The 71,642-nt window shown below is 44.4% G+C and overlaps 1 protein-coding gene and 3 long non-coding RNA genes across 6 annotated transcripts; 2 read left to right on the top strand and 2 right to left on the bottom strand.

The window, feature by feature from the left end:
* The first annotated feature begins 1,285 nt into the window (after positions 1-1,285).
* LOC310842693 lies at positions 1,286-5,553 on the top strand. Its single transcript, XR_014563304.1, has 2 exons — positions 1,286-1,555; positions 5,362-5,553. It is a non-coding gene; the product is annotated as an uncharacterized lncRNA (long non-coding RNA).
* A 5,531-nt stretch (positions 5,554-11,084) lies between these two features.
* Positions 11,085-26,444, bottom strand: SIK1 (salt inducible kinase 1). 2 transcript variants are annotated; one of them, XM_083734693.1, is made up of 14 exons: positions 25,780-26,444; positions 24,813-25,043; positions 23,815-23,931; positions 21,563-21,626; positions 20,977-21,138; positions 20,476-20,600; positions 20,227-20,350; positions 19,352-19,575; positions 18,654-18,803; positions 17,978-18,100; positions 17,396-17,618; positions 15,639-15,914; positions 14,986-15,235; positions 11,085-14,054 (listed from the first exon to the last, which is right to left on the bottom strand). In XM_083734693.1, exons 2-14 carry the CDS (start codon positions 24,963-24,965, stop codon positions 13,649-13,651), a joined length of 2,397 nt encoding a protein of 798 aa, XP_083590819.1. In that variant the 5' UTR covers positions 24,966-25,043; positions 25,780-26,444; the 3' UTR covers positions 11,085-13,648. The 2 variants fall into 2 exon arrangements, with proteins under 2 accessions (XP_083590819.1, XP_083590820.1); XM_083734694.1 differs by having other exon boundaries at positions 25,555-25,965.
* A 7,726-nt stretch (positions 26,445-34,170) lies between these two features.
* LOC310842637 lies at positions 34,171-37,473 on the bottom strand. The gene is made up of 2 exons (XR_014563281.1): positions 37,193-37,473; positions 34,171-34,671 (listed from the first exon to the last, which is right to left on the bottom strand). It is a non-coding gene; the product is annotated as an uncharacterized lncRNA (long non-coding RNA).
* Positions 37,474-53,947: 16,474 nt separating this feature from the next.
* On the top strand, positions 53,948-69,743 carry LOC310842636. Of its 2 annotated transcripts, none has more exons than XR_014563279.1 (3): positions 53,948-54,592; positions 68,008-68,601; positions 69,606-69,743. It is a non-coding gene; the product is annotated as an uncharacterized lncRNA (long non-coding RNA). The 2 variants fall into 2 exon arrangements; XR_014563280.1 differs by lacking the exon at positions 53,948-54,592 and adding an exon at positions 62,580-63,291.
* Positions 69,744-71,642: the final 1,899 nt, after the last annotated feature.

Here is a 71,642-nt window from a genome sequence, read left to right as displayed (position 1 = left end):
AATGAATTAAGTACTTAACCCGAGGTACCACTGTATACATGTCTGTGCACAATGCTAAGCTGAAGAACTGTATTGCAAAATTTGAAGAAGAATGAATTTCAAAGTATGGTTGTGTTTCAGTTAGCATATTGTTTTGGAAAATGCAGACTATGCAAATTTCCCTTTAGATGTGAACTGAATCAAAGTTCTTCATCGTCTTGGCTCTCTACACTCATTAAACATCCCTGGATTTCTGCTTCTTTCATTGTTTTAAGCAGATTCTAAAGGAGGTAGAATTTCTGCAGACTGCTAGAAATCCACTGGCTTAGAGCAGAAGTGAAGGAAACTGGAAGGACTGCTACACCAGGTCCTAGGTCAGTGTTTTGACTCTATGGTAAACTAGCAATGAGTCAACAGCACAACCAAAGCTAAAGAAACGAGGGGTATATCTTCACCAATGAACACTGAGCTTAAAAGAGGGCTTAGAAGAAAAATTTCTCCAAAGCATATGCTTTTTACACCTATTCAATGGTGTTCATAAACCATATCAAGCTACTATTACAACACTACTTTTTTTTTAAGTTTAAGATTATTGATATTCTTAGCACCCACTCAATGCTCATACATTCCTCAAAGGAGCACCTACATGGGAGGAGGCTGGTTGCAGACAGTCGCCTCATGCAATTGGGAGTCTCAAGCGCTACTGCCTTATTCACTCAACTATCAAATCGTAATAGCCAAAGCTGCCAGGTACTACTACTGTGCTGTGGTTTCCACAAATAAACCACATGGGTGGATGTTTCTTGTTAATGCCCCACCCCACCCCACTTAGGATCTACAGGAAAATCTCAGCACTAGGGTTGAACGGAAAATAAATGGATAAGCACGTTTGAAGCAGCTCAGCAAATTCCATCTGCCAGGCACAAAGGTGGAAAAATGTAGCAATTCTATGAAAAGCTGCACAAAGCTTCTTAGATATGCACATTTAATTAAGATGTAATGAAAGGCTGTTAATTAAGTGGCCAAGATGAATTATAAAACTTCACTTGGGATTATGTGATACCTACAAAGTAAAAAATTCTTGTTCTGTTTATACATGTGTATTTTTCTTCAGAGGATTTAAAAAAGAAACACACGCTTGTATTTACTTAACTGGGTATACTGGTAGCTATAGAGATATGAAGCTATCATCTGATCCAGTGTGTTTCTGATACCATCAGTGTTTCCTTATTACTTTTCTGTTCCCATAGCCTCATTATAAGGCACGCCCTAAACAAATCTGCTGTCACTTCTTGTTGCTATGCGAGACTTCTCATTATTTTATTTTGAATCATGCTGTGAGTCTCATGTCGTGAAAAGCCAAGGGAAAGCACCCTGGTAGATCTATTTCATTTCCATAAGATGGTAGCAAGAGTGCTGAAAGTACGTTACTTTGTTTGGACAAATGTTACCTCAGTGATTCACCATCGCTGAATAGCAACGCTACTTGGAAAACTTAAAAAACACTGAACCTGTTTCTGGGGTTGCCAATTTCAAACAGCTGAGTCTTTCAACAGTGACTTGAACAAGGCAGAAGGTAGTAACTGGTAAATGTTTAGCTCCCCCTGTTCAAAGCTTCATTCTCTGAATTTTGTGATAATAACTCTCCAATCAAACAAAATTTTCAAAAATGTATATATTGGGTGGAGATGTTAGAAAAATGCTACATTTGTCAAAATAACATGCCAAAATATTAGGGTAAGCTCATTGCAGAATGTATATATTGGTCAAAACTGCATGCAGAAAGTGACATATTAGAAGAAATGTACAGTGGTGCCCCGCAAGACGAATGCCTCGCTAAACGAAAAACCCGCAAGACGAAAGGGTTTTCCGATTTTTTAGCGGCTTCGCAAGACGAATTTCCCTATGGGCTTGCTTCGCAAGACGAAAGCCCATAGGGAAATCTCCGGAGACAGCGGGGAAGCGCAGCGCGCCTTCTCCTCTGTTCCCGGACCTGTCCTAAGGCTTGCGGTGGGAGGTCCGGGAACAGAGGACAAGGCGCGAAGGGCTTCTCCTCTGTTCCCGGGGCTTGCGGTGGGAGGAGGGTTTTTCCTCCCCACCGCCAACATTCAGAACAGCATTCTGAATGTTGGCGGTGGGGAGGAAAGCCCTCCTCCCACCGCAAGCCTTCAGGACAGGTCCGGGAACAGAGGGGAAGGTGCGCAGCGCTTCTCCTCTGTTCCCGGGGCTTGTGGTGGGAGGAGGGTTTTTCCTCCCCACCGCCAACATTCAGAACAGCATTCTGAATGTTGGCGGTGGGGAGGAAAGCCCTCCTCCCACCGCAAGCCTTCAGGACAGGTCCGGGAACAGAGGGGAAGGTGCGCAGCGCTTCTACTCTGTTCCCGGACCTGTCTTGAAGACTTGCGGTGGGAGGAAGGTTTTCCTCCCCACCGCCAACATTCAGAAGGCTGTTCTGAAGACTGGCGGTGGGAAGAAAAGCCCTTCTCCCCCGCCAGCCTTCAGAAGAGTTCCCGCCTAGGCTGCGGATAGCAGCCTGCTGCCCCGCGCGAGGGGTGCTCTTAAGCAGAGCGCCCCTCGCGCGGGGCAGACATTCGCCGCTTGGGGAGCCCTCTGGACCTCTTCTGAAGGCGGGCAGGGGGCAAAAGTCTTTGTCCCCCCTGCCTGCCTTCCCGGGGGCTTTTAAATCGCCCTGGGACAGCGGAGAATTCATCCGCTGTCCCGGGGCGATTTTAAAATGCTGGCGTGCGGCAGCGAAGGCTTCGCTGCCGCCCGCCAGCATTTTAAAATCGCCCCGGGACAGCGGAGAAGTCTCCGCTGTCCCGGGAAGGCAGGCAGGGGGAAGCAAAGACTTCCCCCCCCCGCCGGCCTTCAGAAGAGGTTGGGGGACAGACTGTCCCCAGACCTGGTCTGAAGGCGGTTTCCATAGGAACACATTGATTGATTTTCAATGCATTCCTATGGGAAACCGTGCTTCGCAAGACGAAAAACTCGCAAGACGAAAAGACTTGCGGAACGAATTAATTTCGTCTTGCGAGGCACCACTGTACACTAAAATGCTGACAAATTTCCATGAGACTAAACATATATAGACACACACAATTTGCTCACAGAATTGAGAAGAACTAAATTTTGCAAAACAAACAAACAAATGGAGAGAAACAAAAAACCAGGGGCAGACTTTGTTATCTTTCATAACATGGAGCCCTGTGCGAGCCCAAAATTTGGCACCCCAAAATGGATCTTCTCAATTATGGGTCTTCTCAGTTTTGCACCCCTACGGCTCGGTACTTTGTACAGTGGAACCACCCGAACCACCCTAAATCTAGTGCTGCCAAAATTGACAAATGTATCCATCTGTAAACTGGCTCAAGATCACTTATGACTGGAGCACCCTATGAACTGGGGACTTTCCGGACCACACTCTTAGCCACTGCATGAGTGTGGTCTGGAAAGTGGCAGCCTTATTTTAACAACTAAAGAAATGTTCGGCACAGAGGGAAACTCTGCTGGCTGTTCTGATTCTTCCCCCTTTTATTTAATTCGTTATTTAGTTGTTGCCTGTTGGAACATTTCAAATGCCACTCGCTGGGGCTTAGAAGTTTTAGCCTCATTAACAGGTAGGGAGCAAGTCTGACTTTTCTAGATCATGAAACAGTACAAGTGTCAGAATGATTCATGTAGCAGACATGCAGGAAAATTCAACCGCACAAAGCAAGCTGGCTTGCTGCGCGTCATTTCTTCTACCACAGAGGGTTTCCCTGCATGGCTGAATACTTTCTCAACAATCATAAAGTCCTACTTCTAAAATCAGACGAGAATAGCAAGAGTTGGAAAACATGTACATATGCACAAATACACAAATACACACAATGTTATGTGCAGCAATTTTTCAAACAAACAATGAAATTATGAATGCAGACACTGAATGCTTATGAACTGGTTAATGGATGTTCCGGGGGACGAGGCAGGCACAAAAGTAGTACTGAAGGGAAACAATACCCAATATTAGATAGAAATGAATACCTGAAATTAGTGTTTTAGTTGTGAGGAAGATGTAGCCAGAGGGAAGAGAGCTTTGCAGGAGCAAAATCAGGTCTCTTTCAACCAACATCCACCAACCCGCTGCAGGATAAGCAGCCTTCTCAGGTGGGGCTACGAGGACCAGAATAGAGGCACATTCTACATAGGAGAGTGGCACTAAACCACTGAGCCTCTTGGGCTTGCCGATCAGAAGGTCAGTGGTTTGAATCTGTGCAATGGGGTGAGCTCCCATTGCTCTGTCCCAGCTTTTGCCAACCTAGCGGTTTGAAAGCATACCAGTGCAAGTTGATAAATAGGTACCACTGCGGCAGGAAGGTAAATGGCATTTCCGTGCACTCTGGTTTCCGTCACGGTATTCTGTTGCACCAGAAGTGGTTTAGTCATGCTGGCCACATGACCTGGAAAGCTGTCTGTGGACAAATGCCAGCTCCCTCAGCCTGAAAGCAACATGAGGGTCACAACCCCATAGTCGCCTTTAACTGGATTTAACCATCCAGGGGTCCTTTACCTTTTGCATATGAGTAAAGAGTGGAGGGAAATCCTTTGTGGAGGGTAAATAAGAATAAGAATAAGAATAAGAATTTATTATTTATTATTTATACCCCGCCCATCTGGCTGGGCTTCCCCAGCCACTCTGGGCGGCTTCCAAAAAAAATTAAAATACTGTAATACATCAAACATTAAAAGCTTCCCTAAACAGGGCTGCCTTCAGATGTCTTCTAAAACTCTGGTAGTTGTTCTCTTTGATATCTGGTGGGAGGGCATTCCACAGGTTGGGTGCCACCTCTGAGAAGGCCCTCTGCCTGGTTCCCTGTAATTTGGCTTCTCGCAGTGAGGGAACTGCCAGAAGGCCCTCGGTGCTGGACCTCAGTGTCCGGGTAGAACGATGGGGGTGGAGACGCTCCTTCAGATATACTGGACTGAGGCTGTTTGATTATTCATTTTTTTGTAATCTGTGGAAAGGTTAAATTCTAATATAACAGCCCAGCTTTAGAAACCTAGAGATGTGTAAAATAAAATTATTATATTTTAAAGTAAGTAACTATTCCACACTATATCTATTAAAGTCAATGGATAATGCTAGTCAGAGCTAAAACACAAGTGTTTTGACAAGCACCCAGCGCTATTAAGACATGGGGGTTAGAATCATAACAAGAGAACTGCCGAAGAATAAAATACCAGTGGGGTTTTCTACCAAAATTATTTGTGGTTCATAATCACAAAAACATAGTGATAATCACTGAGAATTTAAACTTTGTAAAGTGTATAGATAAAGAAAACCAGAGAACTAATCAAGAAATCAGCAGCGGCAAACAAACTATTGAAAATTGTGTGTTGCAGGTTGTTGGGGAGGTTTGAAGAACAGGAAGGCCAAAGAAGAATTTGACCAAAGTATTCCAATGAGGCAATCTAATCTTGAACAAAGGGAAACGTGATATCTAAAACATTACACAGTTGAAGAGAAAGCTGAAGCAATAAATACAAAGTTGATAGTAGTGAATTATTGAGATAATAAATTGTTGTGCTATGTGGTGTGTGTGTTTTTTCTTTCAGTTAATTAATTCTGGCAAGCGTAGATAACATTTCTTCCTTAAGTGCAAAACAACTTGTGCATGAAAAAACTCCCAAAGTAGAAATCCTTTGGATGCAAGAAACACATACATAGGAAACACAGGAGAAACTTTTGGAAAATTGCATTTAAACAATCTGTATACTAGGCCTCAGCTGGTGCCAAACTAAAATTGGTCATATAACCTCTATCCTAAAGTAACAACAAAAGATCAGGACAGTAGATATATCTTATTAAGAGGTACGATTGAATAGGAAGCACTTTTAAAAACCTAATTGGGAACAGATTTCAGCAAGATATTTAACCCATGTCTACATAGACCAGCAAACACTGGACATGGTAATAATTGAGCAGAGGTTGTCATGTATGATCTAGCTGAGATTCCTGCACTGCAAGGGGTTGGGCTAGATAACCCTCAGGCTACCGTCTATGATTTTAATCACAAGCACATGCATCTCAGACTGGGCCCTACAACATCAGAGGTGCAATCTGCAAGCAGACAAACCCTTTTTGGTTTGGAAATTAAAGTGCATAACGCCAAGTTTCTTGTTTGCTGAACTGAACCATCACAAATAGTGTGAAGCTAAAGATCTAGTTCCATTGCCTGTGTTGAGACACTCACATGAGGGTACTTCAATCTAATTCAGCCAGATAGGATTTGGAAGTGGGGTAAAATAATAAACAACCCATGATCTGGCTAGCAAGCTCATAGAAATGTTGTGCATGGGGCAAGGGTAGAGACTTAGCCAACAAAAATAATTTTGAATTTCTTCATGAGTCAGCAGTGTTAATGTTCTTTGTGCAGGTTGCTGATTCCAAATTAGCTGTTGCTGGAAAACAAGTTCACAGCATTATTACGTCAGTTTGCTCTCCCATGCCAGAGCCTGGCTCATTATAATCTCCTCGCCTCTCTCAGCCAAATCATCTGAAGTCTTTGCGCGCATACACACACACACACACACACACACACACACACACACACACGAAACAGACAACCTTCTGCATCAGCACTATAATTTAGTAAGTTCTTTCAAAAAGAGAACTGTATCCTTTTCAAAAGAGAAAACCACAAATTAAAAAGGGGACAGAGAAGCTCAGGGAAAGCCAAAAGCAATAAGTATTGTAACCCTCTTGCTCAATGACAGTACCTTCCATGCTCAGTATTTCCTTTATTGGGAAAACTTCCTAGGACATATGGAAAATATTTGTGGAATTTGTATTGTTAAAACAGAAAGGGGTCAAACCATCTCAAGAAGTGTTAAAATTTTGGAAAGTTGGATAATAATGATAAATAAGGGGCTTGGGGTGTTACGTGGGTGGCGCTGTGGGTTAAACCACAGAGCCTAGGACTTGCTGATCAGAAGGTCGGCGGTTCGAATCCCCACGACGGGGTGAGCTCCTGCTGCTCGCTCCCTGCTCCTGCCAACCTAGCAGTTCGAAAGCACGTCAAAGTGCAAGTAGATAAATAAGTACCACTCTGGCGGGAAGGTAAACGGCGTTTCCGTGTGCTGCTCTGGTTCGCCAGAAGCGGCTTAGTCATGCTGGCCACATGACCCAGAAGCTGTACGCTGGCTCCCTTGGCCAATAAAGCAAGATGAGCGCCGCAACCCCAGAGTCAGTCATGACTGGACCTAATGGTCAGGGGTCCCTTTACCTTTACCTTTAAGGGGCTTGGGTGCACATTTTTATTTGTATTATTATTACTTTAAGGGGGTCCTTGTTGGGGCTGTGGTACACTTACACTCTACCCACCTCATTGCTTTGAGATTACCCAGCTTTCCATCATGCATAGATGAGAAGGCTGTGACTCCCAATGCACACCAAGGCTTCTGTCTCACAATTTTGACAGCCCCCCCACCTCCTGCCATTCTTCCCCTGCTTGCTTCATCCCCAAGACCCTGGGCATTTACCTGGCCACCTGTCAATCAACACCCTGAGCCAAACAATCCTTTGTCCATCTTGATCCTTCAACCTGCAAGTGATATACTCCTTTTGAATAAACTGCTGGATTGGATTCCTGGGCTATACAGTGGTACCTCGGGTTACATATGCTTCAGGCTACATACGCTTCAGGTTACAGACTCCGCTAACCCAGAAATAGTGCTTCAGGTTAAGAACTTTGCTTCAGGATGAGAACAGAAATCGTGCTCTGGCAGCGCGGCGGCAGCAGGAGGCCCCATTAGCTAAAGTGGTGCTTCAGGTTAAAAACAGTTTCAGGTTAAGTACAGACCTCTGGAACGAATTAAGTACTTAATCCGAGGTACCACTGTACTGATTTCTAGGCACACTCAAGGGCTGGTTGTCTCCCATGTCGCTTAGACTGTCTGGGCTAGGCTACTCATTGCTCAAGTACCTGGAAGAGCAGGTGGGAATATGGACTGAAATTGCCAAGCCAGTGTTTGGTTTGCTGTTTCTTTAATCCCACAGAGATCACTGTGACGAAGTAGCGGATCCCGTGCCTCTTGCCCAAAGTGACACTAAGTGGGTGGCAGCAGCAGAGAGGACCAGAATGGGGTCATCTTTGCTACTGGGATTCCTTGCAGGATTGGTGCTGCAGTGGGGGATACCCTTCCATTACAGGGGCTGAATATATTCCGACTGGAATAGTACTCCACAGACATGGGAGGGAATACCTAAAAGCAGGCAAAAAGCTGGTATCCACCTTGTTGTTGTTGTTGTTTAGTCGTTTAGTCGTGTCCGACTCTTCATGACCCCATGGACCAGAGCACGCCAGGCACTCCTGTCTTCCACTGCCTCCCGCAGTTTGGTCAAACTCATGCTGGTAGCTTCGAGAACACTGTCCAACCATCTCAAACTCTGTTGTCCCTTTCTCCTTGTGCCCTCCATCTTTCCCAACATCAGGGTCTTTTCTAGCGAGTCTTCTCTTCTCATGAGGTGGCCAAGGGGCTTGAATAACTCAGAGAAGCTATGAGCTATGCCATGCAGGGCCACCCAAGATGGACAGGTCATAGTGGAGAGTTTTGACCAAACGTGATCCACCTGAAGCAGGAACCGGCAAGCCACTCCAGTATCCCTGCCAAGAAAACTACATGGACAAAGACAACAGGTATCCACCTGTCCTTTAATAAATGATGGTGTCTGGGGGTCCACAGTTTGAGGGCAACAGAGAGAGAGAGAGAGAGAGAGAGAGAGAGAGAGAGAGAGAGATGACTTTGGGCTCTCTGTAAGCACCATAGGGTGTTGGGTGCCTCTCTAGAAATCTGACATGACAGCAGTGAACTTGGGCTGTCTGTTGGGGTTTTTACACTGCAGCTCTCCCTGTGCTCAGCCCATTTATTTGTAAGCAAACAGAACCATTAAAAGAGGCCAATAAGCCTCCAGCAACTTCCTTCAGTAAACACTGAACCCATGGGACTTTCCACAACTTGGAGAAGTGGGATGAGCAATGCAGTACTTCCCTACAGAGAGAGATTATCTGTGGAACAGAGCAGTATTCCAGGCTATAGAGGAAGAAGGAAACGCTTCAAGGTCACCAATCAAACAGCATGGGAGAAGGGAGAACACGTCCCACGATCAGGTTCCAACCTCAGAAGCCTTCTGTGCCTCTCAAAGCAAACGTGTGCAAAACCACAACACTCTACTCCCCAGATTTAAAAGCTACATTTGCAGCCATTCATTATGAGCAGGGATACTAAGAGTTAAGTTCACAGTTGGTGTCAGCCCCAGTTCCCTAATGGTATGTAGCCAAAGGAATTATTGAGCCAAAAGTATGCATTCATAGGCAATTTATTTCTGCTTATGCAATGTAAGAGGGATAAGCATGTGGAAAATCTAGATGCTTTGGAAGATCTTGTCCAAATTCATATGCAAAAACAGATGACATGCACAGAGCTTGCCAGCATCTCCTGTTTGACAATTGCTGAAAGTAAAAGACAAGCGCTTTCCCCCCCAGCCAACACCCATCTGCCAAACCATGATTGGTCCCCAATAAGAGACAGAAATCTCTTTCTGAACACACCTCCCCCCCCCCCCCGCCCCAGTGCAGAAAGTGGTGTTTATGCCATGCTGGCACTACAGCCCTGTCTCTAGCAATGCCACACAAAGTAATAATTATAATTATTGCCCAAGTCCTGTACACTGCATTTAGTGGCTGATGGGATGTTAGTGGCAGGCCAAGGAGGAAGCAGAAGCTGCCCTACTTACATCACCCCACAACAAGGGCAACAGTATTCGCTTGGGTAAATCTAGGTTTGCCAACCAGCCATTATTTGACAGGACTTACAAGCAAAACTGCATTCAGGGAAGTAACCAGTATCTGGGATTAAAATGCCAGTAAACTACAGAGACAGCTCAAGAATTTGCGTATACGTGAACAGATATTTTTTTAAGTTCACTGATACTTCCTTCATTTTGCTACCTTAATCCTTAGCTTCAAAGGCCAGCCAAGAGGATGATTTGCAACATTTCCAAAAGATCCCAAGACTTTTGACAATCTTATGATGTTCCATTATTCAGGGCAGGGGAGAACCAGTGAGAAAGGCAGAACTTTAAAACAATTCCTCCTCGACAATATGCTTCTTTCCTGTTTGGTCTGAGTGAAGTTACAATACTTAATTTGTACTTCTACATATATTGGCTGTGGAATTCTTGTGTGTTAACGTGCTACTGATTTAATCACAAGTCATTTGGCATTTATGCGGCCTTCCTATGGAATTTATTAGGTGACAGTTACTGCCCCATTTTTAGAAATCCATACTGAATATAATTTTATGACATTTCTACATCATAATTCCTTTTATTTGGACTTTAATACTAACTATATACAATAGTAGGAGGAAGAGAGAGACTGACTGATTACTATACTTGATCCAGAGCATCACCTGGTGTGTTTTGTTATACTGAGTTTCACACAGGCACAGACTTTATATAATTTTCATCTCGACTCATTATGTTTCTGCAAATTTCTCCCCTAACCTTCTCGGTGTTCTTGGTGAAACTAGCTCCACGTAAGGTCCTAGGAGAGCAGCAGATGAGTATTTTTAATATCAAAAGTTGGCAACCCTATGAAGACCCCCAAAATCCATAAAATGTTAAGCCATAATAAATTTGTTAGTGCCAGATGAATTTTAGTTGCTTGCGCTCAAGAGGATAGAATTGTACACAAAAAGAAAGACCTTGTATACGTTCCAGTGACTGTGTGGAGACTGGGGATAGGGCCAGGGAACATGGTTCGGTTTCCTTTTCCATGTATTCTGTATACCAGCCTTTCCCAACCTAGCGCCTTTCAGATGTTTTGGACTACAACTCCCATCAGCCTCAGCTAGCACAGAGTTTTGGAAGCTGTAATCCAAAACACCAGATCAGAAAACACCGTAATATTTGTGTGGGGGTGGAAAACATCTGAGGACCCCTTCTGTTTTCCATGGAAATAAAAGACTTTAGAAAAAGATCAGCTGTAAGGGAAACCCAAATAGATGTATCTTTTTTTAAAAAAACCCACACTTTTTTTTAAAAAAAAGGATTGCAAGGCAGATTATTTCAACAACTGTTTATTTAAATATTAAATAAAACACAACTAATCATTTTGGTGTACATCTCTTTAACATAAGAAACAAAATGATCTCGTCATGATAAAAAATAAAACTATACATCTTAATTAAACCAATCACATAGTGTATTTAAATAATCTATTGCATTGCAGTCTGCAAAACAGTACTGTCAAGAACACTACAAGGGGGAGAGAAAGGAGACACAAACCCTGAAATGTTGAAAATGACCTTTTTCTACTTCAGAATAGTTTCAAAGCATTTTCTATAGGAATTGGGGGGGGGGGGGGCTCAAGAAGTAAAGTGCTTGTCATTGCTTAGAACAAAAAGTTGTTTTTTGTGGCCTCTTGATCTATGGTAGAAAATAAAGTAAAAAGACAGAAATGGTTGGGGTGGGGAATGCAGTTCATAAAATAACATGTTGCTACCGTTTTACAAAAGTGAAGGCAACGTTGCTGCTTTGTGACGGATCTTGCTCCCACTCCTTGTAGCCACTCCTACAAACCACACACCAAACCGCCTTGCAAGTTAGCATGAGTCTGGTATTTTCTCTGCCAAAAGGCACCAGTCAGAGAGAAGGTTGTACGGAGTTATATCCCTTCACCTTGGTGATTCCAGCACACAAAGCAGCAGCAGCAAACTGAAGACACGTCAATATAGATACTGTACACAGATAAAGAGGTTGAAAAGCCACAGATAGATCTATACAACTTTATCTCCCTCCTCACTACCACCACAGACAGACAGTCTTTGGCTTATTTATTTAAAAAAATAGCTTTTTTTTTCTTTTTCTTTTTTTACATATATAACACTGCAGGTTGCAAAAAGCAGTAGTAGTAACTTGAAGGCACCCCTGTGTTACATTTAGAGATGGGTCCTTAAAAGTGTTAGGCAGAATGAAGCTGTTTTCAGACATTTGAATGGTAATTTTGGCCAAGCTTGCTCAGCTGCTACTGACAATTGATCTCCCACTCTCTTTACCCCGCCAACTATGTATTAGGTCAAAGGAAGACCCGCTGTGGTCTCCCTGCTCCCTGTGACATCCATTGCCAGGCTTCCACTGGTATCAACAAAAGCCATTCTCTGGTCAGAGGAAGCAAATGCCAGGGAACTCCAAAAAGCTTATTTCAAAAGCCAAGTAGTGTATATTGTCTTCTGAGTCCTATATGTGTGCACGCACACACACAGAATATTAAAACCGCAAATAAAAATGCCTAAAATAAAAACAACAACCCTCTCGTCTATTAGTATACAAAACAACAAAACCCAGAAGTTGTGCTGTTCATCTCACTTAAACTAGTTTGTTCAAAAAACGACTGTTTACGAAGAGTATCAAGTTGTGCTATCCTATTTCCTTTTGACTGTCAGTATAATTGTCACAACCTTTTGAATATTGCACGTTTCCCCAACGAGACGGTTCAGTTTGGACCCTGATAACGAAATGCATAAAAATCTTATTAGCAGCGGCATTAATTGTGTGCAGCAGTGAGAGACATCCCATAGGCAACCTCAAAGCATTTATAGTGCTTTTCAAGGGGTGGCAGAGGGAAGAGGGAGGTAAAAGAAGAATTTAAAAAGAAAGCCTTCCCACAAAAGCACCTCTTAGCAATTCTGCTCCCATCACCTCTGCGGTATTCCATGGGCATCTCCTCATTGATGCACAGACATTTTCCTACTGTTGAACCTCACCACCACCGGAAGAGAGAAAGGCAGGAACACAATTTGTAGTCTGGTAACAGAACCGCCAGAGGACAAATTAATTGCTTCTAATGAATACAAACTACCCTTAGCTGCTACAAGTGAGAGACTAAGCAGAAAAGTTCACAGTTTCCTCTTAAGGTATAAACCTTTGAGTAAGGGAGAATATAAAGTAAAGAGAGGTCTTGGTTCCTTTAGCAAGAGTATAAAAACAAATAATGCGTAATAATTTTGTCATTATTCCCCTATCAACGATTAATGTGACACAAAAGCATCTGTGTTTATGTTTGTGGGTGGCGGTTTTTTCTTGCTTGTCATCTTTAAGAAAAGAGGTAATTATCGCCTTCACAAATCCATAAACAAATATTGTGAATAGGGTGGCTCTGGTCCCTTCTTTGAAAAGCCTTCCCCTGCTACACCACAACCATTGACAGCTGTCAAAGTCTTGCATAACAGCAGAGCTGTATTGGCCTGACTTTAATACAGTACCAGAAAAGTGTTCTCCTGTGCCCTCCCCACCCCACCCCCACTTCCCTGTCATTCTTTTCTTCCAAAAACAAAAAAGTTTTTTTTTCTCCTTTCAGTTTCTGGTTACATTTGTTCAGTGCAAGTACAGTTGAAGCCAAAAGACGCAAGTATTGCTTTTTTCTTTAAGTTCTATAAAGTTCGGGGCTTTACTAAGCCAAATGGCCTCTTCACATATTTCAAACAGGTTATTGCTTCTGAGTTTTTACTGTTGCAAAAAAATAATAAAAATCACCCATCTGCAGATTGTAGCGAGAGCAGCACACTCTTCCAAAAGAGAGATGTGTGAATCACGAGAACTGGAGAGCAGGAAGGGGGGAGGGGAATCTTATTTGACTAAGACGAACTTCCCCATCTGGGTGGATGTAAGGTCCTCCATTTCAAAGTCCCCATGCTGCAAAGTAACTGCATCATAGCTCGGAGGTTGCACAGCAAAGCCATTCTGCTGAGAAAACATGGAGGCGATGGGGGAGACATTGCTACTGATGTGCAGGTGGGTGTCTAGGAGGTGAGCAGCTGAAGTTACTGGAGAAACACTGACTCCAAACAGGTGAGGCTGGAGAAACTGGGTGTTGCGGAAGGCAAACTCTAATGAGTTCTCGCTCTGCAGTTCGGACAGGGGGAAGGAACTGGATGCTTTGCTTCCTGTAGTGTCAGGCATGAGGATGGTGTGCGACTGGGACACCTGAGAAGGTTGGTGACAGGCTGGCTGGTGATGTTGTAACTGGAGCATTCTGGATACGAGAAAGAAGAGAGTGGAGAAGTTATCCATTTTTAATATGCTTCCTCGGGGTTGTTCTCACATTACAGCCTCTGTCCCTCACACCTTGGCATTAGAAGCATTTGTCTTTGCAAGTCATGACAGCGGATTTGGTGGGGGGAAAGCATTCTTCTGCATGACTAAGCCATTGGTACAGAGTCTCCCTTGTGGGTTGCAGCCCTACACAGACATTCCATCTCTATGTGTGTGGTGGGAAATGGGGATCTTGCCAGCTTAGCCCATCCCATCCTCCGTGGTGTGCTTGCCTCACCCAAAATGCTGTTTGCAAGTTTAGCTATGTGTGTACAACCCAGCATACACAGATCCTACCCACACCACCCGGAGATCTGAAAATCAAGAGGCACGGTTAGGTGTGGTCTGAGCTTATGTGGATACTAGGCTCTACATAGCCCCTGTACAGAAGAGGATGACCCGGGGTGGGGCTGGTGTGATTTGCATCCCTACCATGCACACAGTTTGGATGTCTGCGCAGGACTCTGTGTGATGCAGAAGCAATGTAAGATGCTAAAAAGTATCCTTCCATTCCTGAAAATACTAAGAATGAATCTTATGACAACAGCTGGAATTCCTCCCACCCCCAATAACAATAATAACAAACCCATTGAAACCAGTGGGCTTCAGTTAGCCCTGGCTAACTGAAGCCCACTGATTTAAATGGGTCAACTCCAAGAATGACTTAGTCAGACGCAACCCATTTATGTTTAAACCTGAGCACCGCATATTGCAAACTGATGCTTTAAGTGGAGCTAGCAATGCTAGCATCAGATCACACATCCTGTCCCAAAAGTGATGTGGAAAATAAGCAGCTCGTCTGTTTTCAATGTGAAGGCAAGGTCGTGATATACTAAGCTACTGTTACAATAGCCAGTGTGCTGCTCTCTCACCTCTGCTGCTGAAGCACCTCTTCAAGGAGGTTCCTGCTCTCTCTGCTGCTTACGGCGCTGCCACCATTTCCCCCGCTGCTGTATACGCAGGCACTCTGCTGAGAATGCTGGAAAGGACTCGTGCCGTTCCGTGCTACCCGAGCAGATGAGGACTGGCACACCTGGCGAGCGAGCCCTTTGATTTTATTCAGTCCCAGAAAACCTTTGGCTCTAGCATTCTTCCGTAGCTGCTGTCTAAATGCCTTCAAGCCTATAAAGCAAAGAAGAAGAAGGAGAGTTATAAATCTACCAGCATGACATGTTGACTTTGTCTTTGGACACACACATTACTTGCATCTACTACAGACCTGCTGCAGCTCATTTACCCACCAATCAGGAACTTCGTACAATAGCCACAGAAGACAAATAGAACCAAATTTTATCTGCCAAGCAGCTCCCCTTTACCCAACTTGCATATCTTATAAACTGCATTGTTGCATTTTCAGGTTATTTCATGGGATGGGCAAATAAAATGTGCAGATGGTCTGTGCTAATCTTATGATGAAAGCAGGAGTCTGGCATATTGATTACAGAACTACAAAAAGCGACTACTTGATGTATCTACTGTGCGTGTTTATGGACTGGTATTGATTACATAGCAAGGAAATAATTACCTTGAGTTAGTGAGGTATCCGATGCCCTCCTTCCTTCCTGGAAGCTGACCGGCAACAGAGAAGCACCACCCAGACAGCCCTGAGCCTGCAATACTGGTGTGTCCGAATGGGAAGTCGGAAACGATGATGTAACTCTGGCTGTCGCTGGGTGACCAAGCATCATCTGATCTTCCAAACAGTTGCTCAAAGCCACAGAGCCCTCATTTGCTGATGAAGTGAGGCAGCTGTCAGAACTGGTTCCTTCCGTAGGGCTTGCGGAAGAGGAAATGACTATACCTACAAAAAGAAGCAGATGGGTTGGAAGAGACTGCCTGCAAAATGGATACAGGAAGTTAAAGAAGAGTGTTGGAAATAAGATTAATCTCCCCACCCAAAGAAAATCTACCATTAACCGAAGCCTCAGACCACAATGCAAACAAGTATAAAACTCACAAGGCTTTGTACGTGGCAGGCGTGCCATCCCAGTTATAGCAGCAATGTAGTCTTGTAGGGTGATTTTATTGCTAAAGCAAGTAATAATACAATAGGAGATCCTTGCTCTATCAAGTGCAGCTGCAATAGTTATCTTGGTTTTAGGGCTTACATGGCCTTTTCCTGGGGACAGGATGAAGGTACGGGAATAGTGTTGACACTATTGTGAGTTTGTGTGGTGTGTGTTTAGTAAAGGTAGCACACAAATCATGACAGGTTCTGTAGCTTACCAGGAGGGAGAAGGATGTGCTGGGGAGGTTAACCCGCCAGTGTGCTTGCACTGCACTGACCTCCCTGCCATCTCTTCCCTCTCCTCCCTGGAAAGCAACATCAACCCACCAGCCAAGAAGCTAGCATAGCTGGCTAGAACTCCGTGTCAGAGGCAAAATATCCTGCTTCCAAAAGCCATGGAATGCAGCGAGAGATGCAAACTGTTCACTAAGCTTCAAAAACACACCCCATAGCCACTGAAGATAGGTACCAAAGAGTGAAAACACACAATTTCCAAAGAAACTAGGGTGGGGAGGGAATGGGAACAGGGAAGAATAAAAAAAGTAAATAAAACAGTTAACAAAAACTATGGTCTGATGTTCAGACTTGCACTTTTAAATTAAATGGTTACATGAAGTGCTCTATTGTTTTGGAGAGCAACAGAGAACGAAGAGAGAGGGAATTAAAAGGTTTTAAGAGGGCATGGCTAGGGAAAGAGCCTGTTTTGCTTGTCTCAAGAAAAATAATAGGAAATGGCTTTATACAGATTCAAGTAGCATTGCCTACAATGACTGGCAGCTGCTCTCCAGGGTTTCAAGCACAAATCTCTCCCAGCTCTACCTGCAGACTTCCAGGATTCAACAACAGCTCTGCTGCTGAGTTATTATATATTCTCAATGGTGCTCATACCACCATCTTCCAACTATGGGAATCCAGCTATGGGGCTCATATTTTGACAAAATGTTGACAAACACCGCAGCTACAATGCTTAAAAAAGGAAATTCTCTCTACAAAGATGATCATGCTTGGGTAAATGCCGTTCAGATTTCCAATAACCATTACATGTTTATTGTGCACTGGAACGAAAAGCCCCATTCTGGAATAGGCCTGTGAGAGTTACTTGGTTGTTTGGCTCCAAAGCCAAATGTTTTAAATAGCCTACTGTGAATAAATGCACTAAACAGAGGCACAAAAAAACTTTGGTGTCTGTCAACATGTTGTTTAAAGCACAAAAAGGAAGCACTCTTCTACCCTCTATGTATATCCTGCGGTCTGCCCTTCTTGCAAACACTTACATGGTGGAGAACACTGATAAAAATGAGTTGTCACTTCAGCCAGCGTGTGCCTTCGGCTTGTGTTGATGGGGAGGCGAATGGGGTTGAAGGCTTTAATTTCCTCCTCCAGCTCTTTGTCTTGCCTGACCTCCTCACTGATGGTGGTTTCCAGGAGGCTGTTTGGAGAGATTGAGCGATTCCGAAAAAGACTGTTGAAGTTCGGGTCCACAGGAAAGAACATAGGCTGAAAGGTCAAAAAATACAGGAAGTGATAGAGTGCCCTTGTTTGGTTCTTCTGCACATTCCTCTCCCCAACGATCCCTTCATTATCATAGCTGCTTGGGTACCCTATGTATTATGCCTCTATGATATCCTTCAAGGGGTTTTTTATTCAGTTTTATGAATTTAACATGGGAGTGCAAAACAAATAAAAAGATGGATGCGGTGGCTATTTAAATGCATCCTAGACCTTTTTGCCCCCAGGTGTCTCTCTCTCTCTCTCTCTCTCTCTCTCTCTCTCTCACACACACACACACACACACACACAGAGGCATGCACACTTCCTTCAATCAAACATGAAGTGAGGACGCTAGCAGCACCAACCTGTAATGGGTTGTTTATGTCACAATCCATTTCTGCCTGCAAGGGCGACTGAATCAGATTCTGGGGCTGCTGGTAGAACAGAGATGATCTCAAGGTCTCGCTGGCAAGGCTGTCCTGAGGCAACTGAAGCCAAAGAAGGATTGAGAGAACAGTCATTACCAACCGCTCTTGTAACTAGAACAAATACATTAAGCTTGAAAGGCTGCACAGGTATGGATCAATATGAAAGAATGAATTAATTTGCTCTTCAATAAATACATATCCATACAGAGTTCCAAGTAATACAGAGGTTAGGACATTGCACAGGATGCAGCTCCCGTCTGCTTAATGCTTCACAGACGGAGATTTCCTGCAGCCTATAGTTTTTACACTTGTATAATTCATTCTACATCCTCCTGAGTGCTTGCAGAATTTTGGTTTTAAACCTGAAGCAAGCCACGTTTCCTGTCAACACTGAGGACGGGTACAAGAGACCTCCTCCCCACCCGCTTCCTATCCCCTGCTGAAAAATGTCCTTTGATCTCAGGCATAAAAAGAAACATGAGGAAAATGCCACTCTTGGTCACACAAAATATAAGCTGCTGCCCCAGAAGCAGAATATGCAGCAGAATATATACTTCTTAAAAGGATAGAGAGGAACTGGTGTGACCTTATGAAGGACAGCGCATCATCTTACCTCAATGTTGCTGAAGTCTGAGCTCCTTGGCCTTTGCTGACGGCTGCTTACTGGGCGATTTGACAACTGATTGCTTCGGTACTCCTTGAGACGCTCCAGGAGAAGGTAATAAATTGCAGCGAAGTGATTGTAGCTGCTGTTTTGTAGAGACTAGAGGAGACAGGAGAGAGAAAGGCAGCTGTTAATAGATTGCTTGGTTCAAAAGGGGAGTGCCACCTCTTCGCTAAAGGTCAGAAGGTCAAGACGTGTTTACTTGGAAGAATGAGCCCCCGAAATCAAGAGGGATTCTACAAAATTATGCATTTAAAATAGAGGGGTTGGGATGTGTGCATTATCAGAAGCAACGCAAGCCCATTCTCAGAAGACAAAAAACCTTGGTCATGTGTGCTTCCAAGTTACGTCTCGTATGTCCCATATTTCCCTCTTATCAGCCAGGTATGTCTGCAGCCTAATAATTCAGTCTCGTGCCTATAGTGCCATATTTGAGAAGCACCCTGCCTGGTTTCCAGATAATGTGGAAGAAATTCTACCAAGCAACACACCACTTTTTAGCACCACCACAACATGGGGCACCATTTTCAAAATTTGAAATCTAAATGGGAAACATATTACCCTTTCCTATAGAGCACAATGTCTATTCCAATATTTTATAAGGGACAAGGGCTTCTCAGATGCCAAACATGTAGCTAAGGGCTCACCTCAACTGTTCTCTGCCTATCAATCCCAAGAGTATGCATGATCCCAAGGACTTGTTCGTTGTAGTCACCCAGGTTAGAGTTGTAATTATGCATGGAGAATGACAAAGACTGCTGCTGCTGAAGGGAAGGGTCGGCCTGCATCCACTTGTGCTGCTTTATTTGGGCAATTGTGATTCGTTTTGTGGGATCTACAACCAGCATTCGTCGAATCAGCGTTTCACAGTCTGTTGAAAGACAAAACACAAAACCAAAACATGAATATAGATATTAAGAGGCTAGACACATCACTGAAAGCTAAACTAGTGGCACTACTTTTTATCCTTACCCATAAAAGAGCACCAAACAACTGTCTGATAACCTAAGGTAAATCTATCTTCATGGCTATTTTGCAATTGTATCACATACCACTCAAAAGAGTTTAAGCTGTTCTTGAGTCTATATGCTGAAAAAGATGAAAAATTAACTTGTTCTTTTTTTTCCACAGCATGAGCAAGATGTAAGTTATTGGGGAACTGTAGCAAACTGTCGATATTTCAGTCTTTGACAGAATGTCCTAGTTTTAATGACTGAATGAATTTAAAATAATTTTTAATATGCCCCTTTTCATTAAATAAAATATAAGCCACTACAGCCAGAGTGTCATCCTCTTCTAGACAGATTTGCCTTTGTACATGTCAAAGAAAATCTACCTGGGAAATGTATGTTTTCACTATCAACATAGATCTAAAGGGTTCATCTAAACACCAAAAACAGGATTATGCAAGACAAAAGCCTTTATCTGGAAAATATGGTTCAAAACCTAAAAATCTGACAAATAACTAGAAAACAGGAAAGGAATTGTGGATTTCTAATGCCAGAAAGATTGGTAAACACACCTTGTGACATGAAGTAGGGAATGCGGAATCGTCCTTCGAGCACCCTTTGTCTTAAAGATGGCAGATTGGGTCCATCAAATGGCAGAGAGCCACAGACAAGGACATAAAGCACAACGCCAAGGCTCTACCAAGAAATAAAAACAGTGCAATACATGAATGCCTGAAATGCAGTCAGTGAAGTTTGTCAAGCATCACCATCTTGGAAAATTAATACACAACCAGAAATCTAATACAGAATGCAATACCTACCCATATATCAAGATGTGGACCTTCATATTCCTTTCCTTCAAAGACTTCAGGGGCTGCATAAGGTGGGCTCCCACACCACGTAGAGAGAGGCTCTCCAGATTTGTAGAAGTTTCCAAACCCAAAGTCTGTAGAGGAAGATGAATGAAATATTGCTTTATATTTTTTAAAATACACTTGTAATTAAAGCAAGCAGGGACACTGCAAGGGACCTCTATGTATTTGTTTTGTTTTTGTATTTCAATATTGGATTTTATTCTTTTATTTATTGTGAGCTGTTCAGAGAAAGTATGTCACTGAGCAGCTTATATAAATCCAGTAAATAAATAAATTGCACCTATGCTTCTTTGCTAAGTATTATATATAATCCATTCAGCAGGTTCATAAACATAGAATTACAAAGGTTCTGTCTATTGCAGCATCACACAAAGAAGTTGTTCATACAAGGATTTCATGAAGCCCTACTAAGCTTTTTAGTGACATCATCTGAGCAACCATTCTCACCTGCAAGCTTGATGTTCATGTTAGCGTCTAACAACAGGTTCTCCGTTTTGAGGTCTCTGTGCACTATATGATGACTGTGGCAATATTCTACAGCTGAAAGGATCTGCCAGAACTTCTTCCGTGCTTCACTCTCACTCAGGTGACCATGGGAAGTCAAGTGATCTGCCAAAGACAATGACAAAAGGGTCAAATACTAAATGCCACAGACAAACTTCTCCTTTGACACCCAACTAGACTTCCCTCCTTCAGTGTTGTGACCTTTACTTTGGATATCTAAGCATTAGGATCGAAATCCTCAGCTTCTGTACCCTCATAAAACAACACGCCCACAAAGAAATTCCCATTATTTGGACTTCAGCTAATTAAGGAATTCATTTATATCAGGCTTTGCAGCCTAGACCAGACAAATACTTGTCTGTTCAAAGCACAGTTATCTGAAGTAGAGTGTAAGCCATATAATCCTATGTCTGTAGAAGTCTACAGATAAACAAAGCCCATATTTATCCGAATGCTAAGATGCATGCTCCTCACCCAACATTCAAGTTACTAAGGAAGTGTCTACTGCTATGCTTTGATAAGAACTTACCAAACATTTCTCCATTTTTTGCAAATTCAGTTACAATGTAAAGCATATCTTTTGTCTCCATAACCTAATAAGGGTATAGAGGGAGAGGAGAAAGAGAGAAGGGGGGAAAAACCCAGAATGCATTAAAGATACAGGCCTTTGAAATATTTAATATACTTTGAATATCAAATGCATTTGCTCCACAGAAAAGAGCTAAACGAAAAGACCAGGCTTCCCTGCATGAACCTAATATTGTTTCTATACAGAGATACTTCAATAGCATCCACCTCTTCCTTCAATGTCCATAATTTATTACATTAACGTATATTAACTACACAGGCGTATCATGTTAAGGACCGTTAACAGGACTCATGATCTCACTGTTAGGAAGCAGGTGACCGACACATTCAGAAGGTGGAACAAAAAGCAAACAAGAATTATCCAAGCGCCCCATTCACACTTGGTATTGTGTAGGTTTATTCACTCAGTAAGTTACTAGATGTGCCTGTCTATCCATAACAGCTTCCTCTGTGTGCACAGCTATTTCTCAACATCCATCAACACTGAAGTGTGAATGGCTATTTCAGTATCAATTTACTTCTAAAAGGCATTACCGCCTGCAAAAGAAGTTTAAAATCACCTAAAGCATTTTTTAAAATATGGTTCAAATTCTTTCAAAAAAATAAATTTAACACGTTGCTCCCCGAGACTGCCTCTCCTGCTTTACAGCATCAAATGATAAATATAAAACATCCGTCAAAGACAGCTCTCCCAAACAGAACAGTACTTTCTGGTTCAGTAAATTCTGGCTTACAAAAAAGGATTAAGAACCACAAAGCAGCATCAGTGTCTTTTCAGAAACTATATTTTTTAAGATTCTGCAATGAGGTTTGACTATCAAAGGCAGAGAAAGGCGCTCTCATCCCACATATAAACATAATGAAAAATATAAATTTTAAATATATATACATAGAAAGAAGTGACAGGAAAGAGTAAGACATTTAAAATGTTCTGGGAAAGAGGCCAATTGGATTAAAATTAGACAGTGCTGTTGAAACTAAGTCAACACTATCCTTCCACCCCCAAACTGGTATTTCACCTAATTCCTGCAGCTCAGACTCCTCCACCAAAGGGGTGCATCAAAAAATGAACACAGAAAAGACGTGTAGGTAGAAATACTATCCTCTCCTCCTCACAAAAACAGCTTCTAAAAACACTTTTCTGGTTCAGCTGAGTAGCCTAATTCAGCAATGAGAGGATTTAAACAATATTCAATGCCTGAAATATTATTTTGACCTGGACTATTTTATAGAAAGGAAATAAAAATTATCTGTCAGGTAGGTAGAGTGATGAAAAATAGACCTAAATACGTGTTACAGCAGTTCATATTGGAGCCATATATGTGTACTTTAAAAATAATACTGCCACCAAAACAAGTTTCTCACTGGCTCTGCTTTTCATATTTGCGAAGCTTATCCTTGCTCATCTTCCCAAAGATATTTTCTAGGCATCTTATATTATGGCAATTGTTACTGTACACTGAACTTAAGAGCAGCTATATTCTTAAGCCACGTTTAACATTTTCTTCTTCCTTAGACAAAAAGTCACTCATCACCTTCCCCTTAAATCCATAAGGTGCTCTTTAAGATGATTAAGAGGAACTTCCACCAAACACTAATTAGATAAGATGTTTAGCATTTGTAAATTCAATTCTGCTCACCAGATGCAGAGTACATCAGTTTTTGTTCTTTTTTTAAGGAATGCATGTGCTGAAAATACAACTGAGCTAGAACAAATTGCATAGTATTTCACTGTGGCTTTTGAAGTTCCTAAAACCAAGATTTTAAGAAAACTTCCTGACCCTAAACACATTTACTCAGACAAAGCCCAATTTCAACTAGTAATTCAAATAATCAGCATTGTAAGTAGAGGTTTGATTATGGTTTTGAAAATTCTATAAGCAGAGAAGTATTTACATTGTGTAAAAGCACAAGGGATTTTAGTTATGTATGCCTACCCAGCACACCTAGCACATCAAATGATTTACAGTCACATTTGAACAATTTATAACTGTTTGAATTGATTTTGAAAACAAAATAACAACCTTCCTAAATATTTAGATATGAAATACTTTGTCACTTTGTTCCAGCACTGTTTAGAAAAGTAATGTTAATTCATTTCCTGTTGGAAGCATGTGCATTTTAAGATCATTAGCAGCCAAAGCCATAAGGATAAGTCTAATAGCCAGGTAGTGATCAGAACTTATCTCTTACCTGATACAGCTTGATAATGTGGGGGTGGTTCAAAAGCTTCATAATCTGAACCTCTCGATAGATTTTCTCCAAATTGCTTGAATCTAACCGTGTTTTGTCAATAATTTTTATTGCAACCTATAGTTTCAAGAAAACAAACCCAGAACACTTGTAAAATATGGTTTTATACTACTGCACAACATACAAGTACAAATAAAAAAATGTTTTGAAAAACGAATATTTGAGAAAGTTAGGGGATCAACAAATGCAATAATAACACAAAGACTCGTTCATTGACTATCCATTTCATTGGAACCAACAGGACTTGTAAACAGGTAAAAGTGAATGCAGCACAATTGTAAATGTGTTTACTTAGAAGTTTCACTAAATTCAACTTATTTACTCCTTAAACTATGCTTAAAGACTGCTACACTTAGAAATCAAAGTGCCAGTCACTGAATTTAACTAAAATGGCAATCACCCCCGATGTTCAGTGTTTTATAATATATTGTCTAGTCCAGATTCAAGAAAATAGATCATAGGTTGACTTAGAAATTCAGCATATATAATTAAACTCTCTCTCTATATATATATATACATATATATAACAATTTCAAAACTTTCAGTGTTTTGATCCAAATCACATATCCCACTAAAGTTCTAGAAAGGTAATGTAAGCTGGAGTTGCACTACACAGCTTATTTCAAAAACTGACAACTACCTAGGAATAGCAACTAAGACACCATGTCTTCAGTTTGTTTTAACTATGTCAACAAAAATAGTGAAGAGAGCACTAATCACCAATACTTCCAAATTAATTTTGAAGTGATTTCAATGTGCAAATTGAACTGCTGCTATTTTAACTACATTCTATTATACAGTCTACTCCAGGGAGTTTCTCTTAATGTACCTAGTTTAGTCCTTATCTGTGGAAACAGAAAGCCCCACAGAGGAATACTACCAGCTCTTTACAGTTGATTTTCTATACAGATCAAGGCAGCAAACATCAACACACCCACCTGCGTTTTGGTGACTCTGTGTCTGGCCAGTTTTACTACAGCAAAATTGCCTTTTCCCAAGGTCCTCTCAATATCATAGAATCCGACCCGAAGAGGCCTTTGCTGGCTGTGGCTTGAGGTGGGGACAGTTGTATAATCTGACATGATCACCATGGTTTGATTTTGGTGGGTGACAAATGCTATTTAGAAATGTCTACATAAGCCTTCCTCTTCCGAGACTGGAATCTGCACCTGCAAGACGACAAATAAAGTTCCAGTGAATTTTTCAGTGAATTATAATATATATATATATAAAATCTGCCCCAGTGAGGCGCTACCAAATTGCCTCAAACTTCAGAAGTTAGTCCTGAGGACTTTTCAACTTGGAGAAAGCGCAACTGACTCTTTCAAAGCTTGCCTAAGATGACTACACAATAAAGGCAATGAAAGGTACTTTTGCAGCTTAAAAAATTAGCAATAAGTAGCAGAAAAGTGCCGGGCAAGTTCTGTCTAGGATGAGGGAAGAAACCCGTTCCAGGATCATCTGAAAAACTAACTTCTGCGCCCGATCCATTCAAGTTCCACTAACAATGAATGGGACGGGAACTGGGGGGCGTTAAGACGAGCGCCGCGCAAATCCCCTACGGCTTGGCGAGTCTTGCAGCTTGGGAACGTCGCCTGGACTATTCACAAGACGACCGTCATCTATACTATATACAGTACATATATACGAATATAGAGAAACGCTCCACTAAAAAGCTACCATGGGGCTGCAGCAAGGGCTTCCCTCAAAGCAGCCGCCGTCCCGGGAGGCAGAGAGAGACTAGGCTACCCAGACTGTGGGGAGCCCGGGAATGCCCCCGAGGACGGAGCATAAAAGCCACGAGGCGGAGGCGCCGCGGGAAATTCCCCTCGGAAAACTTGCGCCCCGAGTCAGCGCAGCGCCGGCTGCGAGCGTCTCCCCGCGCGCCTCGCTCTCCGACTCTACCTTGCGCTAGGCGGGCTGGCTGGCGGGCTGACTGCTGCCGCCGTCGCCGCCTCCTGCTCCGCGCCCGCCCGCCTGCCAGGCTCCCAGGCTGCTGCTGCTGCTGCTCTCCCTGCTGCCCTCGCGCTCTGTGTGTGCCGGGGCCAGAGGAGCACGCGGGAAGCCCTCCCTCCGCCCCCTCCGAAAACCGAGACAGGCCCATTGACGTCACTTTGACGCCAGAGCGACGCGCGATCAAGCGCGAGGCTGAATGAGAAGGGAGAGAGAGACATCCAGCCGTTGCCAAGAGACGGGCGGCTCTGACGCGCGCCCAGATGGGCCCGTCGCCCTGGAGATCGGGAAGGTGGGGTGACGTTAGCGCCGAGGAAAAGGGAGAGGGAAGGAGTGAGAGGAGGAACGGCCCTCCCCGCTCGAACCGCACCACGTGACCGTTTGTTATCATTGCAGGGGTCGCCCCCTGTCGGAGCCGCAGCGCCTCTAATTAACCCGTCCGGCGCCGGAACTCAGCCTAGGCGCTTTCTCTCTTTTTCCCCCCCTTTCCTTTGTTAACCCCTTGTGCCCCGGAGCCCAGTGTGAGATTGGGCGCGTGGAACCCTACGGACTCTACTACGTGAGAATGTAAGAGACCGTGTACAAAGGGCGGCCGGAGAGCGGGGGCTGCTTGGCAGTTAACGGTCGCACGTGCGCCGCCTCACCCGAGACCCCGATTAACCCCGTAGGCGCCAGTGGGGCGGATTTAACCTCTTGGCCGACACGGCAAAGCGAGGCGGGCAGGCAGGGCGGTGTCGCCCCATCCATGTGCACCGAAATAGGATTAGGCAGCTTCACGCACCGGCACTCAAGGCAGGGATTAAACCTGGCCGCGGCTCTGAGAGGCTAGGCTGGCAGGAATGGCAGGAATGGCCTCTCCTCGGGGGCAGCCAGGGGCAGCTCGGCTGAGCTCCTCGCCCGCCCCGGGGGGATGAGGCCTGTGGGGGGTGATCGCCGGGCTCTCCAGGCGGTTGGGGGGGGGAGGCGCCTGTTCAAAGTTGGCTTTGAACCCCCCTCGAACAGGGTCCGAGCTCTCGGGCATATTCGATTTATTTTTTGTTTTGATTTTTGGAACCACGTGTCAAGGGATTTGGAAGCCGCGTGTGTCAAGTGACCCTCGGGGCGCTTAAAATCGGACCAGAGAGACCTCGGCTTCTAAAAGCGCCCGAGAAGATGTGTTTTTCCCTCCTCGCGTCTCCCAATAAGGGATGGAGAACTAGGAGCCTCGGCGGCGGGCGAGATATGGTCGAGGATCCCTCACGCCCACAACTCCACGAAGATGGGGTCGGCGGCCACCAAATTGAAAACAACAAACGCACTCCCGTCTCGAAACAGTTAAACGTGCCTTGTAGACCCAATGCTTCATTTTTTATGTGCTGCGTGCACAAATAATAAACGGGCTGCAAGCAAAATCCCCGGCGTGACCTTGACAGTTTGTCCTGCCTGGATTCAGTTTGCGTGGGTCACCTTGCCCCAACTCCTATAATGCCATTTAAATTGGCCGAGAGCTCGTGCAATGTGGCAGCAGGCCAGGAGTCCAAAGGCTAGTTTCAATTGCCCGGAGTGGAGAAGAATGCAGCAAAACCTCCGAATGAGAGTGGAGAATCACCCCAGCTCAAAATTTAGCCATCAGCAACGTCATTTTGGGGTGAGGTGATGCAAAAGCTGTGGCTTGTTAGAGAATTCTGTATACGTAAATGTATATATATACATATGTAGTCAACTCAGTTCCATGGTTTATGGCATGTGCTCCCTCTATGCAGCTCTAGCCAATTTATACATTTTTCATTTCATTTGGGGGTTTCCCCCCTCCCTTTGAATTATTAGCATTATCACAACTACATATATTAAAAAAACCACACAGAAGGAACATAACAAAAATCAGGGAAATTTTGAGACTGAGACAAATTGATATATAAATGTTATATAAAAATTATTATCGTGTTTAAAACAACAACAACAACCAACTACAACATCACGAGCATATCCTGGACATATTTTTTCTTAGAAGGAGAGGTCAATATCTCATTGCTTAGCAGTAAAATTTAGGTAAGAATTCTGTGCACATTTACTCCATGGAAATAAAAATTTAAAAAATCATTTGTACCCACTGCATGGTTCCTACACAGCTGTCTTCCAGTGAGCCAAAAGTTAAATTTAGGTTGCAAGGACAAGAGTGTAGGTGTGACAGAAACAAGACATGGCCTTAGCAGAATAGACATCTGGGAGTTTTGAGTGTTTGGGCTGCTAGACACAAACTTGATCAATGACCTTGGACTTTACTTGACCTATCTTTGTGATGGAGGTAATGAGATGTACCTGTTCAGTGATGATCAGTTAGTGTCTGAACAGTGCTCAAAGAACCTCATGTGAAATAACAGGTGAATAGTCCTGATTATTAGGAAACAAAACTCACTGTTCTCACTGAAGCACTTGAAACCTAACAAAACAACATGTACAAGCACAGTGGCTGGAAATGAACAATTCCCTAGAAGTGATTATGGGTGAGATACATTGTGACAGGCTATGTTTCATCCCCTTGAAACCCTGGCAAGAGACTGTTCTAAACAAAGTTACACCTGGAATAAGGCAGGAGTTTACTGTAGTCATAAAATAAATGGATTTGTCACCCAGGAATGGATGATATTGAGCAGCTCAGCATAACTGGTAAAATGATCTATTATGGCACATTACACAGGAGTGAGGCCCATTGGAGTCTTAGGTTTATCCTGGGGACCCTTGTATCTTTCTAGAATTATTTCAAGTGGGGCTTGCAACACAATGTTACAGTGTGGAATGTTTCTGTTTAGTGTTTCCATTGCATCCCAATTCCATACCTTCCCCCGATTTCCCCCGCCCTGCAACCAGCTTGCACTTCGTGCCCACTGAGCTTGCTCAATCTTCAATGGTAAATTTTATGTGGTGTTATATATGGAGGAACACACTTGTGCTCAACTCCAGCTGCATTAAATTATTTCATTGCTCAATTGAGGTCTATGGGAAGCTTTCACTTTCTGATCCTCACAACATAAATAAATAGCTCTTGGGTGAACCAGGACCTATTCAGACAACGAGATTATTATTATGTATACATCATATGTGTATATGTGTGTGTTTATCCATCCTCCTGTTCCAACCACTCCATTCAGCCACTGTTCTGTCCTTCTCTCCCACCCAGTTAGAGTTTGTTTACTCTCAGTCTCTCAGTATTCCATATTGAATTATTATGGTTGGGGTAGGACCTTGAGGTTTACCCCCTGCAACTTTTTGCAATTGTGCATATCTCAGGGTTGTCCAGGGTCTGCTGGTACTTGTCTCTTGTGTGCTAGTACTGCACAAGCAACAGGAAGTCTCAGGTTGGTATGAGTATACAGGTGATGGTTGTACTGTTCAGGGATCACTTCCCTTTTTGCTCCTATGCCTGTTCACCAAACTCTTCCACTTCCCCTCCCCTTTTGCATCAGCTTCTAGTCATGAGTGGAGACTGTGTTTGGTTCCCAGTTATACATTCTGATATATCCAGACCTCAGTCTCTGTCACATCTGTGGTTCATGGTAGATGAGTCTGGAGGTAGCACACATGTTAGGGCTTGATTGACGCAGGTCAGGTTTCACCCATTCTTCTCGTCTAAAACCTCCCAGGGTTTATGATATCCTTGTGATGTTTGCAATGCCATTTACATCAACATTGATACTTTTAATAAAGAAGTTCCCACACTTTTCTGTCTGCCAGTTCCAGTTAAATATTAATACGATGTTTTCAAGTACTTTGGTGATAGAAGTTTTGAAAGTTAAGACACATTCTCCTTCCCCTGCCTCTCTGTTTTTAAAATGCCTTGTAGATCTGCTGTACCACTTTAAAATCTGTGTAGGAATGAGTCAGCATGACTTCCCCCCAACATTGCAGTTTGCAGAGTTTCTCAGTGTATGCTTTATCACTCTCACCTGTTCAGCATAGAATCAGTCCACAAAGTTGCCCTTGTGCAGACCCCTGGGTATGCATTCTGACAATGTGTGTGCATAAAGTTCTTACACAAATGTGCTTGCCTGTTCAATGAAAGGGGCAGCTTTGTGTTCATGTACTGTTTAGCTTGCACATTGTATGGACAAATTAACTTCCGATTGGGAATGGCTGAATTGCTACAACAGGAAGATATGAAACTGCAGGAAAGGGAGTTTGCAGACTCAAAACAAATAGAGGTGGTTTTTTGATGGAATTAATGAAGTGAAATAAAGATTGAACCATTCTATAATCACAATATTCTTGCAGCCAAATAACTGGCTGGCCAGTTCCATATAATCTCTGAAACTCAGTCCATGCCTCCTCCCAACCTATGCCCCTTATCCTTTTCTGCCCATTAGGGTTGGTAGGTCACAACACTGCGATGTTATAAAAAGCCACAGCCGTCAGAATTCCCCGAACATGGTCTAGACTTTAGACTTTGCAACTCTATACACATTGGCTCCCTCTCTTGTTTGCCCATGTCCAGCCAAAATGGCATCATTTCTCTAGGCCAGACCTTTACCCCAGTTCTGCTTCCTTTGCTCCCCCTTTCGTCATATTTTGCATGCCGGTCACATGCATGCTGACTGAATGCATTGCGGGGAGGGGAGGACTGCCCCCACTGGTCACGTCTCCCTGCTCCCCCACCTCTGTATGTTCAGCAGAAGCATGAAAGGGATTCACAATTCCAAATCAAGTACGCGGGATCAGAGGAGTTCACCCATCACAGGAGAAAAGGTAATAGAATGTGCAGGTGCTCCAGCTGGGGCATAGACAGACAGGGACACCTGAAGATCCTCCCATGGGCCCTGTAAGAACTGGCTTCAAGACACTGAAGTACTAGACTTACTTGTGACTGACTTACATGTAAGTTACATGACCTGACATACTGCACTCCTATATTTACTCAGATGTAAGTCCTATTGAAGAGGGGGCTGGGCTACTTCTAAGCAAATATGTATAGGATTGCAATGTTTCTTTCCTTTTGATTTTGAGTTTTATTTATGCCAAGGAAAGCTTTTTATTCTTTAGAAAACTGCAGAACCAAACCATATTTATCTCCGCATAAATCTTATTTTCATACTTATAAAGTAACAAGACAACATTTAGAAAACAAAATGAAAACTTTGATTTGGGAGCTTTTGGGAAAGTTCATATAGTGTTGTTTACTTACAAAGATAATGCCTACAAGAGGCCTCCTTGTAGCTCCCCTTTATAAAAGTTCTCCTTGGGACATTGTCATCATCATTCTGTAATTAATATAATACAATATAATAGCCACATAATTTATGGTGTTTTTAATAATTATGTGGTTTGGGGAAATAATGATTAAGGATTCGTTTTTCTGTCAGAAAGGTACCAATTAGTTTACTTTGTGTGTTCCCATGCAAGTATTTTTTACTGCCAAACCAGTACTGCCAAAGAAGTTATAACTGAACACTTGGTAGCTTGTCTGTGTCTGTCTAGCCATGTCATCCTCCCTCTTTTCTTCTGAATCAGTTTCTACTCTTCCCTCTGGCTCTTCTTCACCCTTTCTCTGTAGTTCCTCTGAGACCTCTTCTTGATCCATGGCAACAGAGAAGAAGGTGCTTGCATCTGCAGTTGGTGACCCAAGCTCCAGTTCCTTTTGCTCCCAATGAATGAGAGCATGGCCACATTGGATGTGAAAGGCAGCTCCCTTTCTGGATAAACATACTGCCAGCTGTGCCAAACGCTTGGATGAGACACTTGGGTTGATCAAGCCAAATGGGAGATTACCACTAAATGACCTAAAGACTAGGTCACTGTGTCCAAGCCCCAAATCCTTTGCAGTCTTCATCACATTTGTCCCATTGTCTACTACTATGCACCTACCACCCCTGGCCCAAGAGGTATGAGCTTCTTTTCTGGAAGAAACAAGCTGGTCTCTTGCGTTTGCAAAAAAAAAATTAAATGCCCCTAAGCATAGGGAGTTGTTTGGGCTTTCTTAGAGTAACTGGTGATTCCTGATCTGAGCAAATGTCATGACTTCAAACAAGGCAGTCATTAATGTAGTGGTCACCCTGGGATTGGATGAACTAGAAGGAAGCACCAAATTGCCCACAGCTTGGGCTACAGGAGGTTGGAGGGAGCTCCATTGGTGGGATTTCTTCATGCTCCACAATGAAAGCTTCCTCCTTCAGGTGACTGCTGCAGAAACTGCACATCCAGTGCCTACTGTGGCATTTCTATGTCGGACTGGAAAAACATGTGGGTGCTCCTCAAACAGATATTGAGAATTTTTCTCATCAACCTGCTCAACTGCCTCCTTGACACAGAAACTGTCATGGCACCAGCGAGTCTTACTGTGAAATACACTCTTCCTGTTTTTTGGCAGCCATCCTGAAGATCAAATTATAATGGTGGTGAACTCTTGCTAGTTTCCATGTGTCCACCCTATTTACATGCAAAACAAGGGAATGTGGGATTCTTTACACTCCATGGAACCACAAAATGCTGCTCCCCTCCCCACCAGGGAAGAAGGGGTGAGTGAAGGTCTGCATCAGGAGGCTGGGGGGGGGGGGGATAGAGATCTACATCAAGATTAGTTTCCCCTGTGAATCTTGCCACCTGAGGCACCAGTCACCTCACCTTGCCTCATGGGTGGGCCAGCCCTGCCTTAAGATTTTCATAGCAGCAACAGGAAAACATCTTTCAGCAGCTGGCAGCCTCCATTATTTCAAATGCACACACCCTGCCCAAATGCCCCTGGAATGATGCTAGGCGAGAATGTAGCCTTGCTCCAGGGGCCTTCTGGGAGAAGAGGTGTTCCACTACTGCAACAGGCAACAGCATAATTTAAAGTAAATGAAATGTGGGGGGGGGGGGGCTGCTGGTGGTAAAGGTACACATACACTTACACAAGACCTTTGAAAAATTTCACTCTCCCCTCAAAAATTTCAGAACTCCACCCCCTTTTATGCTTATTGAAGAGGTTGCTAAAATATAAACGAGCATTTTATAACACAGCCCAATTTCCTGCCAAAAACCACATGGGAACACCATATAAATGGTGGGCGGAAGTTGCAAAAGCAGAAACAGTGACAAACTCCCAGCCCCAGGACAAAAATCCCCCTACATTTGGAAATAATCCAAGGTGAATGCTGCAGAAATAATTTCAAAAGCAGGTCACACCAAGAAGCTAGAAGAAAGCTTTGAATCATGTTTAATTTTGCCTTGTCTTGGGAGACAACCATTTCCTTACAGGTTTACTTATGCTTAGTGGGTATCCCATGTTAAAAATGTATTATCTGTGATTATACCTTTTTAAAATAAACGGTGTCCTCACTGCTCCTGCAGTATGACAATGCAGTGCTGGAAATGGTGGAGCACTGTGAGAGTAATAGTAACCAAAACAAAATTTAAAAGAAAAACAGCTTATGGAAATTGCAGTGTTGGACAAGATGACTAAACGTGCCAATTAGTAACTGCCATAATTCATCATTCCACCTGGCTGCATCAGTGGGGGACAGCAGATCCATCTCCTCTGGTGCCATGGAGAGGCCATTTGCCTTCTTCCCTTCCTGAACTGTTTACATTCAAACTGGTCACCATGAGACTAATTATATAACTTTAAGAATCGGTGCCTGAGTTTCATTGTTTTCCCCTTTCCTCCCCATCCTTCTTCCTTTCGTCTTGTGTCTATTGGATTCATAGATTGTAAGACACTGGGTACAGATTACTGTCTGTGGGTTTTTTTGTTTTTGTTTTTTAAATAGTATATACAGCACCTACCAAACTCTACATGCTTTATAATGATGCTAATGAAAAGTGATAGTTCACTGGAGGTGGTTTCTTCTTCAATCTGGGCTTCACCTGCTTATGAAATGGAAACTTCAGTGTTGAAAAGGCAGCCAAAATTCAGCGCACCACTAATCTTTTCCCGACCAAAATGAACAATTTCCCCTCCCTTCACAGAAGTTCGGCCACAAACTGCTTTGTTTTTTGAGCATTGGAACTTTCTGAGCCCCTGCACAGGCTTCCCCACTTACTATCAGAGCAATCACTGCCAAATACAAAATACAATATATATTAGGCTGTATCTAATGTCCTCTGCTAGCACAAGGGTTCTTGCGTTAGCAGACCGGTGAGTTTTAATATTCTGCAACAGTGAAATCCAGGGCAACAGTAGCGTTAGCAAAAACTCATTACACAATAGTTTGTGCAACAAAGTTACCAGCAACCTACTTAAGCATTTTCTCATGCAAATATTAGTTCTGCTGGCACTAAACATTTTGCCAGCGCAACAAGCATACCCCTAAGTGACCCATTTTTTTCTACAGTTTTTCATATAGTGTTGCATGGTTGTGCAGCCATACAGAAACCCAAACACAACAACCATGATTTGATTTAAATAGCTAAACATCTTTATTTAGGTCAGAAAGAGGTAACTGATATCATTGTTTATTTTACTCTGTTCACCATCAGTTCTTGGTAGAGATAGCAAGGAAAAAAACCTTCGCCAATATTCAACTTACTGTGGTTACAGGCAATGAGGCTTATTATTACAAGGCTGCTTCCATACTCTTACTCCATTTCTGTGTGGTGTTTAGCATTTGTTTTTTTAAAAATAAAATTACTGGATCAGTTTCAAGGCTGATGTATAGGGATGCACAAAGGAGAGTCATTCGCTGGGAGAGTCAAAGGATCTGTCTGTCTCAAGAGAGGCTAATTTGGAGCTCAAGGATAATTGATGGACAGATCTCCACAATGTACTGCCCTTTGGCCCTTACCACACCAGTTTCAGCCTTTTGCAACAGGAATGGATGGGGGAGGCACTGGGCATCTGCACTGATTACAGATTTTTCAAACCACTGATAGGGTGGGTGGGGAGAGAGACCAAACCTGCATAAAGGAAAAAGAAGAGGACATTAGTATGAGAAGAAAGGAAGCGATGAGAAGGAAGGAAGAAACAAGTGCATCTTGACATGAATAAGGAGGGCAGTGTTAGGTCAAATGGCAAAGGCAGAGAGATTTCATTAAAGGAATTTACTTTTTAAACTGTTAAAATAAAAATGTAAGGGGGGGGGGAATTACTGAGCACCAACCAGGACTGATTCTCAAAGCACAAGCATGGAAAGAATGGTCCCTGATCCTGTATATAAGCCCAGATTTGTGAAAAAGGATTTGTCAATATCCATCTGTAATAATGTTATCTGCCCACCAAGCAGAAAAAAAGAGAAGAAATAGACTGAGTTTTCAACTAGTATAATTAGAGCGCAATCCTGTACAGGAGTTTTGCTAGCGAAGGATGTCATCATCATCATCATCATCATCATACCCCACCCATCTGACTGGGTTGCCCCAACCACTCTGGGCAGCTTCCAGCATAAACAGAAGCATAATAAAACATCAAACATTCAAAACATCCCTTTACAGGACTGCCTTCAGATGTATTCTAAAGGTTGTATAGTTACAGGTAGGGAATGATGAAATATTTTCACCCAAATGCTTACAGGTTTGAATTCATCTTACCAAAGAGAGAAATGCAGAGTTTAGGTACCATCACGCTAATTTAGAAACCCTCAAAAATGTCAAAGATATGAGTCACCGCTCCACAAATTGCTGATTGACAATGAGCTGGATTTTTGTTTGGTAAGTAGGTGGTCCCCTGTAGATGCTTTGAAGAAGGAGATTACATATTGGCAAAGGCATTACTAAAGACACGCATTGCCAGCAACACTCTGCTAGCAACGAAAGAGAACTTCAAAGAGGAGGTTTGTGCCAGGATGATGCAAAGCGTTAAGAATTCATGACTTCAGTGCAGGAATGGAGTAGAGGTTTCACACTAAATTCCTGTACATATTTGCTTGTGGCTACTTCCAAGTAGGTGTACTTGGCCTTGTGGCCTTCATCAATTCCCTAGAATCTAGGGCCTAGATCAAGCTCAACTGGACATCAATAACACCTACTCAAACCACTTATATTTTGCCGGTAATGTGCTAAACTACAGATAGCAACAACACTTGAAAAGTAAAGTGTTGAAAAAACTAAAAGATGCCAGTAGCTGGCATGAAATTTGAAACGTGTGTGGCCATTTCCATATACGGTAAGTCCTTGAAAAGCGTGCCAATTACCATGATCAATAATTTGAAACTGGAAGTGACAGAAAAGCTATATTCACAAGCATATAATTGCTGGGTGCACTTCTAAATTTCCATGCAATTTTTTGTAAAGTGCAGGTGAATGTGGCTGGGGAAGTAAGATATCGCTGTACCTCAAGCCTGATTACACCACAGCCAACTAAAACCCTAAAACTTCCTCCTAAGAAAAACTCTGGCATTGTATTATGACTAGTGATCTCATAGTTCAGGAAGGGCTGTCCCCATCTGCTGGCTGGTACAGAGCCTATGCTTTGCTGATAGCCCATATGCCTGCCTTTGTTCTCTGCTAGTGGCCCATCTTTTTGAAGATCTGAGTCCAGTTATTAAGAGACTGACTTCCACTTTAGTTCTCCAAGCATTGGTTAAATTCTAACACTTACGAAATCCAGGAATTATGGGTGTCTGGAACTCATTACCCCTGGCACCCACCAACTCGAAACAATATCATTACTATATGAACATGACATATCCACAACTAAGCTGGAAAAAATGTGTGAGATGAAGTTGATAAGGCTGCACTTCTGTTCACACTCCCTTGGGGGTAAGACCTACTGAACTCAATGGGACTTACTTCTGAGACGACACAAGTAGGATTGTGCTGTAAGAAATGTAGACTGTAATAGGAGTATGCAAGCTTTCAAGTTTACAGAACACCTTTGAGAAGGACACAGAACCCCCTAGTCTGTTAAGCATGACGTCAGTCACAGCAACAAACCAGTGTGATTTTCCATGAGTTCAATGTGACGACTAAAGCTGTGATGTGTTTTGGTCTCTGTGGTCATTTAGCAGGCAATTAGGGCCTGATTCAACTCTTTGACGTTAGTAACAAGACCTCCGCTAATCTTGGCATTGGTTAGACATTTCTTAAAGCCCCTGATGTAGTTCGCATACAGTCTACATGGAGACTGCTCTGCTTATCTTACATATTTAGCATTTGTACAAACCATGAGAATATTGGGCAAGGTGTAAAATTGGTTAGCTCTTCCTATTCCCTTGTATCTACATATCCCACCAAATTTAAGCAACATTTAATTAATTTATATGAGTGCATCATGTACCAATAAAATTACTGCCAGTGTTGGGTTTTTCCATATTAATTAGGCTTTTCTGGCATTATGCATAAGACATTAAAAAGATGGTACTGTTGTATACTGAGTCCTAAATCACTTACTGAAATATTCCCCTGACATCACCCTCTTGCTCATAAGATTTTTTTTTTAAAAAAACAAAGAAACCCTGAAATACTTTTTTTGATAACTTACAGTTGTACGATGCCGCATCCTGCAGGGAAAACTAGATTTATCCACATATCATCAGAGGGAGGAACACAAAGCCTTAAGAACTGAGTAACTGAATTACTAAAGCCGGCTTCCTTTCATAAATCAGGTGTATTGCTTCCACTGTAGCAATGCATAAGGGTGGGCTCAGTCGTGTGTAGAACACTGAACAGCAGGGAGGTTGCCGAAAAAACTGTTGCAACACACATTGCTGGCTTTCCCTGGCAATATGTATTCCATTCATTTCTCATCTTTTTCTGCTTTCCTATAATTGTTATCCTCTCTGATGCATCATAAACTGCCCTCTCTTACGTCAGATGCACTGTTGTAATCCCCGCCCGCCTCTGCCCTTCTCTGTCAGGAAAACTCTAATCCTCCTCTTACTGGAGGATACTGGAGCTACATCACTGACATTTTCAATTGTACTCACCAGAAAAATCAAAAAGCAGGAAGAGGGGGGAAATAAAGTGTGGGGTTATATAAAATCAGCCAAGGTAACAGTTACAGTCGCCAGGGTAGAAAATTGTGATTTAAAAAAACAACAACATAAAACAAGACATACGATCAGTGCTTACTTAAAGGTCAAATGTATTTTGCACACTCCATTCACAAATTCCTTGAGGATTAACTATATCTGCAGAACACGAGGAGCTCAGCAGAATTTCTGAATGCCATTTAATCATACCTCAATATGGTATTGCCAGCAGGCGGCCTGTGGGTGTAGGAAGAGGATGCAGCCCTTTAAACAGCATGTGTCTGCAATGATGTTTACACAACAATTCTGCAGGGCCCAGATTGCCCCGTACACAGCCAGATCCCCTAACAGCACAACCCTTTACACCAGAGGTAGCCAGTGTGGTCCCTCCAGATCTTGCAGGACTACAACTCCCACCTCCCCAACCAGAGGCCAATGTGGCACCCCATTTATAGAAGAGCCTTCCCAGGAAAGCTTGCCTGCTGCCAGGAGTTCACTCAAGCCTTTAAAATAACTAACCTGAGCCTCTCGGGATTGTTCTTTTTTAATCTGTGTTTTTAATACGGAGGAGTGTCAGGTTCCATTCTGTTGGATTTGTGTAGCTCCCCACTCCTTTTTTAATGCTTTCACATTTTACTTTGCAGTCTCTGTTTATCTGCGGTTCTGGGGAAGCAGTGTTTGCTGCTCAGCGCAGCCGCTGCCCGGACCAGGGGCCATTTTTCCTTCATGCGCAGCTGTGGGTGGGACCCTCAGCGCCTCCTCCTCCTCCAGCCACAGTAGCCTTGGCAGCAAAGGCCCCTTTGAATGGGCTAATCCGGGGACATTGGGTGCAGGGTTGCAGTGCTATAAATTGAAGGCCACATCTGGGGGTCCTTGCTCTTAGGGGTTCACCATGGGATTAACCACCAACCAAGTCTGTATGTTTCCTGCTCAAAGGCAAGTGGGCAGGGCAGTGTGAGGAATTTGCTATGGTATATTCAGTCACCATATTCAGGGCTAGGGAAGAATTTCTCCTGCAAACAAGTTGGCTGGTCTGCAGGCTTTTGTCCATCTCATAGCATTGGGTTGGACATTTATGTGATCAGGTACCCTGTTAAAGGGGTCCAGGAATGTGTGTCTTTGTCCAACAATCCATACACAGGTCAATGGGGTCAATAGCACCCTTCCCAATGGTGGCCCTGGTGGGATCGTACCACCTGGTGCATGTTAGGGGGTGGATCCCCTCCCCCAGTCAAAGTCAACCCAACCCTACTTATCAACCAGCAGATGAGTTGCTTGATACCAGATACATCCCTAATACCTTGGGCAAAATCTACTTACATCTGTAATCAATCAAAGTTGTGGCCTATTTCAACCCAATACCAATGTCCTGTGTCTATTTCTATGCCTGGGCTCTCACCACAGCGGCTGCAGGCACCATGCGCCTGGGAACGAAATTGCATTGTATTTTTTACTTATCTACTGTAAGCCATCCTGAGAACATTTATGTCACGGGATGGCATACAAAAGTTATAAATAAATCCATAAAGTGTTTTACCTGCTTTGAGCCCACAGAGCAGAATTGCCACAAATCCAAATGCATGAAATACGGCTTTCAGGATATTCTGGCGGCTTCCATGCTTCGAGTGGCTTCCGTCTTGGCCTCTCTGCGGAATCCTCAAGCCTCTGCAGCTGCTGTGCCATTCATTAGGGGATGGAGCTGAGATAATTGCTGCACTCCTGCGCCAGAAATAATGCCAGCCTGTCCACTTCAAATCCCACTTTTCCATTTCAAGTAGCAAGGCCAGTTTGCCTCTCCTTCGCAGCTTTCAGATATTTTGCACACACAGCCGGTGCTTAGCCACTGCATTTGAACAAGGAGCAGGATCTGTTCTGTAATTCTTAAGATGAAAATGTTTATCATTTACATTATTTATTTTTTTAAAAAATCAGGGCAGTGCTTGGAAGTGCTTGTTCTGTAAGCCCCTGTCTGCAATGGCAGACCTGGGGGGGGGGTGTCTCAAATTTCTCTGGCACCCTGTGCAGCTCCAAAATCCGGATCCCCCCACCTCTCACCTTCTGTTCTACATCATAGTTGCAGAGCCCCTGAGGCTCTGTGCCCAGTGTGACTGAATCGGTGGTGCTCCCCTAAATCCACCTCTGCTTTATCCAATGCACATGTTTCTATTTGTGGTCTGTATTGCTTAGGGTGATGAATGAGGATCATTTAATAACTGATCCTCATCACAGGATATTTCACTTGAAATGCACAGACCCTGTATTTTATGACCGTCAATTGCAGAGGTGACTTTTTCTCTAGGATTCTGTAGATGTTCGCTCAATGAGCACTGATAGCCAGAAGGTGTAGTTTAGATAAGCATTGGTTGCTTTTGATGACTGATGGCTACTAGCTACTGCCCAGGACAGGGGTCTGCAACCTTTAAGACAAAAAGAGCCACTTGGACCCGTTTCCGAAGAAAAAACAACAACTGGGAGCCGCAAAACCATTGCGACATTTAAAACAAATATAACACTGCATACATTGTTTCTTAGCCCAATGTTATCCTCGTCATTATAAAAATAACTTTTTTGACACTTTTTAATTATTTTTTGTTTGACCCCTCAGAATTACTCCTCCTCATAGAAATAAACGTTATATTAACAAGTTACCTTTTTTTGAGTGTGTGTTCTTCACTCCCCTTCAAAACAGTAGCTGCAAATTGCAAAGCAATAGCAGCAAATCAGCCAGCGGCTGCCTGTTGGGGCGGCAGCCTGTTGCCCGAAGCACAGGGAGCCCTCCGGAGGGCTCCCCGTGCTTCAGGCGAGTGTCTGCAAGCCTTGCGCGCCCGGCAGGAGCTCCCGTCGGGCGCGCAAGGCTTGGGGCGGCAGCCTGTTGCCCGAAGCACAGGGAGCCCTCCGGAGGGCTCCCCGTGCTTCGGGCGAGTGTCTGCAAGCCTTGCGCGCCCGGCAGGAGCTCCCGTCGGGCGCGCGAGGCTTGGGGCGGCAGCCTGCCGCCCGAAGCACGCGGAGCCCTCCGGAGGGCTCCCCGTGCTTCGGGCGAGTGTCTGCAAGCCTTGCGCACCTGGCAGGAGCTCCCGTCGGGCGCGCGAGGCTTGGGGCGGCAACCTGCCGCCCGAAGCACAGGGAGCCCTCCGGAGGGCTCCCCGTGCTTCGGGCGAGTGTCTGCAAGCCTTGCGCGCCCGGCAGGAGCTCCCGTCGGGCGCGCAAGGCTTGGGGCGGCAGCCTGTTGCCCGAAGCACAGGGAGCCCTCCGGAGGGCTCCCCGTGCTTCGGGCGAGTGTCTGCAAGCCTTGCGCGCCCGGCAGGAGCTCCCGTCGGGCGCGCGAGGCTTGGGGCGGCAGCCTGCCGCCCAAAGCACGCGGAGCCCTCCGGAGGGCTCCCCGTGCTTCGGGCGAGTGTCTGCAAGCCTTGCGCGCCCGGCAGGAGCTCCCGTCGGGCGCGCGAGGCTTGGGGCGGCAGCCTGCCGCCCCAAGCACAGGGAGCCCTCCGGAGGGCTCCCCGTGCTTCGGGCGAGTGTCTGCAAGCCTTGCGTGCCTGGCAGGAGCTCCCGTCGGGCGCGCGAGGCTTGGGGCGGCAGCCTGCCGCCCGAAGCACAGGGAGCCCTCCGGAGGGCTCCCCGTGCTTCGGGCGAGTGTCTGCAAGCCTTGCGCGCCCGGCAGGAGCTCCCATCGGGCGCGCGAGGCTTGGGGCGGCAGCCTGTTGCCCGAAGCACGCGGAGCCCTCCGGAGGGCTCCCCGTGCTTCGGGCGAGTGTCTGCAAGCCTTGCGCGCCTGGCAGGAGCTCCCGTCGGGCGCACGAGGCTTGGGGCGGCAGCCTGCCGCCCAAAGCACAGGGAGCCCTCCGGAGGGCTCCCCGTGCTTCGGGCGAGTGTCTGCAAGCCTTGCGCGCCCGGCAGGAGCTCCCTTCGGGCGCGCGAGGCTTGGGGCGGGAACAAAGGAAAATGCGCCTCCTCCCCTCGCCTCCACCCCGGAGCCGCGGCAAAGGCGTTAAAGAGCCGCATGCGGCTCCGGAGCCGCAGGTTGCCGACCCCTGGCCCAGGAGAATGAGTTCAGCAGCAGTAGCCAGCAAAGGAGACAGAAGTTGGAATTTTATTTTGTATTTTTTACAGCTGGCTGGGGTATACTGATAGTATGCTGTTTACTTGTGGGTGAACATGTGTTGCTTTTAAAGACTAGGCTTGTCTCCTTGGGTGTGTCTGCCCTCTCTCAATGTGTAGTAATCAACAGACAATACAAAACAGTATTCTAATAGCATTAGTGAAGATGTACATGGTATCTTAAAAGACTCAGCCTCTATGATACCCAGTATTGTAAAATTAAACCTATCAAGCAGCAGATACAGCTTTTCAAAACACCCGTTCTTGCATAAACCTTTGGCCAGAATAGGACATTTTGATCCTGCATACGCCCTCTGAGATCTTGTGATGTGCATCTTTAGAGGTTTCCTATATAGATGAACAAGTGGTCGTGGGACACCCATCATCTCTGCATCTTGGTTGTTAGCCTCAGATAAAGATGTGACACCTGTAAAACCGTTCAGCAGCATCTTGATTCCCAGGCTTTGAAGAAGTACATTTAGAGCACCTGGGTTTCCTTAGCAGTAGTTGTGGTGGTGAGAGTGGCAGGCTGGACTGCTCACCCACTGGGTAAGATTTTCTGCTCAGTGAACACTGCTAAGCTTCAACTTAATTGATTTCAGGCAAAAACAAAATGTATTTATTTGCACGTGAAGATCTTTAAGGAAAGGAGGGAGGACCCGCAATGCTACAACAGTTGTTTTTTCCTCCATTCTCTCACCAGCCCAGGAGACTCTGCTGAAAGGGGGTGGGGAGCCTTAAATCGGCTAAGCATGACTCTATAGCAAATTTCCCCCTTGCCACCTCAGCAGAAGGCCAAAGCGTTACAATTTAAGCTGTTAGGAAAACCTGACAAAAGGCAGCACTTGACTTACTGGGGAAGCAGAAGGGGAACATCTCCCCATTTCTTTGTGTTGGCTGCTAAGCTACTGTTTTTAACAGGCTTCAAAAGGAGGGGTGTGATGGGGGTGAGAGGATTTCATGAAGGGTCCCCACCTCTTTGCCTATAATTTGAGCGTGAAGGCAGATCTCTCCCTTTTTGCTCTCCCGCTTTGTTCAAACAGTAGGGCAAAGAGAGGGAGGTGAAGGAAGTCACACGGGGGAAGAAACATTTTGCCTGAATTTGATACCAAGTCCACTGAAGCCTGGGAGAAGCTAATTCAATCCTTCATCATTGATGACTGTGCCCCCACCCCCCACAATTTGTCTCAGAAACTCCATACTGCAAGAGCCCATTTTTAAAAATAGGGCTTTTTTGAAGTTGAAATAAATAATAATAATTGTGGGATACTACTTTACTGTCCATGTATCAGACGTAGGCTAATAATTTACGATCTTAATTATTTCGACCATGTATTCCTAGCTGACCTCATTTTATTATAGCATTGCTTGATCTCACAAGACTTGTTGAAGGCCCTTAAGTATAGATACCGGCAGCAACTGTTTAAGGCGTGTCCAATACGTGTGCGATTGAGCATGTGTGCAATCTGCCCAACCCAGAAGTGACCTGAAAACATCTTTAAAAGGGTCAGGGCACAGTGGGGTGGTGTGTTAGCAGGCTTTTTCAATGGTGTTTCAAATATACGTGATTTCACTTAAACGTGCGGTGCCTTGGAACGTAACCCCCGCATAAATTGTCAGTTGCCTGTAGAAGCAACAAAACCAAGCAACGGGCTGTTTTAGAAGCTGGTAACCAGGCTTATGTCTATACCAGTTCATTATTATTACATGTAAGAGCATCATTTCCTCCCCCATTTATATACAGAACTGCCCTTGCCTACTATCCTGTCTCCCCTATTCTTTCCCTATGCAGTGTGAATTAAAAGTATGAGCTCTTTGGGAGTCTGGTTATATCTCTGTTCTGAGCCCCTGGGGGAGAACAGGCTACAAATCTGAATGGACAACTTTGGCATTCCATCTTTCAAACCTGTGTGCAGAATCTGATTTTCAACACAGCTGCTAGTTAACAGCACCCACCGACAGAGGTCTCTTTCCCACACATCTCCCCCCTATTTAATTTAATATTCTCTCCTCTTTCCCCTTTCCAGTTAGAAATAAAGTGCATGTGCGGCCATTTATGGAAGAAGGAAGTGTACGTTCACCGTAGGCATGGTACAGCAACAAGCTGTTCAGGCTCAGTATGACGAGAACTTCCTAGATCGGTAATCAGCTGTGCCCCTGCATGCTGAACTAGCTACTAGCAACTCTAAAGCACTGCTGGAAACGAGAGCAATATCAGACCTTGTCGTCATGCTGCAGCAAGGTCAATCGGGGACACATAAGATCATAGCTGAAGGTGGGGAAACATAGCTGTTCACAGATTGTTCCCTTACAACCTGTCAAGTACTCCAGGGATTGAAAGGGGAACCTCATGGTCTGTGGCTAATACAGAAACAGCACATGCTCAGAGCCACCTTCACTCACAGAAAGGAATTGGTGTGTGCGCAACACTGGTCCCTCTGATGGAACGGCAGAATGAAGCCTCTGAATTACTTAGGGATGGTGGGCCATCTTTTCCAGGCCAAGGGCACGCCATTTCCTTCAAACTTCCTGGGGCCACACAACAGCAGTGGGCAGGGCTGGAAGCCCTAGTGAATGGAGAAACAAATGTCAATTGACTCACACACCCCTCTCTACCTTCCGTCCAGGGAAGCAAGAAGCAGGATCAGAGTTCAATGACACATTCTAGTCAAGTGAAAGCACTCAAGGAGGGCACAAGACAGGGCTAGTGAGGGACATGGGCAAAGCCAAGGGGGGCAGGGGGGCAGGTTCGGGTTTGGCCACCAATGACACAAGTGGCCACGGAAATATTCTCCTCCCTGTGTCCTCATATTTATAAGTGTTTTATAATATAGCACACTATATCATTTTAAGCATTCTCCAAAGAAATTAGCAACAGGAAACTTATCAAAAAGAGGATGAACATATGCAATCATTCCTGATAAGCAGCAGAGGTGGATTTCAGGCAGCGCAAATGGTTCTGCTGCACTGGGTGCTGAGCTGAGGGGGCTCTGCAGAGTGTTGCAACTCGGATGTAGTGAATTGAGCAGAACAGAGGGTGAGAAGTGGGGAGCAAGTCGAATTTTGGCCATGCACAGGGCGCCACTAAAATCTGAAAGAGCAAAGTCTGCCCCTGTAAACAGTGGTTCACACCCAAGAACATAATAAATGCCCTGCTATGTGGATCAGAGCAAAAAGCCCGTCTAGTCCAGCATCCTTTTTTTTTTTCTGTGACCAGCCAGATGCCTATGGGAAGCCCACAAGCAAGTTCTTATTCCCTTCACCTCCCATGCCTTTCAAAACCTTCCTGTCCAGGCACCACGTCATCCAGCACAGTGTTAGTGCATACATTCGTAGAAAAGGTGACGCTGTCCCAATGCACGGCTTGCTCATCTAACTATGCTCTTAAGACCCCCAAGTTCCACACTAGCTTCCCTAAACAAGACCTGTTGCTTCAAAGCCTTCCTCTGTGTGGCAACTAACTTCCTTTTTTTCCTAGGACCTTGCCGTCCTGGTGTTGATTTCTGTTATGATGCCAAATGAACAGCAGTCCAGTGAACTGAATGAACCAAAAAAGTATTCAGAGAACACACGTGATACCGGTAAGTATCCCTATGGGAAAAAGTTGCAGCATTTCAGACTAGAGAAAAGGGCAAGGTGTCAGGGCCCAGACAGGGTCCTAGAGTCCTCCTGCATCTTTCCCAAAGCCTACTTAGTGCTTGTCCAGCTTTAGGAAGGAGTTGGGAGGGCGTTGTTGTTGCTATATGTTAAATTAGTATGCCACGCTTCACCTGTAGATCTCAATGTGGCTCTAGGACCCTGCCAGAGCCCTTACATCTCCTTCCCAAAGCCTGGCACAATGTGAAGGCTGATGGAGGGGGGCACCATAGCTCAGGGCTCCATAGTACCAAAGTCCACTCCTACAGGTGATGAATCTTACCCCTTTCCCATGCCTTCCCTTCCCTCAGTCTATTCCTCCAGCCACATTTCCTTGTTCCCTACTAGCATCTGGAAAGCAAAGATGTGACCAAAGTAACACACTGCAGGGAGTGTTCAGCATCCTTTTCCCATGCACTCTTTTTACACGGGGAGAGCTGCAGTGATGGGTTCCTGGAACCCAGGATTCTATACATAGGCACCACTGGAGGGGAGAAATTTATTTTGCCCATTCTGTGTCTCACCCCCCACACATACAGTGCAGAAACATTTTTTTTCTGGTGTCCCCCACTCCTCATATGGCACTGAGGAAAACACCCAATTTAATGCTCCCTCAATGTGATTAGAATTTCCCCCATATCAAATGTCATTTGTTCCAGGTTTCAGGCCTGGTTTCATGACAGCAACAGATGTCCTCTCCACATCTCTAGAAAACATATTAGAAAACATCAGCCAAAGACGGGGGGGGGGGGAGGTTCCTTCCACAAAATCCTCAAGGTAGTTTCCATACGGCACATGTGACTCAACAAGCTGGGGAAATGATTGTCCTTAGCTCGCCTTGAAGGCATTACTTTCTATTTGGCCTCAGCCCCTGTTTTCCAATCTGAACATCTTTTCTAGCAGGAAATACTTGGGGGAGAATTGGCAAACGTGAAAAGGCTAGGTCTACGTCAGCAATGAAATAGGGGGAAAGGCAGGTGAGGAAGAGACAGAAACCTACAGCTCCATAGATGCTGAAAGACAAAGATGAATTCTATCTGCCATGACTATTTATTCTGCATAGTGGCCATTTCTACCATTTTACAATATCCAAACCTATGACAGCAATATCCAAACCTATGACAGGTATCATCAGACTAAGTATTCAAGTAGGGGATTGGGTTGTGGATCATGGGCAAGTAAGCAGAAGGGAATGGGAAGGAGTGATGAGAACAACTTCAGTAAATCAAACATTTGGGAGCAGATTGGTTAACAGAGAACTCAAGTAGTGCTAATTTAGGTTGTGTCAGCCTTTGCTTGAACCCATGTCCACAGTCCTAATAAACATTAATCTTAGAGTCTGGTAGTTCTGTGTTGCTACACATGGAGGTTTTTCACTGCACATTTAGCATAACTCTGAGCCAATTCACGCAAACATTTCAAACATGCCCTGGTGATTTCTTCATGAAGTCACCACAAGTTGACCTTTTCAGTGATAACTTGCCATTAACTAGTCTTGTGAAAGTGCAAACAAGCCCTCCTTTGGGGGGTGGGAATCTGGAGGAGGTCTGCTGTAAAGGGGCCAAGTGGCTCTCTGGGAATGATTATGATAGAGAAGAACAATGTGGGTTGATGTGTTGCTAAGACAGCCTTTGCCAAACTGGTGCTGTCCAGCTGCTTTGAACAACAACTCCCATCAGCCCCAGGGCATGCAGGGAGGGAGAGGCAGAATGTGCTGGCTGGGGTCCAAAGCAGTTGTTGGACTACAACTCCCATCAACTCCAGCCAGCAGCTGCGCTAACAGTATGCATTTGGACAATCCTGCTAATTAAATGGCAAAGCACTGGTAGTAGCTCTTGGAACTTAGAGGAACTTTTGCCATGCTGACCTATGAGCAAGCAAGCCCATCTTCCCCACCTTCAAAAATCATTATATCATTGGTTGGATAAGCAAATGATCGTGGCTTCAAAGGAGATCTCCACAAAGTAGCTGAAGATCCTTAATGAAGGCACTTCCCACCCACCCACCATCTCAGTGACACTGTGAAAGATTTACTTTGACATTCCAGAGATCACAATATTATGCCAAATTATTCATAAACTTACAGCTATTAAGGAAACACAAACTCAAATGCTCTGCTTAAAGAATCAATCAAGAATACAATTTGCATGGGAAAGTGCTAGTGGGTGGCTGTAATTACAAATCCCCCAAGAAAAATTAAACCACGCTTTGCTCAGTAGGGCTCTATTCATCACCCAAATGTCAGCTTCCTTAACAGAAAACAATAAAGCAACAGGTTGGGTTTTCCTTGAAAACTGAGGACATAGTCCCACAGCTGAGATCCTATTGCTGAAGTACTATAGGATTTTGTTTTGCTTACATTTCTATATTCACAGTCCTTGTTCACCTCATGGGGAAAACAGAAGATGCAATGCAGCGATTAGGGCAGAAAATCCAAGATCACGACTTCTGCTTTCTGATTTGGAATGTGGCCCAAAGCCTGTTGCTTAATATCTCCCGCCTTCAGGTTTACGCAGGAGAATAAAAGCTACCTTGCTAAGGTGTTGCAAGGCTTAAACAATTATTGTTTGTACACAGCTTTGATTCAAACGTGCTATATGATCCAAATGCCAGCCACCTACCATGCACAAACATTTTACGCACATTCTGAAAGCTTCAGCCAAACCAGTGAAATCAAGCTGTATCTCATCCAAATGTCAAATGAATCCAAAGACTTATGCAACAATGACTCAAACATACATTTTGATTTTTAAAAGTAAGAAATAAATGGACTTTTATGAGATACGCAAAGTACAGATTGCTAAGTGCAGAACAAGATATTCGAAGGTGAACACACTGTGCCCAGAGAATAATGAAGTACATCCCTCTGCCCAATTCTCATGTCGGCTCGGGACTGCTTGGCTGGGAGTGGTAATTTCCTAGAAAGCTTCCATGACTCCACTGGCTTTGCTAGCCTTATGCTGGGCAGAAAAACCAGTATCAAGTCCTGCTGTGGCATAAAACTGCTAGCTCTGGAATGATCTGTCCTATCTAGAGCCCAAAGCATAAGTACTGACTCAGGCTGAAGCTACATATGTCTGGCATGCCATTGTATGCCACTTCCCCCTCACAATTCCATAAACCATAGAATTGTAGAGTTGGAAGGAATCCCAGTGGTCATCTAGTCCACCCCCTGCAATGCAGAAATCTCAACTAAAGCATCCATGACAGATGGCCATCCAGCCTCTGCTTAAAAACCTCCAAGGAAGGGGAACCCACCACCTCCTGAGGGAGACCGTTCCGAAGAGATTTGAGGTTCATATGCTCTACCCTGCAAGGGGGAAATGGAGTTTGGTTGAGGCATTCATTGAGCAGCAAATGTCCAGGGGGGAAGGGTTAAGTAGTCTCTCCCTTTGTACTGTACCTCTCATTGTGCTTACCTCCTCCCAAGTCTGCATTTGGTTTTAAAACAAAAACATAGGAGTCACATGCCTTCATGTCAATTCGACAGGCATTGCCATTCAAATGGTATGCGCCACGTCTTATGATCAGTTATGCAGGGTGGAACTTACCTCACACACACACCCCAAAAATATTCAAGATGGCACCCTTGAGGAGAAGGAAATAGTGCGGACAACTGCTGCAAGGGGCAGTGAAGGTGAGAGAGAAGGTGCAGAATCGATAAAGTTTTGGAGGTCTTTTGAAGAACATGTTTGCAGACCCTCCAGAAGCTCCCTTTCTGTGCTGAAAATGCTTGTGTAAAAACATTTGGTGCAGCCCCAATCACAATTGCTCACTTGTAAGTTCAAAGGGTGTATAACGTGTTTGGGATTCAGCTCTCAAGAAGATTGTCCTCACAGTCAGGAATCAGTCAGACACTCTGGAAGATGGCTCGGCTTTATTACTGAGAAAAAACTGAACCAGATGCCCAGCTGGGAAGTCAGAGACATGCTGAGAGAGATTTAGACAAGAATAAGAATTGGGCTCTTGCAAACCCCTTTTTATGCTTATATTTTATGTAATCATTTATTACAGTTTCTTTTGTTTGACCCCAGTTTTGCATTAAAAGTGGCAATTGGGGCATATGAGAAATGTGTGAGGAGACTTGAGCTCCCTGAAAAGCCTTTTGCATCTGCTTTCAGGAGCCAGAAGCTGTAAGAGACATCAGGAAAAGGAGAAGTCTTGGTAAAGAACGAACAACTGACTAATCTGGCAGTCATTTCCACTCTGGAGTTACTTTCCTCTGTAATTTGCTTGTTGTCCTAAGATTTAGGAGTTGGAAAATCTGCAGACTGGAGAGAACTTATATATACTATTCTCTCTCCCTAGTAAGTCACCTTGAGAAAGTCTCCCAGTTGGTAGGGGTATAAATATTCCAAACAATTAAAAAAATCAATGCTGATTTCAAGTTACCAATGAAAACTCTATTAATAACACAAGAGTAACAGCCTTCAATGGTCCTCACCAGATGTTTTGGACTACAATTCCCATCAGTCCAGTCAGCTTGTAAAGAAAAATGTTTTTAAAACCATTGTTAACATATGAAAAGGGGGGGCTGTTAGATCTCCCCAAAGTGAGAATTCCACAAAATCAGGAAGAAATTGTCTTTTCTGTTACCTGCCAACCAAAGACCAGGGCTCTAAAGGTGGTATTTAGGGCTCATTGGGGTCTTCCATCTTTAGAAGAGGTGCATTCTGGATGTAACGAAAGAGAGAGCCTTCTGTCCTTGACTTCAGAATACCCTCCCCCCATGGAAGGTATGCCTGGCACTGACAACTATTTCCTTTGGTGCCAAGTTAAAACTTGTTTATTTGCCCAGACAAAAAAACCCATCATGGTCATTTTAGCTGATTGAGTAGTTTTACTCCTCTTAACCCTGTTGCATTGTTGATCGTGATTGTTTTGTAATGCGTTTGTAATTTTAAACTTTTATGTAGATTGCCCTGAGTTCCTTAAAAAAAAAAAAATAGGGTGGTCTATAGATTTAATAAACAAACACATAGCCACAGTTTATACTGAACCCAAAAGCAGCCAGGGAAACAGTGTGAGGTGCTCCAATTGCCATTTGCAACTGATGGTCTGGAAGTCACCAGCTGCAGCTTCTGAGATATTATAAAACCAGACACACATAGTAGTGGGGTAGGAGAGCCGAAAATAATGCCAACATATTTCACATCTGGCAACCAATGCACCCCTTTGGTTTCAGATAGTACATGGGTAAAGGTCAAGGTACCCCTGACCGTTAGGTCCAGTCGGGGACGACTCTGGGGTTGCGGAGCTTATCTCCCTTTACTAGCCAAGGGAGCCGCCGTTTGTCCCCAGGACATAAATTTCCGCAGCCCTCTGGAGTCTATGGGGGCTCATTTACCAGAAGTAATGTATTTAGGATTAACTAACCAATCCAAGCACCATGACCACATCCTCAAGCCTTACTAACTGAAATTCATCCAACACAACGGGACTAGCCTATGCTCTTGACACCTTCTGAGATCCATCTGCTGTATTCTCAAATGCTTTGCAAACAAGTCACAGCAAGCTGTCGTTGCTTCTGCCACCTTCTTCGGGCCAGACTGTAACAGACCCCTCACTACCCAGAAAAACTCTGCTGAGTGGCACATTGAGGATGCATTGGAGGCAGCCTAGAATGAGAGTGCTGTGTGTGGTTTTACGCACTAGTGACACCTCAGCCTAAGCTTCTACATGACCACACCTGGTTCTTCTATGTAGATGTTAAAAAGCATGGGAGATAAGAAAGACCCTTTCAGTGCTTCACAAGCCAGAGAGGTGGAACAATGATGTCTCACCACCATCGCAGTCTTTGGATGGATCAAAGCCACTATGACAAGTGTAGTAGACACTGAACTGAGAGCATCGGATAATTGTTTGGAAACTCAAAACATTTGCAAGAGACTCTTATTATACTTATTTAACACCCACAGTCTTCAATGTATTGCCTAACAGAATCTAGTTCTGTGAAGTAGGGTATGCAGACAGGCCACAACTGTAATTGGCTTAGCTCCTCTGATGTCACAGAAGGATTGGGTTGAGCAATATAGAATTAGAATTCTTTTTGCCACAGATTGTACTGTCAAGTTTAGAAATGCATAAGGAATTGCTAAGTATAACTTCATAAATGAATCACTTGCCACGGACCTCCTCCTTTCTCTATCCATTTCTTCCCTTCTATGCAATCTGTCCTGTCATTCTAATATATTTCAAAATAGAAATCATATCGGCTTCCTCCCCCAGTCAAAGCACTATCATTCATTGAGCATGTTAGCAGGTAAGGCTCCTGAATGGGTGGGTGAGGAGAGTTGTGGCTTTAGCCAGTATTCCAAAATAAAAGCAGGGCATGGTCCCAGTGTTCCAGATTACTGACATCCATTACTCAAAATAACACTAGACTTTGCTCAGGCCATGTGTATTGTGACCTATTTGTGTATTTGTTTTTGCCTGTTCCCCCAAGTTGGTGGAATCCCAGCTGACAATTCAGACAGGATTCAAAACATTTGGGACAGGAAATCATGTTAGTACATCACATTCTCATCTCAGATGAAAATCAAAACAATGATTCACCCTGCATAGAAGTGGAGTTCCAAATGTTAGCATAGAGGCATCACTGTGAGAGAGATTTCAGGTAATGTTTCAGGCTATTGATAAGAACACTGCAACTGGCCCATTAAGTCAGGGGGCAGAGAGCAAGAATTCCACCGGACTCACCATCTTGGTGGCTTCTTCTCTTTGCCCCTGGACAGGGGGAAGCTGAGGGGTGAGATGGGAGAAAGAACATTCCTTCCACCTCTCTACCCACAGAACTTTTTTAAACTAAGCAGCTATGCTAAAGCCCTTATGACCAGTAGCATAGCATGGGGAGGGCCACAGGGGTGGCTGCCTTGGGCACAAAATTTCAACACCCAGAGCTGCCTCAATACAACAGCATGATTCTGTTTGCTGGGCTCCATTGGCTTCTCCATGCGAACCAAGAAGTAACCTCTCCAGACAACAGAATGACTCTTCTTATCTCTGCAGCTGCAATCTCCTGGGTGATGAAGACATCTTTAGGCAGTTCAATTTGCATGCATATTTCGCCCATTTCCCTCCTCACATCCACCTCCTCTGTGTGGCCCCAGGCACTGGTAACCCACACTACACCACTGTTCATGACTGGCTCCTAGCTGGTCACTGGAGCTACAGCTTCGTTAAGAAGCAGAGGGACAGGCTCTCTTCCCAGTTAACTGCCCCTCTTGGCTCTGCTATAATACAGCCAGAAGTGTTCTTGGACTTTTGGTAAGAACAGACAGAACCTCTCACAAATGAATTGTATTTTATTTTGATATAAAATACAGCTGAGGCCTAGCACCACTAACTCAGGGATGGAGAACCTGAGACCCCTCTGGATGTTGTTGGACTCAGCGTGGCCAATGATTAGGGTTGATGGGAGTTGTAGATCTTGGATCTCTAAGGGTATGGATCTACATGGCTGCCCTATCAGTCAGTCAAAAGAGGGATGAGCTCTTCAGAAATGCTTTTGCTACACTGATAAGGAAGAGAGGAGATTAAGTCGAAAGGGGCTATGGCACTTGGCACACCACAATGGGAGGGGGACTGAGAGCAGCTGGCTTAGTGCTTCCCAAGGGAGACTCCCTCTCAAGAACTATTGTTGTACAGAAATGCCAAGCTTTACTGGGACAGCCTAACTTTCCTTCCCTGCAAAACGATGCTTGTTAACAATGTTTGCAGCTTTTTGAGGAGCCATAAACGCTGGGCTGGGCTCTGCCACTCGTTCCTGGTAATCATCCTACGTGCCACACATTGGGTGATCTTTCTCTGCCCTCTTGCTGACTCCTGGGCTTGCTGACGTCTGACAAAGGGTGTGTCAGATAACTTCAGAGGGAAGGAGGAAAACACTTCTGTGCGATTCCCTCGCCTGCCAGTGTCCTAGATAGTGGGAAGGCACAATTCCTGGCACAGCAGCTCTGCATGTTTCATCTCCTTGACAAATGCCAAGCAGATAATTAGCACTGGATTGATTTAATAATAAAGTGACCACATGCTGCACTCACACGAGAATGTGGCTGCTGTGCCAGTTCTGTTGTTCTTCCTTTTCTCAGGCCAGCCCTCTTCCCAATCCCTGCTACCTCTCCCTAAATACCAACTTTGCTGTCAGACCACCCCCCCCCAAACACAGAGACCTTATAACAAGCAACCTTTTCAAGAAGCCATTAATCCCACTCCACTCGACCTATGAATGTTTACAAAGCTATTTCTCTTTTCTTTCAGCAATGGTCTCCTTCCTTCCTTAGCTGTCCACACACAGCCCTTTTATCTGGCCTTGGGGGGTTACTGAATAGCCAGCTCTTTCCTTCCAGAGAACTGCTCTTTTGCCTCCCTAGCTGACAAAAATGGAGAACTCGAAGTGTATAGCTCCCCAATCCCACCCGTCAGAGCCATGCCAAGACTATTCCCAGAACCTACAACAAAGAGGAGCTTGTGCAACCGGTAGTGAGTTTGAGCAACTTCCCCTTTGATCAAATGCATCAAATGCCGTATTGAGCTTCTGTCCCATGTGGGTGTGGGACAGAACGCTGTCATAAACAAATAGAGCAGTTGTGACATAGTGACCTCACTGCGGAATCTGAAGCACCTTCGTTTCTCAAAGCAAGGGGACAGATGTTCCCATTCCTCTGGTGTGGTCATGCACTCAGGCATGAAGGATTAACTATTTTTGCTCCGCTCCCTTTTGTTGACATTTAAATCGTAATGTGAACCTCTCAGGTAGCTTGAATATAGCAAAGCCTCACCTGTAAACATGTGGCAGCCTCATCTAATAAGGAAGGAAGGCCTCGAGGACATGTGGAGTGATTTGGTGAGTTGGCCATGGGTGTGGAAAGAGTATATATCACAGCCTCTTTCCCACCCAGGGCAAGTCTGAATGATTGCTGCCACTACACATATAGGCCTGTCCTTTTCTCTGGAAGACTGAGGGTTAGAATGGTGCTCTCCTTTTGCTCCTTTTGACATTTTGGCACAAAAGTGGGTCCATTCCCTGTTCCACACTTTTCACTTTATAGCAGTAGTGCCTGGATAGCCACATGGAATAGATCTCTCCTCCCACCTGCCAGCCACTACTTCAAATGTGAGCACAGACCTGCAAAGATCATCGCAATGTCTTCCATGTGGCCATGGCTCCACCAAATAGGGTAGGTAAAGGTAAAGGGACCCCTGACCATTAGGTCCAGTGGTGGCCGACTCTGGGTTGCAGAGCTCATCTCACTTTATTGGCAAAGGGAGCCAGCGTACAGCTTCCGGGTCATGTGGCCAGGATGACTAAGCCGCTTGTAGCGAACCAGAGCAGCGCACGGAAATGCTGTTTGCCTTCCCACTGGAGCGGTACCTATTTATCTACTTGCACTTTGATGTGCTTTCGAACTGCTAGGTTGGCAGGAGCAGGGACCGAGCAACGGGAGCTCACCCCATTGCAGGGATTCAAACCACCGACCTTCTGATCAGCAAGTCCTAGGCTCTGTGGTTTAACCCACAGTGCCACCCGTGTCCCAATAGGATAGCACATGCCAAAATCAGCAGTCCACTCATGACGCCAAGGTAGTACCATAGCATCAAAGCAGCTGATATGAAAACTTCCCACTCACTTGGCACAACAATGGACAAGATAGCTGCTTGCAAACCATACACTGTTAGCCTGCCTACCATATAGAAAAGAAACATTTGAAGTGGGAAATTTTGAAGCAGCCCGAGATCAACATGCACAAGCAAGGAGTGGAGTTCTCTCACTTATGTACCTTGGGTATTCCCTCCCTTGTCATTAGGGATGGGGGAATATGTCAGTTTCATTTCCTCTCATTTTCCCAATCTTCAGTTTGTGATTGCTTGATTATTTTTTTAAGGCCTTTGAAAAATTTATCAGCATTAAAGTGTTAATTTCTCTTAATATACCATTTTTGCATGTAATTTTGCCCAATATACACATTTTTGCAAAGCAATTTCCCCTAATATAATTCATTTTTATGCTATTTTCACAAACACGTGCATTTATATGCACACTTTACTTTAGTCCACGCATTTCTGTAGATACGAACGCTACAGTTCTATGATTCTATGATACTAGGCTGGAAAACTGCATTCCAAATTCAGAGAAGTGTGAATTGTGAAAGAGGGTTGCATTTCAATTTGCGTATGATTTCAGAAAGTGCAAGTTTTGTAAGTTCACCTTTAAATATGAACTGAATCAATTGTCTCCACAATCCCCACCCCCCATCGGTTTCTCAGATATGGTAATGAACAAGTCGCATCCACGGAATATTCAGAATGTTCGGCTTTGTGGTCTAGGCTGGTCAGTGTTTCTGTGGTTTTGTAATGGAGCATTTATTTCACCTGGCTCTGCTCCGAGCATCAGCCACTGTCCACGGGTGCCCTCCGTTCCAAAACAGGAAGTAAACAATAAAGTTGAACAAGAACCTTCACATCTTGTTGCCTGTTTTCTTCCCTTCCAAGGCAACACTGCAAAGCGTAATCATTCCCCAGTAGTCTCATTTGGCAAGCGCTGCCTCCAATTCCTGAAAATTCCCTGCTGTGGATAGCTTAATAAGAACTATGGAAGTAATTTTCCAGCGTAAACCTATGCAAATCTACCCAGAAGAAAGTTCCACCAGGTTCAGTGGATCTTACTTCCAGGCCAGAACTGCTGCTGTAGCTTGTTTGCTACTTGTGACAATTTGCACATAGCCGAACTTTTTTTCTTTTTTTAGTGATTTACAAAGTGCATGACTTCTCACTAAAAATATCACAGGCTTATACAAGTCTGCTGGAATCAATAGATTCCAGTAAAACCTTTGATTCCAAAATGTGTTAGTGGAGTACTTGGCGTAGTCTGCTCTTAATGCTTCCAGCGTGAGCCCTCCCAGAGGACTAGGAGAGTGGAAGTTAAATGTGAGGGAGACAGATAAAACACTGATTACTTTGGCTTGGCTGTGCCACCTTATCCCACCCAGAAGGGGGGCTGCACTTAGAATTCATCGTTTGGCTGTGAATAGGCTTCTGTCAACAGTTTAGATTAAGGCTGCCTAAAGTGGCATTTATCTTTGGGGCTATTGATTAGATTCCTTTCTAATTTTGCTGCTTGTGTTCCCCTTGGTGTTTATACCATACATGGCTAAATTGAATCTTTGTTGGTCCCGAACAGGTTGCTGAAAGGTCAGAACTTTCGCTCAGTACACCCTTTATCCTCCTAAATATTGTACACCGAATCTCTGAAAGATATACACCACCAAAGATGTGTTTTTGAGTCAGCACACAACATTATTTGGTGTGCAGTGTGTGAATACGCACACGGCTAGCTGAACTATTGGACTCGTAAAAAGGCCTCCCTTTTAATTCAATTTTCCTTTCCTTGGGACTGTTTGAGGCTTTTCCTGCAGGGTGAGGGGGAGTTGATGATATTGTACCACATGGATGTTAGTGGAAAATCAAAGCACTAAGATCTTCCTCTTCATTCATATTGTATCTCACTCTACGGTCGCCCCAGCAGTTTCAGCTTCTCATTTTTCCAATCTTAAATTCAGTTTTTCACATTTCCACATCACTTTGTGATTCTGTTTTTTAATTGATCAGGTTTTCAGAGTGTGAGTTTCTCCTGCTATACCCCTTTTAATATGTCATTTTGCCTAAGACAGTTTCGCAACACAATTGTCCCTCACAGGACACATTTTTAAATGTTATTTTGCATTGCAAAATTCAGAGAAGTGTGAATGTTGAGGTGCAGATGTGTTTCAGCTTATGTATTGTTTCGGATGGTGTGAATTAGGTAGGTTCACCTTTAAAGGGCATCCAGTTTCTACCTCATTCTTACTTGTGGTCCTCTAGATGTCATGAAACTCCAACTCCAATTATTCCCAGGTACAATGGGATTTAGAGTTCAGCAAGTATATCAATGGCTACTAGCCATTATAGAAGCCACACTCTGCCACCTTGATGAGAGGCAGTATACTTCTAAAAACCAGTGGCTGGAAACTGCAGGAGGCGAGAGTTCAGGTCCTGTTTGTGGATGTCCCACAAGCATCTGGCTGGCCACTGTGAGAAGAGGATGCTGCACTAGATGGGGCATTGGCTTGTCCCAGTTGGCTCTTCTTATGTTCTTATATCTGTTTCCTTTGAAGGGCAGCGTCCTAGCCATTTACTATATGTGTTGTTGATGTTTTTTTTCTTATTTGCAAATATACAAGCTGAGCCTGGGGAACCAGGGAAGCAAATGCAATGAAGCGAAAGTAGCACCAATTAACCCCACAGCAAACAACATATCCCTCTCTTCTCCCACACCCACAACCCAACCGCAAAACTTTGCATGTTCGTTGCTGGTTACATTCCAGTTGCAAAACTGTTTATTACAGCCCCCACCCAAACAGGTATGACTAGTCAATTGCTGCCATCCTTCAAAAGCCACTGAGCAAGGATCTTCAAGTCATGAATGTCACAGAGGGAGCACATTTAGCTATTAAATTAAACAAAATGGGGGGGGGGGGCTAGTCAAAACATGACTCACGGTATTGGTGTTTACCTTTAAAGGCCTCCATGTTTTGGGAAGGCTGACAGAGCAGAGGTGGGGAACCACAGGCTCAGGGGCCAAATGCACCCTCTGGGTCTCCCTATCTGGTCCTGGCCACACCCTCCCAAGGCCATGACCCTTCCCACTCCTGCTTCACATCATCCTTGTGTGCATACCCTTCAAGTGTCCCTGTTTTTCCAGGACATTCCCAGAATTACAGAAGCATCCCGGCTTATGATTTGCTCCCAGAATATCCCATTTCCCCCCTCCAGCACCACCGCTTCCGAGCTTGGGGAGGACAATGAACCAGTGCTTGCACTTGAAGCAGAACCCTCATAAAGCGGAACCCTAGTGTACAGGGGAGGCAGTTCCTCGCCGGAGCAGAGGTGGTGGACATGCGCAACGCTCTTGCCAACCCCTCTCTGCTGCTGCCCAAGCCACCACCTCCACTGTCATAGCGGCCTGAGGTGCAATGTGGGCAGAGGAAGGGCAGAGGAAGGGAGTGATCAGCTGCCAGGTATGAGCTGTGGCAGGGGAAACGGGCAGCTGGCTGTCACAGCAGCATGCATCTTTTGGTACTGCTCTCCCACACAAGCCAGGTGACTTGTGAGATGGCGCAACAAGCGTCCCAATTTTCAGCTGAGGAATGTTGGAGAGCAGTGCTTTTTTTTAAGGGGTACTCTCATTTTCCTACTCATATTGAAATATTTTTAGGGGTACTCTCATTTTCTTACTCATATTGAAATAATGCCCCTCAATGAGGCCAAACTTAGATTCACAAAATGTTTAGGGGGGAAAAGCACTGTTGGAGAGTACATGAGTGCTTTTTGCCTGGCTGGAATGTGTCCTTAATCTGTGATCATGCTGGCTGAAGAAAAGAGAGGGGTAGGTGATCGCATGTAGAAACCAGGCTAATGTACAAAGGTAATTTTTATCTTAGTTGCCCAGCCCACTTTTGTTTCTGACTCTGCCCACCACTTGTATGTGGCCCCTGTCAGGTTGCCCAGCTGGGAATGAAAAAGATTCACGATTCCTTCCTCAGAGACTCTGTTTCCCTCCCGCAGCCCCACCATGAGCCATCATGCCAGCAATGAAGACTTTCTTGTTTCAGTAGGCTTTTGGGAACTGCCTGTTGAGTTGCTGTCATTGAAAAAGGTGGGATATAAATAAGATGATGATGATGATGATGATGATGATGATGATGATGATACAACCTGCTTCTGATGTCTTCACTGTGTCTACCCAGGAACAAGAGCAGATGCTCTTCTCATTCTCCATAAAAGGTCTGGTTCTCTGATGGCTTTGTTTTAATAAACTCTAGCTTTTATCATTGTTTATATTAATGTTTTAACTAGTTGAGCTGTTGGATTGAAGCCATTTGAATCTGCAAGAGGCTTGGGAGGGCTGGAGAGCACAAAGCACCCTGCTTGCAGTGGTTGTATTTTTCCAATGCTGGTGCCCTTTACATGTGCCTATGTAAGGAAAGTGAGAGGATCTATGGTTTGGAGGAGCCCCAGGGGCTCACAGCACAATGAGGATGGGGAAGCTAAATGGGAAGGATGCTCCAAAGAGAGGCAGGCGAGTTAGAGGCAGCAAGTCCAGAGCTGGGATGGCTGAAGAAAGGGGGTAGATAAGCAACAGGTTGAGCCCAGGAAAGACTGGAACTGAATAAATATCTCCTGGGGAAAGGGAGAGCTCAGTTAAACCACACCCAGGGCCTACAAGCAGGAAGGGAGGAAAAGAGACAAGACTGATGATCTGGAAGAGGGACTAAGATTTCTAGTAAAAATAGTATGTTAAAGAAGATGCTGATCCTGCATAAGCAAATTGTATGTGCAGCCCATACTTTGAATGCTATGTAAAATTCTGGCACCATATCTGCAAATGTTGAGCTGACTATAGAAAAGTTTGACCAAATTATCTGCAGGTAAGGTGAGCAAAAGAGACCCTAGAGATTAGATTTTTCCATCTCAGAAAGGGACAGCTGATTACCTGGGCACTATGAATATGAAGTCTGTGTTTTGCATCCATGGCTTGTGTGTCTGGTACATATGCATGTGTCTATGAATTATGGGAGTCTATGGGCACAAGCTTATTTCTTCAGAGTATATTTGCCTTTTATCCTTTTTATCAAAACAACCCTCTTTCATTTCATTTCATTTCATTTTGCATACAACCCTATGTGGTAGGCCAGGCTGAAATGTAGAGTCTGGCCCAAGGTCAGCAAGCGAGTTTTGTGGCTGAGTGGGGATTTGAACCCAGGTCTCCCAGGTCCTAGTCTGGCATTCTGACCACTACACCATGGAGAACTGCTGCCAGTCAGTGTGGACAATACTGAACTAGCTGAATCAATGATCTGACTTTGTACAATGCAGCTTTCTATTGGGTAAGTCCAAAACTCAGTAAAAAAATTGAACCTAGATTTTCTACTGTAACCAGGTGAACATTCCATAACTGGACCTTTGCTGTAATTAGTGCTGTAAATCCAGAAGGACCCAATTGGCAGGAAAGAATCCCTCCAAATTTAAACTGGTGTAATATGTCAGTGTTTGGCCTGTAACTGTAGCTGGATGTCAGCCCCCGCTGCGACACACCCTTTCTGCACCTGTTTGCAAAGGATAAACTCTGAATTCCACAACCCACTCAATCCCTAGCTGAGTGCCTCAGATTCCTTCTGAGGTGCAGTGCAAGAGGTCAGGTTCTCTGCTGCCTGTGGTGATATCACGGCTTTAAAGAACATGTAAGATTGTGGTGTCGTCATCATCTCTTATATATATTATTTCATGTCGTTTTTTGATGGAATCATTTGGAGTAGCAAGACATAATCTGTTTTTTCATGGGCCCATTTGTGTCTGTTGCTCTGCTGATCAATGAGTGAAATGACCAGCAAGGCACTTCTTTGCTCAAGATGTGGTTATTTTCGGAAGTGACAAAGATAAACAACGAAAGACTCTTAAGAACTTCCTTCCCTGTTTATTTGCCTTCTAAGGATTCAGATGTTAAAGATCAACAAATGTAATCTTGCTGTAATGGACACCACTTACTATTACTAAACTCAGGTACTCAGTAACATCTCGTGAGTTCCTGTGCTCCAGCATTCCCACATTTGAAAACTGTAATGCCAGAAGCCAAGGCAATTCTAGTGAGGTTGGAGGACCAAGCTGCACATTATGCAGGAGATGTGCTACTGGCGCTCCTCATCCACTTGCTTTTATTTTTAAGCAGTTGAGGGTTGTAAGGTTAAAACTGGGGCTGTACACATGCCCTGCCCTCATCATATTTGAGGCCCGATCCAGTGCTTCAGAAAGGTCCCAATCTGACTTGGATCTGGGTCCTGAAGCAATTTGAGGCCTTTTAAATTAGGGTTTTAAAAATAGAATTTTTAAAATAAAATAAAAAGTAAAGGCCTTTCCACCAAGTAATACACATGTTATATGTTGAGTTTCTTGCATTTAGTTAAATTGCATGAGCCAGCACACCCGCAGTATAATAAATGAGCCTCACCCTGAGAAAACCACCTTTATGATCATAGTATCTCTCCTGCCAGTGTGGTGTAACAGTTAAGAGTGTTGGACTAGTACATGGGAGACCAGGGTTCGAATCGCCATGAAGCTCACGGCGTGATTTTGGGTCAGTCACTGTCTCTCAAAATAACCTACCTCAAAGGGTTGTTGTGGAGGGGGTGAACCGCATATACAGTGGTACCTCGGGTTACATACGCTTCAGGTTACATACGCTTCAGGTTACACACTCCGCTAACCCAGAAAAAGTTAAGAACTTTGCTTCAGGATAAGAACAGAAATCGGGCTCCGGCAGCATGGCAGCAACAGGAGCCCCATTGGCTAAAGTAGTGCTTCAGGTTAAGAACAGTTTCAGGTTAAGAACAGATCTCTGGAACGAATTAAGTACTTAACCCAAGGAACCACTGAATCACCTCGAGTTTGAAAAGGTGGTATATAAATGCAATAAACAAATAAAATAAAATGTGTGCCCTTACGCTCCTTTGATCTGTTATCCTCACATACCTACTCAGCACACCCAGCCTCACCACTTGATCCTTCTCCTGCTCTGTAAATCATTGTTTCGTGTTTCATTTTCATTTAGTCCACAAAGGATGGGGGCAGATTCCATGTGATCTCAATTACTTCTTCTCCCCTCTCCCTCCGTCTGCTGCTTTCCAACTCTCTTTGCTTCCCACCCACCTACTTTTTGGAATCCTCAGATTCCTCCACATGGACCCAATCTGACTTGTCTAGGGCTGCTTCAACCAGCTCTGGCCAAATCCCAGATTGACCTAAATCATCCCTATTCAGTTCAGGATCTGGCTAGAGTTGGTGCACTGGTTCAAATGTTCCTTAGAGGAAAGATGAAGTGCAAATGCAATCAACAAACATTAATTCTGTGCAACTCGGCCGAATCTGTGCTATAATCTGACACCTCGTCCAAAGGTGTACATTCCAAATTATTGCCCAAATCCATGTAGAAAAGCCGGAGTTCCTTACTGGACTATAGATCATCAGCCAGAGTATGGAAGTGATTCATAGACAACTGGAACAACTGGAAACAGACTGTTTAATCTGTGGGAATAATCAGACAGTATAAATTCAGACCAGCATCAGGGAAGAGTTAAACACAGCAGTCTGGAAAACTCTGTCCAGATGACTTCCTGATAAAGTTTATACAAGGATAGCTTTGTAGCTGTGTGTACATGTGTGTGCGCACAAGGGTGCTTGTGTCTACGTGCCACATGCCCCGAATCAGGGTGGGACGGGGCTCCATACGGCTTGTCCCGAAAGAGCTGCCATCGATCATATCCCTCGTCTAGCAAATTCTGATGGACAAACCAAAGCGATGTCTTCCCCGCCCCTGCTGCTGCACTCGGTTTACGCAGGCCGGCTCAGATGGGAGGAGCACCCGGGAGAGCTTGGATCTCTTTAAACCAGAAGCAGGCAAGCGTCATGCCCACAGCAGTTGACCAGGGGAGGGTCAGATTGCATCAGGAGCCCACAGCCGCTTCTATGTGTGATGCATTTCCCCACACGTCTTTCTCGGCTGTGGAATTTATGTCAGACTGCTTCAGCAATGTCAATTGCCGGGCCTGAAAATGTCAAGCAGCACAATTACAGCCTTCTATTTACTTTGGTCGCATGGGTTCCTGATTTCTAGGAAAAAAAAGATGCCAGAGCTGAAGTCTGTCTGGAAACAACACCCTCTGATCTGGAAGCTTTCCCGCCTGCTCCTTGATGTGTGTGTGAAGTGTTTCTTGCCGTTGCTCAGAATGGAATGAAACCTTGCCAGGAGGAAGTCTGTGCTTCCCAAACATTTGTTTGCCAAGTAAAGGTAATGGGGGGGGGGGAGTATATAACACACACACCCCACTCACCATTTATCCCCCACAGCTTCTCCTTTTAGGGCATTTTCCCGTCAGCTTATTTCCAGGCTTGAAGCTGGTTGTGAGAGGGAGCCATGGGGAAAACAGTCGAGGTGATATGATGAAGGAAAGAGCTGGCAGGCAGAAGAAGGGTTCAGAAATATCTCTCATTTGCCAATTCACCCCCACAAACTGACACAGGACTGAGAATCCAATGCATCATTCTGCCCTCCATTGTGAAATAAAGGGCAGTCTGCACCTGCTCAGAGGCAACAGCATCAATTTCTACTTCATTTTTCATAGTTGAGCCCTGGCACTGAAAACAGGTGGAAGTCAACACAAATTAAGCTAGGCTTTCCAATATTTACATTTGACTGCCTTCCCTCTCCCATGTCCTGTTATTTTCTTTTCTGAAGTCTGTTGTTGTTGTTTTTAATGTGCTACGTTCATATTCCGGCTTCCGCCAAGGAGCTCAAGGCAACATGCATGGTTTCGCCCTCCATTTGTTCCTCTCAACCTCCCTGTGAGGTAGCTCAGGCTGAGAGAGAGCTATTGGCCCAAGGTCACGCAATGGCTGAGTGGGGATCTGAACCCGGGTTCCCCCAATCCTAACTAATCTGACACCCTCCCCATGACATTATGATGGATTAAGGGCCAGGGTACTTAGTCACAAAAAGTTGTAATCTGAGAAGCTAAACCTGACCCTGGTGCTACTTTTGCTGTGCTGTCAGAAGAGGCCTCCTCAACCTCTCCTTAGTGTAGAAGGCACCTGTGCTATTCTGTCAGGTGGGCAAGGAGGAGGTGGAAGATGTTCACAACTACCTCTGAGCAGCTCCCCTGCATCTGCTTTGTGAAACAGTCAGCAACCACGGGTGACAGAGCTCAGGGGTTCGACCAATGGGTAGGTTCAGAAAGATCTGCATGCACTGCAGTTAAAAGGTAAAGGTAAAGGTACCCCTGCCCGTACGGGCCAGTCTTGACAGACTCTGGGGTTGGGCGCCCATCTCACTTAAGAGGCCGGGGGCCAGCGCTGTCCGGAGACACTTCCGGGTCACGTGGCCAGCATGACAAAGCTGCATCTGGTGAGCCAGTGCAGCACACGGAAACACCGTTTACCTTCCCGCCAGTAAGCGGTCCCTATTTATCTACTTGCACCTGGGGGTGCTTTCGAACTGCTAGGTTGGCAGGCGCTGGGACCGAGCAACGGGAGCGCACCCCGCTGCGGGGATTCGAACCACCGACCTTTCGATCGGCAAGCCCTAGACGCTGAGGTTTTAACCCACAGCGCCACCCGCGTCCCTATGCACTGCAGTTAGTTATGCTCAAATCTGTCACTGTTGCTTTCTCTCTGTTTCACAAATTTTCCAGGCTTAAATTCAGTTCTCCACATTTCCACAGCAATTTGTGAATTTTGTTCAAGTCCTCATCAGCATTTTAGTGCAAATGTCTCCTGATATACACAATTTGGTATGCAATTTTGCCTAATATACACATTTTTTTGCAAAGCAATTTCCCCATATATTTTCATGGAATTGTAAAGATGGAAGGGACCCCAAAGGTCTCTGGCCCAACCCTCTGCAATGCAGGAATTCTGCCCACAGCTGTCCCTGGGTGGGCTCACCAACCTTTTGCTTAACAGCCAGACACACTGAGGTAATTGCGGCCCACTACTGCATGTTTATATCTCTGGATCATGGCCAGAGTGACTTCCACAAACATTTCACTGTGCATTGTTCCTCATATGCTCCATTTGAGCTGAAGCTGTAGAGACCACAGCTGTTCACCTTGCTTGCACTAATTTTTGTTCAGCCTGTACCCACATCTGCCTACAATTAGCAGTCTCCCTTACCTGGATCCCAGCCTGAAGCCTGCCATATATGCACATCACGTTAGCTCATGATTCCCAACATGAATTGCAGCCTAATATAAATTTCCCTCTACTGATGTGCAGAGGGTCAAAACATAGGCAGATTCTTTCTCTATTACTTCATAGAATTCAATCACTCTCAGCATAAACAAGGTATTTGAAAACGGTGTACAGTGGACCAGGAATACAGGCTGCCTGAGCTCACTGAAATCAGTGTGGAATTCAACGGGCTTGCATGCTGACCCCAAACGCTTAAAAACTGCTACGTAGCCACAAGTTGTCAAGTAGGACCTGCTTGTCACCAGTCCACTCCCTTGGTTCTAAATGTTGGTAGCACAGTTCGCATCCTATTACCCTCCAGGCTAGCCTTTCATTTTGTGTTGATGTAATGAAGACACAACAGTTAATGTGATATGATTACTTTTAATTACTTTTCATTTGCTTTATTATCCACCCTTCACCCCAAGGTCCCAGGGCGGGTCACAACAATTTAAAATGCAACATTGTGATCACAAGAATTTTGTGGGTCCTAAAAATGTACGTCTCATGTGCCTAAGGACAGGATAAATAGGTGTGCATTCAAACTGCTACAAAATCTGACAATGTAGGGGATGGCACAAAGAATGCCCTCTGCTGGACCACCACCCCAGGCTTCTGAAGGTGGTGGAACAGCAAAGAGGGCTTCTGCTGCTGATATTAACACCCAAGGAGCTCTGTATGGAAAATATATTTTAGATTTGGGGGGCCATATATTTAAAGCACATGGCTTCCCTCAAAGACTCCTAGGAGTTGTAGCTTATTAAGGGTGCTGAGAGTTGTTAGGAGACCTCTATTCCCCTCATAGCAGGAGTGCAAACTCCTAGGGGCCCAGCTCTTTTGAATCCACCTAATAATTTGTGGAGGCTCCCCCCCCCCTCCATGTTAAAAAGAAGCAGGGGTGGAGGGGGCCAAGTACGGAGCCAAGCACAGTGCAGTTTCAGTGGCCAGCTCCTTCTTCTCCTCCTGCCATGGAGGGGAAGGAAGGGGGAAACAGCCCCCGGCTGGTGGCAGCGGTAGGAGGAGGAAGAGGAGACCGAGTGCCAGAGAGAAGGAACCGCCAGCCATTGAAGCTGCACATCTTGACATCGTGATGCGACATTGCACATTGCGTGTGTGACATCACACGCGTGACATCAAACCCCACCCCATCTCCCTCGCAAGTTGGCACTTCTGCCTCACAGAGTTGCAATTCCCAGAGTTCTTTGGGAAGAGGGATTGTCAAAGCAGTAGTAGAATGCACACACATTAGAAATGTGTATGTGGCATACTAAAAAAAAAAGAGCAGGCAGAGGAAGGAATCTTGCAATGGGCTTGTGAAGTAGCTGGGATTGTGCAAATGCAAAAAGAGTGCCATCACCTCTCCCCCACCACACACAGACAAAAGAAATCAGCAGAAGAAATTTGCCAAGTCTCTGTGGCCAAGGGGTACTTTTGCACAATGTCAGCATAGCTTTAAAAAAAGAAAAGAAAGGAGGACAAAAGAAACAACAAAGCAGAAATTGGCCAATAGTTAGGAAAGGAGGTTTATGCCCTGAGCTAGTCTTGGGTCTTTGGGATGTTCTTTTAGCACTTTAATGAGGTACTAACTTAACACACACACACACACATACAACAGGAAATTCCTCTGTTGCTAATCAGAGGCAATGGGTGACAGGATGAGATGCAGACACAAGCAGCTCCTTAAGCAATTATCTGTGACCAATCAGAATGGGGAAAGCCAAAGGACAGCGACCTGGGCATCCCCTGAGAGATTTGTTTCAGTTTCACTGGCTTCCTGCAAGGAACATCTTTTGATTGTAAATGGAAGTGGTGTAAAACCAAGGCAGCAATTGGTCAAGGATGCTCTAGGGCAAAGAGAATGTATAAGCAACATAAAAGAGGTCTGGGGAAACAGGCAAGTCTGATTCAGTTTCTTAGAATGGTAGAGGGAACAGCAAAACAACAAGATTGGGCCTTCCCCCTGGGCCACACAACAGAAGTGTCACTCACCCATGACTTGACAGCATGCAGTTTATTCTGGGGGTAGAGTCCGTATGATCTTCAATAATAACCGAACAAACTAACAGGGTACAGATGAAAAGAAACTTACCAGATAATCTCTCAGGGAGAAAAGTAGAGATGGGCAAGGAAATTACTTGCTGCTGCTGTTGTTTATTTACTGTGGGGTGTCTGAATGATGCAGCAAGCACTGCTGACTGCTGGCGGGGTGTCATTGCTAAGATGTTGAGCTTGAAGGTCCTGGGTTCAGATCTCACCTCTGTAAGTGGCTCAGATAGGCAAGACTCTCTTAGCCGCAGCTATCTGCAGAATGGAAATACTGTAATAACACTAACCTTCTTTGATTCCATGACCTACCGTGTAGGGTTGCTGTAAAGATTACAGAAAAGTTGTCTGTGCATCATTTAGATTTGTCAAAAAGCAGTACCTAAATACAGTGGTACCTTGGGTTAAGAACTTAATTCATTCTGGAGGTTCATTCTTAACCTGAAACTGTTCTTAACCTGAGGTACCACTTTAGGTAATGGGGCCTCCCGCTGCTGCTGTCGCCGTGCCGCTGCTGTGCAATTTCTGTTCTCATCCTGAACCAAAGTTCTTAACCCGAGGTACTATTTCTGGGTTAGTGGAGTCTGTAACCTGAAGCATCTGTAACTCGAGGTACCACTGTACTATTTTATTAATTTTAAGCCACCTTGGTTATTCTGTAAAATGGTGGGGTATACATTTTGGAAATAATTAAAAGAAATTATCACTAATAAAACAAGTGTTTTCTGTTCTCCAGATATATATCTACTGCTCCTCCTAATAGTTCAAGGTAGCGTACGCTTTGCAGTCTCACAACAATCCTGTGAGTTAGGAAGGGCTGATAGACGACGACTGGTCCAAGGTGACCTTGTGAGGATCATGACTGAGTGGGGATTGAAGTCTGATGATAATACCTGCAATGGATTAGACTGTCACTTCCAAATAAACATTTTTAAAGTGTGAAGAATCTCTGTGCGTGTGGAGGCTGAAGCAATACAGAATATGCAAGAGGTTTATTTTATCTAATACTAACTATAGAAATGTGCCAATTGTGGTTGACAATACTGGGATGAAGGGGGTGTGTGAAATTGGTCCTTGCTGCAGTAATAATGTCATCAGATAATTTCACAATGAGTTTCAAGCCGGATGTGTCTTACAGCTCTTGGCTCTTCCCATTCAATCCTTCTGTCAGTTGTAACTATCACATGCCAAGTTTTAGACCCTGCTGAGACACTTGGAATGGTTTATGGGATGCTGTTGATTCGGCAGATGACGTATGGTCCAGATGGTCCCCCTGTCATTTAAGGCGGCTGTTTCCATTTGTTGGCGTCATATAATTTTCAGCGGAAAGGTGATTCTTTCTCCCTACCAGATCCACCGCATATTCTTTCCCAGGCTTCACAGTCTTTAATATATAGCACGCAAGTGTTGGTGAGAGAAAGGAAAACTCAGTGGGAGAAGAGGATATGCTTTGCATCCTGCACTCAGGCACAGGGGCAAGCAAGCACCTTGGGGCAAACAGGCCGTAGTCAGTCAGGGTGAGGTTGGGCAGCTGGCAGACAGGCAGAAACTCAAGACAGTTCAGATGGATAATTGGCAGCAGCTTTCCTCAGCAATAAACTGCCTAGGCCAAAGGAAGACAGCACACTGTGCCCCATCCAGCCTGCTTTTTTATTATTTTGGCATTAAGGATAAAACTTTATAACTCACCAATGTGAATACAAAACATACATATTAAATTATGCCATCAGTTATGCTGGCTTCCTATAGCTCTGCCCATTCCCAGCATAAATAAACTGGCTTTCCCAGCTGGATAAACGGGTCTTTGAAAGGTTTTGAATGTGATTAATAAATCAGTGACAATAAATAATTATTGTCATACGGAGGTCCAATGACATCACTTGGGAACAAATCATGTTTTTTAAAAAGTGCAGAGCAAACATTCCATCAGGACCACTAACAACCTCAGGACGAAAGCGCCCATTGGCACCACAGCCTTGCTACCTATCCTAAGGTTCCTGGGACTTGACTATGGTCGCTGTGAAAAAGGGAAGAGACAGTGAGGGAAACAGGTGAAGAAGAGCTTGTCCACACTTTCTAGGCACGGGTCCAGTACCTTTCTCGTTTGCCCTGCCACTTTCCCCGGGAAACCCCGTAGTTTACTGCTGAATCGGGTTTTCTGTGGATTGGAACTTCCTCCAATTCGGTGGGGTTTTCCTGGGGAAACAGCAGGCCAAACAAAAAACTTCTCAAACCCATGCCTAGGAAGAAGAGCAGAAGTAAACATGGGATAGGCCAAAGCCAAAGATGTCAGAGTCTGGCCTAGTTGAACTGTCCTCTCTCTTCTGCCCCCAGGGTAGCCTACCACCTACTACCTCATGAGGAGGCTCCCAGCAGAGGGAGGGAGGCTGGTGAAGAAGAAGTCAAGGACCTGCTCCTGTTCCAGCTAGACTGCTCCCTCCTGTCCTTGGAGCCATCTGCCACTTACTGTCCTGTGAGGAAATGCCGTGATGACTTTATACAACAATATTGTTCATTGCTTATTTCTAAATACAGTGGTACCTCGGGTTACATACACTTCAGGTTACATACACTTCAGGTTACATACTCCGCTAACCCAGAAATAGTGCTTCAGGTTAAGAACTTTGCTTCAGGATGAGAACAGAAATCATGCTCCAGTGGCGCAGCGTCAGTGGGAGGTCCCATTAGCTAAAGTGGTGCTTCAGGTTAAGAACAGTTTCAGGTTAAGAAAAGACCTCCAGAACAAATTAAGTACTTAACCCGAGGTACCACTGTAATGTATTTCAATGACAACCTGTAAACTGGCTTAGAAAGACTTGTGAATGTCCTGAAATGTAGGGCCGTGGTAGGAATAAAAATAAATGAAGACAAAGGTGAAGAAATAGATTTGCATGGTTGTTGTTGTTTTTTTCTTCCCCAAATGGCTGTATACAGAGAGTAAAAAGGACCTTCAGATCAAGGAGTTTGTCCTCACAAAGAGAGCTAACTGATAACAGAAGCTAAACTCTATATTCACTTGCATCTTACTCGTTTCAAACTACGACAGGTGTTTTTCCTCCAGCAGAGTTTAAAACACATTTTCCTTCCCCTCTGCTACTTTTCTCCTCCAAATCCCAACATCCCAAAACTGCTTTTTGTTTCAGCACCAGTCAAAGACATATTTTTCAGGCTTTTTAGTCAATTTTAGCTGTTTTATTAGTTTTAATTTCATTAATTAATAATTTAATATTAATAAAATTAGCCCAATTTTTATTATTTTACAGTTAACATGTTCTTCCTGATGTCAGATTTAATGTTCACTACTGTTGTTGTTTTGGACGATGAATTCCCCCCCCCCCCCATATAGCTTTGTTTAATGGAAGGGTAGGTTATTGATGTTCTTATGTAATTGTATTTATGGATTTTTAATTGTATCTCCTAATTTGTATGTTGTAAATTGCCTACAGGCTTTAGCATAGAGCCCCGTCACTGGCGTAGGTGGTACACAAACGTAATAAGCAGCAACACAAACAAACAAAGCAAACAACTTCAATTCTGTCCTATATGCATTTCTGCATAATGTGCAATTAGTCCCTGACCTGATGGCATAAACTTAGCTGGCAAGTAAGCTGATTTTTATGTAAGTAAGGACCGATCCACAGGAGCTATGAAATTATTATTATTATTATTATTATTATTATTATTATTATTATTATTATTGCTGCTGCTGCTGCTGCTGCTGCTTTTTGAGGGGGTGTCAAAGCAGCAGCAATTAAATATATTTAAAATAACAGTAAAGCACAATCTGATGCCATATTCAAAAAAAGACAAATTTAGCAATCGCATCAGGGATAGCAAACCTGTAGCACTCTGGATGTTGTCCAGCTCTTGTTATCCCCAGGCAGCATAACCAAGGATTGTGGATGGTGGGAGTTGTAGTCCCACCACATCTGGAGGGCGGCAGGTTGTCCATCACTTCATTACATTAACAACCTCCAGGGTAGTATCAAACCTGCAAAGCACACAAATTGCCCACTTCACTGGGTGCTAATGGGGGGAGGGGAGTTGTCTTGCAGCTTTTACAAAAGGTAGAGAGGAAGGCCCATCATCAGACAGGTTGTTCCATCACCTTGGGGCTACTATAGTAGAGGGCCCACCCACATCCTTGCGAAGCAAGGGCTTACGGAGCAGGACCTAAGCTTCTGCATGCCGATGCACAAAGGCCAAAGAGGTGGCCTCTATGGCATGTGATTCCCAGGCCAAGAATGACTTGAAGGCAGGAGTGGGGAACCTATGACTCTCCAAATGTTGCTGGACTTCACCCCTAGCTATTGGCCATGCTAGCTGGAGCTCATGGACTCCTGCAGCAACTGAACAGCCACAGGCTGCCTA

Source organism: Podarcis gaigeae (genome assembly GCF_964106915.1).
Source record: "Podarcis gaigeae genome assembly, chromosome: 4".
NCBI lineage: Eukaryota > Metazoa > Chordata > Lepidosauria > Squamata > Lacertidae > Podarcis > Podarcis gaigeae.
This window is presented reverse-complemented; position numbering and strand designations above follow the sequence as displayed.

What these genes read in the sequence shown, in the direction of transcription:
- SIK1 (XM_083734693.1), bottom strand. Translation starts at nt 24,965, where the DNA reads ATGGTGATCATGTCAGATTATACAACTGTCCCCACCTCAAGCCACAGC. An exon ending in TTATCAGTGTTCTCCACCAT is followed by an intron (nt 15,915 to 17,395) that starts GTAAGTGTTTGC and finishes TTCTTTTTGTAG; the next exon opens with GTATAGTCATTTCCTCTTCC. An exon ending in GAGGTGCTTCAGCAGCAGAG is followed by an intron (nt 14,055 to 14,985) that starts GTGAGAGAGCAG and finishes TCTCGTATCCAG; the next exon opens with AATGCTCCAGTTACAACATC.